This window comes from Ceratotherium simum, chromosome 7, assembly GCF_057802395.1.
Source record: "Ceratotherium simum simum isolate JZ-2026a chromosome 7, ASM5780239v1, whole genome shotgun sequence".
Classification (NCBI taxonomy): Eukaryota; Metazoa; Chordata; class Mammalia; order Perissodactyla; family Rhinocerotidae; genus Ceratotherium; species Ceratotherium simum.
The window spans coordinates 8104114-8176202 of NC_141906.1; positions in this window are offsets into that span (position 1 = coordinate 8104114).

Here is a 72089-nt window from a genome sequence, read left to right on the forward strand (position 1 = left end):
TGGCTTCTTTCATGTAACATACGCAATTAAGGTTCCTTCTTGTCTTTTCGTGGCTTGACTGCTTACTTCTTTTTATTGCTGAATAATATTCCATTGTATGGATGTACCGCAGTTTGTTTACCCATTAACTTATTGAAAAGCATCTTGGTTGCTTCCAAGTTTTGGCAATTATGAATAAAGCTGCTACAAACGTTCATACGCAAGTTTTTGTGTAGACAAAACTTTTCAACTCATACAGTTAAATACCATGAAGCACAATTGCTGGATCATATGGTAAAAGTATATTTTGTTTTGTCAGAAACTGTCCAATTATCTGCCAAAGTGGCTGCACCATTTTGCATTCCCATGAGCAATGAATGAGAGTTCCTGTTGCTCCACATCCTTGCTAGCAGTTTTTGTTGTCAGTGTGTTGGATGGTAGTGACAGGTGTGCAGTGGTATCTCACTGTAGTTTTAGTTTGGAATTTCCTAATGACATATGATGTTGAGCATCTTTTCATATGCTTGTTTGCCATCTGTATATCTTCTCTGGTGAGATGTCTGTTCAGGTCATTTGCTCATCTTTTAATTGGAGAGAATTACGTTTTTAAATTAATATTTAATGCCTCAGAGCAGACATAGGCAAAGGAAAGTCTAAAGATTCCCAGGCCAGCAAGATTTGACCCTGAGTAGATGACTGAATATTGGAAGCCTGCATCAATGAGAGGAAGTTGTTCAGCCACGGGATGGTATGAATGAAAGCTACATTACAGTGCCCATTCAAGCGCTGTTAGGTGTAAGAAGACTTGTTCTAAGTACATTCCAATTGTTGGGATGGAGAGATTAACCCATTTTCTCTTGCTGCAAATATTTAAATGTTAAATATTTAAATTACTCCTCTTGCTTTAGTCAAACACCCTATATTAAGAATTCTTTCATTTGTTTAACAAATATTTACTAAGTGGCTACTATGTGTCAAGCACTGTTTTAGGTCTAGAAAATGCAGTGATGAATCAGACAAATGTCCCTCAACTTAAGGAATTTACATTAAATTTGGAAGAGTCAGAAAATAAGCAGGTAAGTGCATAAATCAATAGCACAGTTTCAGAGGAAGAACATCAAAAAAGTAGGAGATGGAGCCTGGCTGGAGGTGCTTCTAATCAGGGAAGGAGTCTCTGAGGAGGGGACATTTGAACGTAACCAAGAGGAGGAATCAGGCGTGGGAAGATGGTGGTGACAGGTGGAGGTTTGGGCGGGAAGAGAGCTTTCCAAAACTGAAGGAAGAACAAGTGTGAAAGCCACGAGGTAGGGAGGAACTTGGCTTTAAGAAAAATAAGGAAAGCTGGTAGCTAGAGTGTGATGAGTGAACTGAGCAGTTGGGGACAATTTCTCTAGCGGCACTTTGCCCAACTGCTGATTCTTTTTCAAGAAAACAAACAAAAGCACATAAAAAATTTCAGTTGCAAAATAAAATCTTCTCATACTAGCGCTGAATTAAAACTTCAGAGGAACTAGGCAATGAAAAGTTTGTAATATCACTTTCCCACAGGCAATTCAATATTAAAACAGTAAATACTAAACCATAAAATGAGTGTGTGGAAGTCTAACCAAATTCTGATGTTTCCCTTGATGACTATTATGGCAGACACCAAAATATTCCCCAACATGTATTTCCCGCCTTCTTTTCTATTAATATCACCTTGAATTTGTTGTAGACAGCAAGGTCCCAGCTTGCTATTTCAGTCCCACTTGTAGCTGGGGGTAACCATGTGACACACACAATACCAGTAAGTCATCAGCAAAATTCTAATGGGAAGTTGTGGGAAATCCATTGATTTCCTGACGAAAGGGCAAAGAGCAGAAGTGATTGCCTCCACTCTCACACCCTTTCTTCTCCCTTGAAGGTTCTCTTGATGGACCTACCTGCAGCAGCTATTTTGCAATCATTCAGCAACAAGCTGGGTTCTCTGAGGACACCACTGTGCTGCTGAACCTAGGCAAGGAAGAGCACATCTCCTGAATTCTGTTTAGGTGAGAAAGTAGTATACGGCTTCAAGATTGGTTGAACTTCCTGTCACTCATAAACAAGCACATTCCTGTTTCTAGAACTATCGGATTTATTTTTTTTAATCAGATATCCAACAGTCACTTTTACTTTTTTCTACTTTAGGTACACACTGTGCTGGTGCTCAGTATAGTTACTCTGAGTTCAACGAACATCAGCAGGAGGAGGCACATTCACTGTGCTCTTACCAGGAGCCAGGCGAAGCTCTTAAACCAGATGTGTTAATTACTTCAGCAACATGGTTAAGCTGATGCTAACATTCACATGTTATAGATGAGGAATCTGAGGTTCAGACATGTAAAGTAAGTGGTCCACGGTCACATACCTCCTGAGTGGCAGTTAGGGTCTGAACCTATGTTCCGGGGCCCTGACTCTAATCACTCAAGAATTGATTGAACAGACCAAGCTAATGAGATTTTATGTACAAATTCTAATTCCGTCAGGGTTGATGGAAAAAAGGATAAATGTGGAGTGACTTTCTCTAAGGCAATATATGCTTATTATACATATTCAAGTTCGGTATTTATACATACATTTTTATCATTGTTTATATAATGATGAGTTAATAATTTCTCAGGGGAAATCTGAAATAAAATAGCAGTCCCAATGAAATACTAAATGTAAGCCTCACTGGGACTAAAAATGGCTAAATAATAGTTTTTTTTCTTTTAGAAAGCTATTTTGAGGAAAACATTGACAGATTGTTGAGAGACCAAATTAAAGGATAACCTGCTAACAAAGTTTATTGAAGAGTGTGTGCTTCTGTTTGTTTTGGAAACTGAAATTTGAGAAAACATTTGTACAAAGTCCTTGCAGCTGTCAATGTTTCTCTAGAGTTAGAGGTTCCCTGTCGTTATGGCAGTTACAAGGCCCTGGTACCCAAGAACCTCCCGACAATCTACATTTCAAAGGAACTTGAGTGCCCAGCAATCTGCCAGTTCAAGCCCATACACTGTTCAAAGAAGGGATTTGATAGTAAAAGTCTTTAAACAAATGAGATAATTGAGTTACAATAAGTTTAAGAGAATTATCTCATGTTTTACATGTTATTCTGTTACACGGATTTTAAAACGCTGACATCTCTTTAACCGTTAATACTCATTTATGAAATTTCCCATGAGTACGTGAATGCAATTACTAATAACATTAATATGAGATGGTACTCCTAAGATTTCCTCCTGTTGCTTTTACATCATAGGTACCAATGCCAACACATTTTTTTCACAATTTTGTTGATGGCGTATTAGCAATTAAATTATATGTTTCAAATACAGAGAAATTTTTTCTATTGTGATATATATACCATGCTTTCATGGAAAATACAAAACATCTAAACTCTTACCTGGATAACCTAGACAGCTTTCACACAGTCTCAGCGTCCAGATCAGCTCATCAAGCGTGTTAGATACAAAGCCTAGTCCACTTAGGCCTCTGCTTGATGTTCACTCACAGGGAGATTTCCCTCACCCCCTGTGTAAAATAGCAGCCAGCTCCCATCTCCTCGTCCCTTGCCCCATTTATCTTCAGAGAACCTAAAATTGTCGTATATATATTTATTTCCATACTTTTTGTCGCTCACTCCTCTAGAATGTAAGACTCTGCCTATTCTCTGCTACATACTTAGGACTTTGAACAAGGCTGTGCTTACAGTAGGAGCTCATTAAATGCTCGCTGAACTAACTAATGAATGCGTATGCCTGATTTCCTGTCTGAACTAATTATTCAACAATGATACTAACTAGATATTCATAATGGCTTCCTCATCTAATGTTCATGTAAAATGTGGACATCATGGGGTCTAATGAGCCTTCCTTTCTGAAGAAGTTTCCTTCTTCCTCATGTGTGATATCATAGCTTACTTTGGACAACACTACAAGTCCATTTAATTGTTAGACTAAATGCTTTTTCATAATTATTTTGATAAGACTAGTCATTGACTCTATATTGAAAGAAACAAACTTTATGCTTATTATATTTTACTCCAATATAATGTAATTTAGCAAGAACCATATAATTACACAGGATTTCACTGTAAGGACTGGGGCAATAATTGGTATAATCGTTAAAGTCAGGTGGAAAATAATTGTTTTCATTCTTTCTTATCTTTTTGTAACCACAATCCAACAAATTACTTTAATTATATATAATATTAAGTAAAAATAGGAAAATCATAAATAGAATAAGTTTTTGATGGAAGCATTTACTCTCATCCTTGAAGCTGAAAATGGATATATGATGAAAATTACAAGAGTGTCTCTCCATAGAATGGGATATAAACCCCATTTGGTACTGAACATCTAACAGAATATATAATAAAATATCAGAGGAGAAAATACAACCTCCTCATTAAAAGAGAGGTGTCACATAGTCACACCTGAGCTCTTTCTCGTCTCTGATGAATCCTGACCCGGGAAGAACAGGCCCTCAAGCTATAGCTCAGAGGGAAAGGCCCTGTGATTCATCTGATCGTGTGCTTCGTACTTTATTACTCCCTTTGACTTGTTTCAAGCTTCACGATGTAAAACAGCATTCTTTCCAATTCATGCGGAAAAGTGACCATTTACATGACCACTTCCTAGTTTTAGGAAAAATGAGTAGTGTTTTCATATTTTGCCTGTTTTTGAAATTTATGTACTTGGTTTGCTTTTGATGATTTCAGAGATGACAATGGAGGTTGAAATCCCTTGGCTCTGATATATTTAACCGGAAGACAATGGGTCTCATCTAATTTAAATTAACACTTTAAAAGAAAACATGATTTGTCTACAAATACAGCGAAAACAACATGGTTTATTATGATTAGTTTTGCATCCATATCTATACTTATATTTAACATAAATTGAAAGTTGTCTGTATATTATGGCATTTAAACAAAACATGCATGAAAATAAACCCTTTTGAGCATTTTAAAACTCATCTTGTGTTGTCTTTGTGGTGGTTGTTTGTTTAGTTTTCAGGTGTTATATAACAAAATAGCAAGGTGAGAGCAAGGGTTTCAGTTTGTTGTAGGTATCTCGCCACAAATAACATGTCGCACATATTATTTTTATTCCCACAAAAAATGTCCAATTAGATATAATTATCATTTCATTTGTGTTTTTGAAAATGCTTTTTAAGGAATCAGAAATGTCATTGTTCAGTTCAAAACCACTGTGCTGTAGCAGAGTTCAAGTGTGTTTTTCTAATTTGCCCTAAGTGTTGCTCCCCTAAATGTTGCTCATACTATTAGACTCAAGTGTAAGAAGAACTCAACTATTGAACTTAAAAGAAAAAAAGGTCATTATTTTATTTAATGATTTATAGAAACAGCAATGTCGACCAACATCACTAACATCTTGAATGCCGTGAACAGAACGGACTCTGGTGAAGACCCATTAGGGCCCCTTCTTTGTCTCATGTCTCATGTTCTATACCCTGGTGTCGCAAACACAAATGCCTACAGGGGCCAGGCAGGTAATGCACATGAATAAATCAGATGAGCTGCAAACATTAAATCACACAACTCTATGAGTTTGTCTTTCATTTTCTATTTGTTTGTAGAGTTCTGAATACAGAAAAACATCTTTGCTATAGAAAGGCAGCAGCACAAGTGCCGTGAAAATTAGCAACTCCTCCTTGGAACTGACGTCAGGGAAACACAGGGTGTAGCAGTGGACACAAGTGAGCAGATTCTATACATATTTTAGAAGTAGTTCTAGTTCTAACAAGGTTAACTGCCAAATCAAATGCTGGGTGTAAGAACAGCATTCAAGTGTAACTCTGTGTGTGTGTGTGTGTGTGTGTGTGTGTGTGTGTGTTTAAAAGTGTATATATACTTTTTGGGGGGTCCTGAACAACTAGAAAGACAGAATTGGCATTTACTGAGATGGAAGACAGATGACAGTTTGTGGGGTGGGGCTAGAAATCATTTTGTGCATGAGTCTGATGTAGCTATTAGACATCCAAGTGGAGATATCAAATAGGCTTCTTTGGGAAGAGAATTTCAGGGAAGTGATTCTAAATATGTTAATTTGAGAACATGTAGCAAAGATATGGTATTTAAAGCCATAAATGAAATTATCGAGAGCCACGCTGATCAATATGGTAGCCTTAACCACGCGTAGCTTTGAACATTGTAAATATGAGTTGTTCAAATTGAGATGTACTATAAGGATATTAAATGTGATCCACATTTGTGGCCAGCTTGGTATTTTTACTGAATATATGTATTTATCAAACTTTTAATACAATATTAAAGAATTAAAGAAAAATTGAACCAGATTTCTGTCTCCCTAGCAATGCATGAAAGTGCCTTTTCCAAGAAGCCTTACAAATGATGGTTATCATGATTTTTTTTTTGGATTATTATTATTATTATTATTTTTTTTTTTTGTGAGGAAGATCAGCCCTGAGCTAACATCCATGGTAATCCTCTTCTTCTTGCTGAGGAAGACTGGCTCTGAGCTAAGATCTATTGCCAATCCTCCTCCTCTTTTTTTTCCCCCAGTAGATAGTTGTGTGTCATAGTTGCACATCCTTCTAGTTGCTGTATGTGGGACGAGGCCTCAGCATGGCCGGAGAAGCAGTGTGTCAGGTGGGCACCCGGGATCCGAACCCAGGCCGCCAGTAGCGGAGCTCACGCACTTAACTGCTGAGCCACGGGGCTGGCCCTCGTTATCATGATTAAAGAGCTACTTCTGTAAAAAATTTAGCTACTTTAAGAGTATTTGGGATGTTTTCTAAATTTAGAATTTGATGAAATTCTTGAAGCTTCTCCCCAGAAAAATAAAAATGCATTCAAACATTTGTATTCAATATCAGAAGATGCCGTGACCTCGGTTTTAATCCACTTTTTTTCATTTTTATGTATTGGGACACTAGGATGAAAATAAAATAAGCTGAAAAACATTTAAAAAGTCACTCCTGTATAATCTTATTGTACATGAAGTATGTGAAATTGAAGACAAAGGCATAGAAAGAAATAAAAACATGATTTGTAATTTATTTCAATATCCATTATCTAATTTTAAGACCAGTGGCCATAAACTTGGAAAAGAAAATTTTGTTGTTTGACCTCTGTGTTTCAATTTCAGTGGTATAATTAGTTATTGATCTGCACTGCACCAACGGAGACCTTTGTCAGAAGGTAAAGCAAAGATTGGTCTTTGTAAATATATGCAGGTAGTTAGAATTGCAACTAGGCATGATTTATCCCAAGCACTTGAATAAACTGAAAAGGGTCTTGGAAAACAGCTGCCTGTGCATGTACTGATACAGTGTTTTCTTGTTTTCTAAATAATTAGAGGCGCAAAGACTATTTTGGAGGACGATCTGGGAAATGAACTGCGAGTGATGAACTGCTGAGCAGCGCTGACCATTTGGGGCCTAGTGATTACAATCTCTTTAGACGGGGTGATTGAGAAGGTATTATACAAGGTAATAGCGTGAAAATTGGTAAAGTAGAAATTAAAATACCTTTCAAGGCATATCACGAGAAAATATGTGCCAAGGTGACACATTGCTGAGTTTGTATGCAATACAGGGAATTTCAAAGGAAACATTTGTATATTCTGAAATGCTAGAGGATAGATTCAGTGTTTAGAATGTGGGGCCTAGCACCTGACAACTGGCGCTGCTGCGTCTAAAAGATTGTTCTGCTTGTGGCATTTTACAGTAATTTTCACGTGTTTTCTTAGAAATCTGTGAGATGAGGATAGGAAAAGAACACCATTTTGATTGCCTGCTTGTGATTAGGCCCCCTTTGGTTTACCTTTGTGTACGTTATCACCGGTAATCTGTTCACTTTTCCTCTGGTTGGAATCGATTCCCATTTTGCAAATGAGGAAACGGAAGCTCTGGACGATTAAATGATTTTCTCCTTGTGCACAATCAACGGGCAGTGCTGATATGTGAACAAAGTAGCACAGCTGGTATCTAACAAAAGACGGTCAAATCTGAAGGCCACGCTCATTTTTTAAGACATGAAGGTGTATATACAGGAACTTCTTATACTTTACTTTAGGATTCTTTTCAGTCTCCACTCTGAAATAGGTGAACTTCTACTTGAAGATAATATTTCTAAAACAGGTTCCAACTTTGCTGGACATTGACATTTACTCCTCTAGCTGGGGACATGAACATCTTAAAACATAGTCCATATCGCTACCAAAATAAAGTCTAACCGTGATTGTCCCTTCTTCTCTTCTTCAGTCATATCTCCCTCAAGTCATAGCTCCAGACACACTGAACTACTTCTAGCCACCTAATCATGGTCTGGTCTCATCATTCTGTTCTGCTCCCCAGGCCTGAAACAGCCCCTCTCTCCAACCTCAAACATGTCCCTCTACCTTGTACTGCTCACTCTTCCTTCTAGTAACTTTCTACACAAAACCTTCTCTGACATTTATAAGTCAAGAGTGCTGCCCCTCTTTTCTTGTTCCTGTAACATTCCAGATTCACTCTTTCGTACCATTCAATATTGTACATTTTAATTGTCTGCTTGCCTCTCTTTTTCTCACCAGACTTCAAACACTTTTAAGAGTGGGAACATCTCCTAGTCATGATTGTACTCTACTTAATGTTTATGCCTTAATATATAGTATATTAATATATATTAAGTATATATTGTCTATTAATAATAGTAGATATATAGCTAAATGTATAGATCAAACCTATTTATCTGCCAAAAGAAAAAATAAATAAAAATGAGCCCTCTCTATTAACGGCTCTAGCATGTTAAGCTCCAGGTCTTCCAGACTTAAGATCAAAATCATTAATTAGTGAATGACTGGTTTGAAAGAATTAGAAAAAAGAAAATTAAAAATAAATAATAATAATTCTAATACTCACAATGTTGACATAAAATGATAATTATTATTAACATAGTAATATATTTATTATAATTTCCTGTCCATACATGTATTTGGAAAGTTATGACCATATCTTACAACTAATTTTGTATTCTGATTTTTCTGTGTTATATTTTCCCATACTAAAAGCTCTTTAGAAAGGGCTTTAAGTTAATTGAAGTGGATAGGGGTAGGCAGGAACCATAGAGTATGCACTTTCAAAGAGCTCATTTAGATGGTAGGGGAGGAAAAATAATTTTCCCTCTACCCTTGTAAATTCTTCTATACATGAGAAATACCCGGGGAAAATGAGTAACTCTCTGAGGTGGCTTAGAATTCTGGCTTAAATACCATCTTAATAGGGAAAGAGAAAGGAGGATGTAAGCTTCTTAGGTGAGAGTAAATGGTTTTTAGGAAAAATGAATGAACCCTTAGAAGAATAGATGGAAGGTGTGATGGTTTGTGACAAAGTTTCTCTAGATGTGGTGTCAGGACTTCTAGCCTCTTCTCTTGTGATAAAAGTCAATCTTTTCTGGTTGATGGACCTCCGGGGGAGGGGATCTATGACAACTGAGCTCCATTTGTATGATCTGTCTTCCAGCAGATAAGGGGAATCCAGAGAAAGCCTCTCCCAAAATTTGCCGTTTTTCAAGTGCCTACAGCTCAAGATAGTAAGTCAAAGTGGTGTATTTTGGGTGGCATATCCTGCTACCCCTCAGGATTGCTGAGATTAACCATGTATCCCCTCCTCTGCAGCTCAAGTTTGTGTTTGTGCAGCACTTTATATAAGGAAGAGGCTCAGCAATGGAGATGAGGAGCTGCAGCAACAGAAACTTGCCTGTAAGCTGCGCTTCTACGTAAAAACTGAGATTACCTACTTCACACCCCCCTTACCAGCACCGAGTCAACTTTCTTTTTGAAAAACAAAAACAAAAATCATGAAAAGTATTAAGAATCATAAAGCAAAAGTTTCAGAGGGAATGACACATAAACTGTTATTTCCAAAGGGAAAACAAATCTTTGGTGTTGTCCGCGAAGATAAAGATAAGTGGACGGCTGGAAATCTCACTGAATGCAGTCTCCACGTTTACAGTCAACACGATAAATGTCTGTGCTTTTGAGGATGAATTACCTTTCTAGCATTATGTAATAAGCGGTGTGAAGTGAAGACGTGATCTATGTGAGCTGTTTCTCCTCTGGAAGTGAGGTTTCCCTGAAACTGATTTACATTTGAATGAAAAAAAGAGAAATGCACACAGAAGAAGGATTCATTCTAAAAATAACCTTTTGCCTTCAAAGTTTGAAAGGCAAAATCTTTTTAAGTATTATTCCTTAGTAAGTGATGAAGCATTTATTTTAATTCAAGAACAAACAGCATCCTACTGAAGAACTGGGGAAGCGGCAGAGTGAGGGGCAAGGAGCACACGAGCTGACCTCACAGGGCTCTTTCCAGGCTCTGCTCCACCTCTCAATTGCCCTGAGGCTTGACACAAATCAATTCACCTCAGGGAGCCCCTGTGTCTGTGTGTATGTGAGGTTAATGTGAAGAAAAAATATGAGATAATGTATGGAAACACGCTTTGAAAACTGGAAAGTTTTCAGTCCCGAAATTATATAGGTGCTGCTTGGAAGTATCAAATTAAGCATGTTGATTAAGTGCCTACAAAGTTAGGGTATGACATTAGGCACTTTGTAGCTGGGGGTGAGGCGGCAGGATGCATAGGGCATGCAGTTTCAAAGAGCTGATTTCCATTCTGGAGATTTCTGACTTTGCCTCTCCTCTGCACTCCAGAGTCGCAAGAACAATGAACTCCTTTGACAAAGATTCTTTGCTTGACCGAACTTTAGTCAGGCTCCTGAAACTTCTCCATCTGTGCACTTCTTTGTAAAATCCAGCTATAGCAAGAAGCCTGCTAGGTCAGTTTAACCAGACTCCGCACCCTCCATATCTGATCAGGTTCCTCCTCCTCACCAGCCCCTAGGTGATATCTGATCGCCCTGGCCTGTCTTCAGCAAGAATCCTCTTAGGTAGGTTTAGTCAGAGTCCTGCTTACCCCTGAAGTTTCCTTTTAGTAATTGTCCACCCACTGGCCCCCACCTTGCTCCTTGGCTATAAATCCTCACTTGCCCAGGCTGTATTCGGAATTGAGTCCAGTTCTATACAGAGCTCTCATTTCCCCTCTGGTAACAGTCCTGAATAAAATCTGTTTTCACCACTTTCACTACTGTCTTTTCGGCTCTGGTTTTTCATTGACACCATGCAATCCAAGGATCTGTTTGGGGGCAGGTGAACAAACATACCAGGTGATAAAGAGGCTTAGTCAAAAAAATGCAATGCAGTGTATGAGCGCCTGGGATTTATGGACACTTGAAAGTGAGCAATGCCTTTGGCAATGTTCCTAATTAAATTGAGAGAACAAGATTGGCTGTGGAGCAACCAACTCAAGTCTTCTGACTGCTTCCAGAAGTTTTTGAGCAATAAATACTCCTATAAAAATCTATGGTGAAAAAGAATAAGAAATTATTGGTATAAAGCGGAACTGCAGGCATCTATCTATTAGAGGTGGGATCTGCCCCACCCGAGATAGAGATAGAGGAGGACTTCAGACAGCAGAGCATCAGACCAGAAGGGCTATGAAGAAAAACATGACAGAACAGCAGTGGGTAACCCATCTGGGAAATGCTGTAGTGTGTGCTACAGGGTCTGAATGGAAATCAATCCTCCCCTAAGGGATCCCACAGTGCAGGTTTGATTTGCATTATTAAAGGAAAACCCTGGATTCTCTTGCCTCTTTCATCACTGGTTTCGACCTGCCTGAACTTGACAGAGATCTTTCAGTTGCAGCAAATTAACCCAAGTCAAATCACCTTAAGGAAAAAAGGGATTTTTCTTGGCTCTTACTATTGAAAAAACCATATATGCACTTCAGGCACGAAAAGCTTCAGGCATATCTGGATGCAGGAGGTCAAGAAACACCCTCTGGATTCAGTCAGTGTTTCTTTGTCTTTTGTTTTTCCCCTTTATCGGCTTTAGTAGCAGGAAGGCTGTCTCTCCAGGGGAAGGTTAAACACCTGCCGAAAGTTCCTGAATCACATCCTCAAAATTTAGCAGCCTCAGCAGAGAGAAACTGTCCTTTTTCCTACAGTAATTCCTGCAAAAGTTTTGAGATTCAAACTGATGTACTCTGTAAAAAGAGATTAAAAAAAAAAAAAAAAAGGAAGAAAGAAAAAAAAAAACTGAAAAAGAAAATCAGAGACACTATCTCCTCCTCTCCATCCCACCAGGCTGCCTAATGATTATGATTCCAATTTACAACATGTGGTTTCTTTCCTCACACTAACAAGCAATTCTCCCACACCAGCAGGGTGTGTTACAATTCAACCCAATTCTGACACTATCTACTCAGAGAGAATGTTAGATCCCACAGGTTAAGGGCTCAGTCTCACAAGACTGCAAACTGGCCATAGATCAGAGGTTCCAACGACCCCTCCTTGAGTTTGATTAATTTGCTAGAGAAGCCCACAGAACTCAGAGAAACATTTTACTTACTAGATTACCTGTTTATTGTAAAAGGATGTAACTTAGGAACAGTCAGATGGAAGAGATGCATAGGGCTAGGTATGTGGGAAGGGGCACAGAGTTTCCATGCCCTCTCCAAGCTAGCCTCTCTCCCCAAATCTCCACATGTTCACCAACACAGAAGCTCTCCAAACTCTGTCCTTTGAGTTTTTATGGAGGGTTCATTACATAGGCATAATTGATCAAATCATAGCCTTTGGTGACCGATTCAACCTCTAACCCCTCAGGAGGTCAGGGGGTTGGAACTGAAAGTTCCAATCCACTAATCACATAGTTGGTTCCCATGACAACCAGCCCCATCCACAGGTGAGGTCCAAAAGTTACTTCATTAATATAGACTTAGGTGTGGTTGAAAGGAGTTTGTTATGAATATCAAGACACGTTTATTACTCTTATCACTTAGGAAACTCCAAGGGTTTTAGATGCAACGAGGAGAAAGACCAAATATAAAGATTCTTATTATGAATCACAATACCACACTGCCTTTTTTTTTACTCCTTTGTTGCAATGAGAATAAACCCAACTTGTTTAATTATATGTACGTTCCCAGTAGTCATTGGATGGAGTGTATTGACACCTGAGAAAAAAATAAAATTCCACTGACTTCATAATACTTAATTATCTTAGTAGCTGTGTTTTCATCGTTATACAGGGACCCTTAATTTTATCTCTGATCAACTAATCATAATGAACCTTCCTATGTTAGACCACAGAGTTTCCCTGGAATATGTATCGGGTAAATATGTCTTTTGCTCACAGAAGTAAATTAGTGCATATTTTATGCAAAATATTTTGTAAACCCCGACTGTATATAGTAAGTATAGAGTAAAATGCTATAAATGTGAAGATGGTGTTGGGTGATAGATTGCAAAATATAGAGGAAGACTAATTTGAAAAAAAGATCAAAAGAAAAACCAGTGACCTAATTTTCTTTCAATATTGCTTGAAAATATTCTTCATCTAGATTTTTACATTTTATTTTCTTTTTCTAGACAAATAACAAAGTGGAAAATCTTTAAAAACCTGTTTTTTAATGGAAAATCTCAACAGACTGCCAAGGCAGAATGAACTCACAGATGTAGTCTGAGTAATTAAAGATATTGATGTGTTTTTAAGGAATTTCACTGCTGTTAATTTTTATGTCTTCACTTGACCTAATTGAGATATAATTAGGCTAAAGGTAAGAGGTGTCTTCAAGCTTTGATCTTACTAAGAATAAATTATCAAATTCTTCCACTCTCTATGCCACATAAAAAATAAATATCTCCTGAGAACTATTTCATAAACATCTATTTGGAGTATTTTTTTTAAGTGGGGTGAATACCTATTGTAATTCTAAATCAATGGTTTCAAAGTGCTAATCCTTTTAAACGCAGTGACAATTTTGAAGACCTTAATATTTGAGTATTGCATTCTCATAGAAACAGTACTGTATTGTCCTTGTATAATACCAAAATGATCACAATCTTGACAATGTAATATGTTTTCATTACACTTTTAATTACAGTTAGTTGTTAATTAAGGACACCTCACACTGAACAGCATTCATATGACAAGATTAAGGGGAAATAATTGGTGTCAGTGAATAAGCACTTTGTCAGTGTGAGCATAGCTATAAGTAATTTATGACTTATATTAAGAAGCAATTATAGCATAACAAACAATTCTGGTAATAAAAAAATATCTTGGTGGAAGTTGACATAAATTTGAATATTGGAAGAAAATTTTACAGCTCTGCTTATATGCCCAGTTATTGAATGGTGCCAAGTACTTCTTGTGATAACTTTGTTGAATCAACCAAATTGCAATGATGGGGCAATGAATGTGACGAAAGTGTTTTCGGTCACTGACATAGTTCAAGTTCACCTTGAAAGTTGGTTTGGTGAACGCAATGCATAATAATGGTTCTCAGGCTGCTACTTCTAAATTAAATGCCTTTTTGGCCTCAAAACTTGGTTGATTTGAGTTTTTTATTAAGGTTCAGCAAATGGTAAGGCACAGAAACCTTCTTGATCCCAGTTAAGGAAAGAAGGAGTGCAAACAGATGGTAGAAAGTTTTTAATATACTTTCATGAACACTTAAGAACAAGAGTCATGGTGTGGTTAAGTCTACTAGGTGGTTGTAGAAATTTTGCAGCTCCTCAAGAACTCAATAATAAGAATTAATGGATCTTTATTTTCATGGTTTCTAATTGTAATGACTCAGCTATCTTCACATGCTACTTCTTCCTACCCCATTACCAACTAGTTTCTTCTGCTTATAATTTACTGCATTAGACTTGGCTTGACCTAGGTTCAGCATTACTTTATGACATCTTTTTTCCACCTAAGCTGCTAACCAGACAATTCTCTCTAAGGAGCTCTTAATTCCAATTTCCCAGATCAGATCTGATGAGCCCAGATTGCATTTTTGTTAGAATTAGTGGGTTATAAACCACTCTTTAAAGCCTAAACCATTACTCTGTACTTTCTGTCCCTTTACAGTGGCTGGGAAGTGGTGATGACTAGAGGAAGCTTGGATGTCACTGGATGAAGAAGATGGCAGAAATTCCTCCTGGCCCTGGGACCAGCCACAGCTGGATGGTTACATGAGGGAGAAATAAACTTCCATATTATTTAACCATCTTTTTTCCTTTTTGAGGGATTGGGAGGGTAGTTTGAGAATTTACACTATCTAATTCAGAAATATGTACCTAGAAGTGAGATACTAACATAATAACAATCACAAAAACTAAAATGTGTACCTTTAGCTATAGTATCAAGGAATAGTTAACAATGAAACACACAAAAGCTGATGGCCTCTAAGTACTGAGGTAAAACCATCAAGTGCTGAGGTGAAGCTGTTTGGCAAAGCTACCCTCTCTAGTAACTTGAAAGGTATTTACGCAGTCACAGCCTACAGAGCCTATTGCTCTGAGGAATTGGTTAGACAAAGGCAGACTTACCAAGAAGAGATGGAAGGAAATCAAGCTTCCCCAAGGGAGAGTCACTCTACATATATCCTTCTAAGAGTTCTAAAATATCTCATTGGTTGGAATATTCTGCTTATGATCATCTTTATTCCACAACCACTTTTTAAACATGATTTAATTTCATCAAAATCTACAATTTATCACAATGACACGTTGAGGCATTCAGAGCAAGTAACATTCCTATCTACACAAAGGCAGTTACAGTTGGCCAGGGTCACGGGTCCTACCAATGTCATAGTCAAGATGAGACTTTGTGCTTTCTGACTCTTAGTTTAGTGCTTTTTCAAGAATTTTATGTTATAACATAGGGATTCAATTTATTTTTTATTGGTCATCCTAAGGTTTACAGCATATGTCTTTAATCAATCACTGTCTACCTTTGGAGCTCTTTGTGTAACATGTTAACACCCACCAGAAAGCATCCAAATAGAAAAAAACAACATTAAACAACTAAGTGGATAAAATATTTATGCTAGTTGATGTCAGTTATTGTCTGTCCTCAGCCACCATATTTCTGTCATGATGGGCACATGGCTAATCTAATCATTATTATGTCCTAATGCCTGACACGCCAGCAACAGAGACCAATGCTGAGTTTTCATATGGCATCCTTACTCAAGTAGACCAACTGGAAATATGACTTCACTAGCGCCCTTCCCTGGAAGGGATAGAATAACGGACACATATTTTGCTTATGGATTTGCCTTTCCTACCTCCTGGACTTCAACCACCACCACTATCTGAGCGCTACAGAGTGTTTGATGCATTTGAATGAGATCCTGCGTAACATCACAGGAGACCACGGGACCCACTTTATAGCAAAAGAGAGGCGGTTGCGAGCTTATAACCAGGAGATCCACTTGTAGTGTCACATTCCACTCTATCTGGAAGCTTCCAGCCTGATAGAGCATTGGGATAGCCTGCTGAAAGAACAACTGAATTGTCCCCTGCAAGGATATATTCTGAAAGGATGAGGTGCTATTGACCATGCATTCAATTTAATTTTTTTTTTCCCAACAGGAAAAATATACTTGGATCTAGGAATCAAAGGTGGAGCTGGAGTGGTCTCACTTAACTATCATTCCTAATGACCCAATGGAAGATTTTATGCTTTCTGTCTTCACAACTCTGGACAATCAGAAATCCTCATCTCCAAAAGAAAAGTACTTTTACCAGGGGCACACAAGATGTCTTATTTAATTACAGTGAGATGATTCAGCTGCCTCCTGTGCATATAGAGTTCCTTGTTTCCAGACACCTTTAGACGAGGAATCACTCCCTAGCAGGGGTAATGGATCCTGATAGTCATGAGACTGTAGGGCTGCTGTTACACAATGGGGCACAGGAAGGAATGCATGTTAAACTCAGTTGTTCCATTTGGATGCTTCTTATTACACCCTTGGCCGATTGTGACTGTACATTCATAGCAACAACAACCATCTTCTGAGAAGAGCAGAGAGACCAGGGCTTAGGCTCCTTTGGGAGTAGGGTCTAGGTTACTTCACTATGCAAGATACTGAGGCCACAGAGATGGTGCTGAGAGTGTTGGGAAACTAGTGGAGAAGGGAGACAATAAGCACCATTTTTAGCCCTGAGACCAGCTGTAATTTGTCCAATTAATGTCTTGCACAGTTCATCTCAGAAACAAAGTCCATTTGCATCCTAGAGGAGCTGCTCTGTGAATGAATATGGAAAACTGGATCAAAATGCCACCAGAGGTGGAATGCGGTATACAAGGAGATTCACCACGCAGATCTTTCAAGGTCAGGTTTGCTCCTAGCTGCCGTTAGTGCAGTCAGCAGACAGGCTCCACTGCCAGATCTTTCAGGGTATGCCTCATCTGCAGAAAGCTGTCTGTTTGGGGGAAGCCACATCCAGTGACTGAGGGAGACAAGATATATAAGCCAGCCATTTCAGCCTTCTGCAGGACACCTGACAGGCAATACTGACTGCAGAGCACCTCATCAAATTAGTCGTGTCATAGACGGTGCTGCACTGCAATTAGACTCTTTCCTCTCTCCAATCTTGTTTTGTCCACCTTCCTTCACAGATGTTGATCCCTAATAAACATTTTATACCTCAAACTGCATGTCACTGTATGGACTGGAGAATCCCATTTGCAATACACAACTAATAATATTTCTTCTCCCCCATCAACTACTCCTCCCACAACTTTCCTTATGTGTGAAAGTTGCTCAGAAAACAACAACAAAAACAAACCTTGGAAGAATTGTCCTTGGCAACTCTTTTCCTCTCATATTCCACATATGATATTTTGTTTGCTGTCTTCAAAATTACCCAGAATCTAACCATTCATCATCACCTCCAAAACTATCACACCAGTTGAAGGCACAACCATCTCTTGCCTAGATTATTGCAATAGCCTCCTAACTAGTTTCTCTGCCTTGACCCTTCCATGTCTTGACATAATAACAAGAGTGATCAGGCCACAATATATGTTAGATTTTGTCACTCTTTGAAAACCCTACCATGTTTTTTCATATTACTCAGAGTTGAAATCAATCAATTAAAAAGTTAGACAATGATCTATATTATTTGGTTTTTCACTATTGGCTTAGGTTATCTCATTATTTCATATTCTGGATAACTGAAATTGCATTTGTGTAATAAAAGTCCAACTGCCCACGTAGATACATAGATTATGTATGTGGGGGGGTATAGACATAAAGATTAGATGTAGATATAGATATAGATATAAATATTTGCTAAAGCTTTAGATCAAGCTTTAGAATTTGACCCCTTATAACCCAAAAAACAAAGATTATAATTTTTCATTTCATGGTTATTACTTTTCCAACAATCTTTATTTTCCAGATTAAAATCCTTGTAACTGCCTTAGAATCAATAATAGTGTCTTAAAGATTCCACAGAGGGAGTATATAAGTCCCTGAAGTTAAATGCCACATGAAAGCCAACATTATAATTTAATATCAAATCCAGAAATAAATTCAAAGTTGAATAATTTCCATTAAGCAACACTGTGTCTTCAAGCATACAGCCCAAATTAATGAAGGATGGAACAAATGAATTATCTGTTCAGATTGATCTCTCTCACCGTGGGCCAAATACTTAAATTGATCATATTTCCCCAAAATATCCTAAGCGTTTATATACATTATAGTCATTTGTGAACATCAATGTATAACATCCAAGTATGATGTCAAATTTATAAAATGAAAGTAGAAACTATGAATATTTTTAAGAGTAAGAGCTTAAATTAGAAATCACAAAAGATCCGTGGTGAATAGAATCTTCATTATTATATTTCATTTGAATATGAAATATTCTATGAAATTGATCAATTAGTTGAACAAAAAATTATATTGACTGTATCAATTTAGTCATCTGTCTTTCTGAAAGCATTTTCTACATTCTGCTCTAAAGTAAATAACGTCATTAGATGCTCTAATCTGGAATCAATCAGCTCATTCATCAGATTTAGCCATTTGATCTACCTAGCAGTGTGAAACAAACATTGGAATGACCGAGTTTTCATTTGATTAAATGGATGCTAAAACAATTGGTGATAATAACGATACAAAGAAGATGAGAGAGGAGGAGAAGTAGAAGGAACAAAAGGAGAGGAGAAAGAGGAGTAACAATTTAGATCCTACTTCTTACTTTGTGCCATATTCACTGGTAAACACTGCAAATATAGCTCATCCACTCTTCCCAGTAATCTTATTTTTGTTAACTTCATTTTAAATATGAGAATCTAAGGCTCGAAGATTTTAAAAATAACTTTTCAAAGTCGAAAAGATATTAAGTGACAAAACCAGAATTCAAACACACATCTGCTTGTCTGTTAAGCTCTTAACCTCAATACCATACAGCTTTATTTCTTCATTAGTGCCTTATATTTACACACTCGAATGTATTAAATAATAGCTATTTAAGGAGAAAGGGGAAGATGATGGTAAAAAATGGGAATATCTTTTATCATATTTGACTGTAAATCTAAGCTTAATAAAAGATCAAAATACTGTAGTTAGAAAAATCTAAATTTTAACTCTACTTAAATTTTAAAGTAAGAATAATATATTTTATTTTTGTATATAGCCAGAGAAACCATCTCTATTTATAATTTTGTGAAATGGTCTTTATGACTTAACTGAGAAAGTAAATCATTAATCTCGATGTCTAAACTAATTTATCTTGTTGTTTATTTCATTGTACTTTTACTCTTTCTGCATTTATTCAACTCACTAAATTGACAACTTTAGTTGTATTTCAATTTTTTTTAAGATCAAAGGTAAAGCATGGATCCTGTTAACTATTTTGAGGAGAGGGCATAGAACTCAATATACTAATACCATTCAATAATTTCAGATCATTATTGACAAAGAGTAAAATCCAAAATGGACCAAGACTCAAATTAAATTTGCTTCATTCAATTCAAGTTAGATTGAATGAATGGCTAATATAATGGATTGTGGGTGATATCATTAATTTGGTCATAATTCACAGATAAAAAAAGAAAGTTTTTTTCTTCTATAGTTCCAGAAATTAGAATGAGTGAATCCAGGTTAGTTATCAGGGGTGGTACCCATTGTGGTTTGTAGAAATAAGCTTCCCCTGAAGGATGCCTGTTGAGAAATGAAAATTAAACACATTTTTCAAAAATGCATTTATTCATTAATACTAACCCAAATAAAGTGCACATGCAATTAAATAATTTTAAAATTTTAAACTCGGTACATGTAATTTGTTACTGTTTTCACTAGATCTGCATTGATGATAACCTTTTCCTCTATTCTCCATCATTCAAATGAGACGTAGCGTAACTGTGGGCCAAGGCAATCCACGTTTTGACGTGTCTGTAAACAGTGAAATGGGGACCCTGTGACTCACAATGTATCTGGTTCAGGTGATTGGGCCATAAGTTGCCTGCCAGATTCCTTGTCTACCTTCTGCTCTCCTCCTGCCTAGTCTCTTTGGCAAGTGGCTCTTGTTATTTTACTTTTAAGTAACGATAGCCTAGGTGTTTCTAATCACGACTTGATTGATCTCTCTCAGCTTGATCCTTGCCTAACTGAGAAAATAAAATCTTCTTGCTCTTTTTTCCTACTTGCTTTCTCTGGAATTAATAATAGGCTCACAGTAATTACAATAAATTCCATGTCACTTCTACTCAAGCAAAGTCTTTGTCTGATCCCTCACAGGCTGTGGCAACTCTATACCACCCATGTTATATATATATATATATATATATATATTCTTATTTGATGCTATTTGATTTCCTGGTATTCTTCATTCCTCATCATTCATCTGTATTGAAGTACTCAAATGGTTAGTACTATTGATTAGACAATTACTATTCTAGATAAGATAAATCTATTCTAAGGTAGAGAATGTATTACATTTCCTATTATAGATTGCAACATACTTTTTTGTGTGTGTGTGAGGACGACCAGCCCTGAGCTAACATCCATGCTAATCCTCCTCTTTTTGCTGAGGAAGAACGGCCCTGAGCTCACATCTATTGCCAATCCTCCTCCTTTTTTTTTTTTTTTTCCTCCTCAAAGCCCCAGTAGATAGTTGTATGTCATAGTTGCACATCCTTCTAGTTGCTGTACATGGGCCACGGCCTTCGCATGGCCGGAGAAGCGGTGCACTGGTGCGTGCCTGGGATCCGAACCCAGGCCGCTGGTAGCAGAGTGTGCGCACCCAACCGCTAAGCCACCGGGCCGGCCACAACATACTTTTAAACACACACATAAATAGAGAATAATGAGGTTTCTGAGTTGAACTCTGAAGTGGTATCTACTCACAAACACACACATGCACACACAATGTCAGGGGAGACTGGTAAATATATATACATAAGCTACATGAGTCATGATATTAGGGAAGCTATGTATAGTCTATATTCTACTAAATTGAGAGCATAATATTAAATTCTCCATTATATTCTGTCTACCTATCATATATCTTAGACATAAATTGTTTATGTCAATTTTTTTTTACCTGCAAAACCTCTGTTTTTTTCTCTGTATTAGCAGAGAAGTCTCATTTTTGACTGCATTTTTAAAGTTCTCAGACTGGCAGTGCCTAACATATTACACAATTCTTAGCTTTAGTCTTGTTTATTTCTCTTTCCATGCCCATATGTGCAATAATTGCCAAGTCACCATGCTTGGTGCTAAATGGGATTCGAACAGAAAACTGATCTTTTTAAGAAATAGTAGAATTTGCTTTAAATAGATTGTTTATATTCTCAGCTTTTTGTGTATCTCTTTATTGTTTATTTTAACTAAAAAACTTACCAGTTATTCTTTATTATTAGAAAGGAAAAAAAGATCTATGAATCATCATTTTAGTCTTCCCGAATTGGAGTCATAATATTTAAGGAGCCCTTTACTAATTGGAATCATTGAACTAAATTTCAAAGAGAATGTTTCTCTGTGATCCAAATTCCAAACAGTAGAAACAGCAAGGTAGAAGTGAGCAGGTTCTTTAATGCTCAAATGTCACTTTCCAAATTGGTCTCTTTTTTCAACACAAATGGATAAGAACTTCTTTTTTTAACCACTCATTCCTTGAGTGCTTTGAAATGGAACCTGCCTATTCTGATATATCCGTTCTATTTTTCCTTATTCTATCTCTTCTCCTGTACATAGAAAAGCTTATTTAGCCATCAGAACCTGTTGTTCCGCTCTCCTCTCTTGTCAAGGACACGCAGTTTCACGTGGGACTAACTGGAATGTAATAAACACAACTGTTACTGCCATTTATTGGCTGTTTATGTGTGAGACACTGCTAGGCATTTTGGATATATTCTTTCTAATCTTCACAATACTCACGCATGGTAAATATCATGGTCTCTGTTTTATAGAAAAGTACAGAGAGGCTCCAGAGGTTACGTAACTTGCCCAAGGTTACGTAGGTAGTGTCATAGACTGGAAGTGAACCCAGGCTGCCTGTCTCCAGGACCCATTCCATCTCCATTAAGCAGCAGCCTCATTCTCTTAGGTTATGTCTTCATTCCTGTCCTTCAGCTTCACCACCCCCTATCTAATCTCTAATCTTGTTCAGCTACTTATTCCCATTTCTGTCTATCTACATCTATATACCTACATATCTTTATATCATCTATTGGCAGTCTTGGATGTATTCAGTAAAATATGCTCTTTAGATGGGATAGAAGGCTGCCTTTGGAATCAGGTTCTATGACCCTCATTTGTAATCTGTTGTACCCAGATGTCTCACCCCAAACATTGGTCTCATGCACCCTAGACTGTTGGTCCACTGTCTAGATTCACTGTTTAATCTGAATAATAGATTCCTCTGGACTCTTATCCTTGGCTGCTCACTTAGAATAACTCGAGTGCCTAACTTTGATCTTCATGGCCCCATGCTTCAACATTTCCATCCTGATGAAAAGCAGACTGAAATGATGGCAAGAGTTTTGACTTTACATTTAGACAGACCTGAATTTGAATCTTAACTCTGCAACTTATTAGGTGGATGCAAAATACTTTATTTTCCTTTACTCTGAAGCTCAGTAAAAGTTTTTGGTTCCCATGTTGATGTTAGACCTACCAGACCAGGTAATATGGTTTGTCTTTATTTTTCTTATATTATTGCTGATTGTTAACTATTGAGAGTCAGCCTGTCCAAGATTCAGACTTTAGCCTTTACAGTATAAAGCCTTTCTGCCTTGTAGAGACATTGTCAATTGCATCTTGATTTGTTGTAGGTATTATTGTTCTTATTTGTTTTTAAACAACTCTGGCTATCCCTGTGAAGCGCCATTTGTGCTCTCTAGTCACTTCTTTTATATTTTCTGCCTATGCTAGACCCTTGAAAACGTCTGTAGATGACCTCTGCTCATAGAGGGGCTGTGGTGAGTAGGGTTTATAGATCTTTCTGACTGACTCTAACCTGCTAATAAAAAAAAAAATTCCTTGTTAAGCATTCTGACCTGGAAGATACTTACCGTTACTTAGAAGTCTCCCCCTTATGTTACCAGCTGCTCTTCTCCACTCCCCAACAACCAACTCATGAACAGTAGCAACTGTTCTAACTTCCTTTCACTAGCCCCATTGAGAGTTTAACTGTTTCAAACCTGGTTATGTGTGGATTATATTTACATAAGTTTTTTTGTTCTCAGGTGATCATTAATCATTATTATTAGAAAAGTACATTTTTTTCCTAACACTGAGTTTGAGAGAAAAGTAAATTCTATTTTACTTAATTGTGGTCTTAAGATTCTCATGCCAAGTAATGATCCCCTGAAAAGAATGCTCATCTAATGTAAAGCTTTTTATTGGTTAGTAAACAAAAGTTTAAGTGTCTAACCAGAGAGCCTGGCTCTGTTAGCCTTGCCGGATCCCTTTACTTACGCTACAGAGAGTACGAGAAGAGAGCATCCTTATATTCAGACCCAGCAGAAGGCAAAATGTCAGGGAGAGATGCTTGCCTTTCAGTTGACCTTCAGGCATAGAGATAGAAATTCAGATCCAACAAATTGTACTTTTTAATTTTATTTTCCAGTAGTAGGTGATGAATGTGCACAGAATTACCCTTTTCCTTCTGTTGATCATGTTGCTTCCCAATAGTATGAATATTAAGGATGGCTGGCATCGAGCCCACGGAAATGGAATTCAAAGAAACTGCTAGCTTTAATGAAATTCAAGCCTCCAATCTCAGATTCCTTTGTGCTTTACTCATTTGAGCTAAATACTCACAAATATTTTTATAGACAACATTTTGGAAGGAAGCAAGAACTTTAGTTCTCTAAATGGTTATGGACAACTTAGCATGCCATGATTTACAACAATGAAGTGTGTCATCATGTTGTTTGATTCGTTTTGCTTAATTTCTTCATCTATAAAATGGGAATTTTATTCTCTGTTCTATCTTTCTTAGAGATCTTTTTCAAGAATCAAAAGTGTGGAGATCAAAGAACACTCTGAGCTGTAGAAATGCAGGATGCCATCTTAAAAATAAAATTAAGTAATCAAAATGTCGTTGATATGAACCCCAGGTTAGTTTAGAAGTAGTTTCATAATAGTCCAGAATTTTAAAGTTTGAATGACTTTTTGAGATCATTTGGCATGGCTAATTTTCTCATTTTTGTCATTGATGATTTTGATTAGTGTGATGTTAAATATTATGCAAATTAACCCAGAAAATAAACCAAGAATTTAATTCTTCAAACCCTTAGTCCAGTTCATTTTCTAGAGTGTTCCCATTTATTCACAAAAGCCTATAAAATATGGTTTCCAGACCATGGTGTGGTGACTACACACACACACACACCCCCCCCTTAGTGATAAAAATAAAGTGTTAACAAACAAGGTGATGTTATTTCCTACTATTTTTCATCATCTTCGGCTACATAAAACTGGTCACCAATCCTCAGAGTGATATTTTTAAATTTTCTCTTCTTTTTTTCTCAATTGTGTTTTGCTTTCTTTTTTGACTTGCTTCTCCTGGAGAAAAAATTGCACAAGATCAGTGATATAATGTTTACTTTTACACCTATAAGTATCACCAACTATTCATGGACTCTGGCTGAGATCTACAGCATAAGGAGAATAAAAGTAATGTGAACAAAGATTATAATAATACATTACAACTATATATAGAATCTTTACACTTCACAAATCACTTCTATGAATTTAATCACATCTAATTCTCATGACAACCGTGTGAGTTAGAATTTATTGCTCACATTTTATCAATCGGGGAAGTAAAGCTTGAAGGATTTTTGACTTGGCACCGACCTCACACTTAACTAGTGGTAGTGACCGGCATCAGAGCTCTGACTAAAGCCAGAGCACGTTCTAGGGCTCCCCACTGCTGCCTTTTCAGCGTCTCAGTGTGTTTGCACCCCCTCCTCTGCATGTACAGGTCTCTCGTATAATTTGCCCTTATAGGCTCGAATTTAGTTAGCAAAACATGGAGAAATGCAGAGTACCAGACTATACTGTGATAATATAAATGCGTCATCAATCCTCTTCTCCAACAACTTCAGTGTTAGATACCACATAACTTATTTTCTGTTAATCCCAACATGACTTGGTTGCTGTAGATGGCACTGAAATACAGTGACTATAACCTTATTCTATTAACTATGAAGAGTTAATAATCCAAACTCCTTACCGTACTGATGTAACAGTTCTCCAGAGACCCATTTCCACCCACAAACCCTGGCCTTGTCTTCAGACACTGGAACAAATTATTTTGTATTTTCTGTAATGTAGCATAACTTTGTCTTTTGCCAGCAAGTTTTAATTTTGGAAACAGTCAGAATTCATTTGGAGTTCAGTCTGGTGAAGAAAGTTGATGACCAAGTGCAATCATATGTTCCTGGAGTAAAATAGCTCTGGTGCTGGTAAGGCCTTAGGCAAACAGTAAATTTGAAGCAAGTTATATTCTTTCAGAATCACTGGGGTTTGTCTTTTTAAATAACCTGAAACAAATTTACTTTCTTCTTGATGCTCCCTACCACTCAGAGACATTTTGTCTCTTTGTTATGACATTATTATTGTATTACTTCCCTCTTACCTTTTGTAATTCATGTTTTCAATTGATCTAGGTTATCTAGTTTGCTTATAAAATGTCACATCAAAAACTATTATAGATTAATTTTGTAATAAACAAGCTTCTGTGTGTGTGAGAGAGAGACAGAGAGAGAGAGAGAGAGAGAGAAGTATTAAAACAAGAGCAAGAGATGAAAATGAGAGAGTAAAGGCAAACCCACGTCACTCTAGCTGGAGGACCTGACTTCAGGCTACTGTTTAGTTCTCATGGGTTAGATTTGCTTGTGGTAAAATTCAGCTGAACCTCAGTGAGTGGTAGACTATTTAGGAACCGTAGTTTTCTGGAACGGCCTTTGAAATGAAATTGATTTCGTGCATGTCATACTTATGTTACATTACTAACCCCGAGTCCATCTTCCTCCCAGTTGGCCTACTCTACGTAGTAAAGATGCTCCTGTCTATTCATGGCTTATTCCAATTCTGACAATCTAGTGTCTCAATTATGCCTAATTTCTTAATGTCATGTTGCCAATATAAAAAAACTTTTAAGACATCGCATAAAATCCACAAAAAACCTGAAAGTTAAATTTAAGAGCTCTATTGGCCAACTTCTCTTAAACATCAGCTAGCAAGTCATTAATGAAGGTCTTGGTAAAATTTGAGAGTATACTATTGAATCGCACTTTTTCCTCCATTTACTAATTTTAAGATTTTTAATGCCATGATTATTTGTGAAGACAAAACCCTGTCTCTGGCCTGATACTAAGTCAAATACAGTGTAAAATGGGTACGTAAAAACATAGTCAATTTCCCAAATATAATCCACAAAAACAAGTATTTTTATCTCGAAAAAAGATTTTTCTTGTTACTGCACTGGTAACCACTGAAACAAACACAAAGGTGCTTCAAGAAATTTTCTGAAAAATTGTGGGTTTAGCTAGGTTTTATCTTTGAAGCCAGAGTTTCTTTAATTAATTTGAAGGAGTTACAGTCTTTTCAACCAGAGGGGGTTGTCAGGAATCCCCTGAATTCCCATTCAGATGGAGGGTGAGTATAAAAGTAGAACGAGCAAATGAGAATCAACCTAAAGGCTTCAGATGGAAAGAGCACGTCTTTCCTCCGAAAGCCACATTCATGAGCTATGGGAGCTCAGGTCTATCCATCCTGCCCCTGTTGGATGCCCTCTCCCCCACTCCATTGGGAGACATGGCGTGACGAAGTTTCCTAAAATTTAGAGTAGAGATGGAGAAATAAGCTGCATTTCCAGATTCTGGAGGGGATATCATAATGTATTTCCCCATAGAAAACGTCAAGAGTGGTCAAACCAGTAACAGCAGTGCAGGAAGTATGTACAGAATAGATAAACTTGCTCCAGCTGAGGCAAGCCTTCACATCATACATACATCATGTCTCTAAGGCAAATGTGTTTCTACCAAGGGATAGAAGCTTCACCCACTGCAGAGAAAGCTGTTTCATCACTAGAGGCAATGACTCTTCGTTATCATTAACAATTATCATCATCATCATTATCATCTTCACGACTAACACTGACTGAACATGTGCCACATTCCAGGCATTGCTCTGAGTACTTTACGTACATTAACTCATTTAATCATTACAAGGTTCTCATGAGGTACAAAATATATTATCTCCAAATCACAGAAAGAGAAACTGAGAGGCAAAGAAGAGAATAACGTGCAAAAGTTTCCATAGATTATATTTAGCGCATTCAGAATTCAAGGTATGCCATCTGACTCAGGAGCTTATCTCTTAATAACTAAACTCTCCTGTCTCCCTGTAGTGGCTCTAGACTCAGACAGAAGTGGGTTAAGTATTAGATCTACCATTATTATATTTGGGACTATAGTCAAGTAACAGACATTCTAAGTCTCAGTCTCTTCATCCATAAAATTGAGCAAATAAGCATACCTATTTCACAAAATGTTGTGAATTTTAAATGAAAGGATTGTGAAAATGCTACTGAGAGTGAGACAACGTTAAGATGCCAAAATAATACTTTAGTAATTAGTGTATGTGTGAGCATGTGTGTATTTTTGCGAGTGTGTGTGAATGTGACAAGAAGCATTAATCAAATTTGATGTTTCCTCAGAGACTAATTTAGACACTCTGAAGATCGTGTGGATTGATCGGCAGTCAGGGAGACTTTTAAGTGCTTAATTAATTTAGCTAATGGGATAAACAGTACCAGAGGACGGAAGAAGTGAGGTGTGTCAGGGGTCCAGATTTTGGGGGCTCTTCTGCTCCAGCACACCACAACTCTTTTTTTCCCTTCTAGTCTCACTTCCCCTTCCTTATTCTCCCAGACTCGTTTTGTTTTCCTTTTACTGTAAGCAAGAAGAGGATTATCAGAGTTGGAATCTGGGAAGCAGTGGACAAGTCAAGTTTCTTCCCTACCCCTCTCCATACACGCACTTGAAGCCCTGAGGATAATAACCTGAGAGATTCCCGCATGCTGCAGATTTCTGGGAAGGTGTTTGTAGGGATATTGTCGTAAAGAAGCTCTGAGACATCCTCCTGCCTTACACATCACACAAGAATCCTTGACTCTCCGTCACATCATATTATCCTGCAATATTTGCTTCACACTATTGACTTGACAAAGATTACAAAGTCAATAATATCTGTGACGTTATATTACCATCCAAACCCGCTGACTGGCTCACTCAGGAAGACAAGTTCACTCAGGGGTCACTGAATTCACCAGGTCAGCATGAACGGAGAAGGAGAGAGTAAACATTTAACCTTAGCATTTTCCATTTAACCCATCAGTGACTCTGGGAATGTTGGCATGTACTTTGCTTTTCTGATGGTATTCTCAGACACCTGGAATTCCTTGATCCTGACACAAGACTGAGCAGTGCCTGAAAAGACTGTGAAACTTTACTTTGAATAGATTTTGAAAATCATGTAAATTGCTCTAATGGTACAAGTTGGAAATTCTCAAAATATGGAGATTAACAAAAAAATAAATTGATTACTCAAAACAATTTTCCATTAGAAAATTTCCATTTTCAACTTTACTTTTTCTGAAATATCTCCTACTGCCCCTTCTCTAAAGGTCTGTTCTGTCAAAGCAGTTTTTTTTTACTTAAACCTATTCTGTGGTTATAGTTTTACTTTCAAATATATCACCTAAAGCCAATTATCTATTCTGTTGGTGTTTACTTCCGCAATCAATATGATCTGTGGTAAAAAGGCTGAGTAGATCTACCGAGGTTCTTCTTTATTTCAGGCTAGTTAATGAAATTAGTTAATTTTTTAGTCTAACTCTAAAATACAAATTTGCTAGAAAGATTTTTCTTTATAAACTTATTTCTCTGGAATAATTATGTAGCATAAGAAAAAACCAGCCTGCTAAATCAGAGTAAAACTTACCAAACTGAAGAGACACTGGCCAAAGAATTTTTAGAAATAAGTTTTCTTGATCATGGCTGATAAGTGAATTAGTTATGTCTCTACCTTAGGAACAGAGCTGCCTGCCTCCAAAGAGCTCATGCTCTGTGCTTTTCGAACCTCCTTGACACACTACTAAATGCATCTTTTACTCAAAGCTTCCAGGTGTGGTATGCTTATTAATCATAATAGTTACTAGTTATTGGTTTCTTATTATGATCCAGAAACTATGTGTTATGGACTGAATTGTGTCCCCTCCAATATTTATAAGTTGAACATTAACCCCCTAGTATGACTGTTTTTGGAGATGGGACCTTTAGGAAGTAGTTAAGGTTAAACGAGGTCATAAGGGTGGGGCCTTAATCCAAGAGGACTGGTGTCCTTAAAAGAAGAGGCAGTGACACCAGGGATGCTTACATCCTGCAAAAAACCATGTGAGGACACAGTGAGAAGATTCCTACAAGCTAGGAAGAGGGGTCTCACCAGAAACCAGCCCGGCCAGCACTTGGATCTTGGACTTCCAGCTCCAAGAATTGTGAGAAAATAAATTTCTGGTTTTTAAGCCATCTAGTCTGTGATATTTTGTTATGGCTGCCCTAGAAGGCTAATACATTATGTCAAGAACTTTAGATGCATTAGTTCCTTTGAGCTTTACAAAGATACTGAAGAAGGTATGATTACTACCAGCTTTTTGTAAATGAAGCTTAGAGATGTTAAGTAAGGGTCCCAGGATCACACAATTAACAAGGAACAAATCTGGAGAACTCTGACACTACCTTCCACCACCGCATAAGAGGGGACTAGGAAAGCATGTCCTTGAATGTTTACTAACAGGAATTGACCAAGGTGGCCTTAATATTTCCCTCAGCTTGACACTCTTCCCCGTGATGATAGGCCCCTGACCTCTCTTTTCTTAGAGCATTTACTTTAGAAAGCTCACAATTGTATATCCTTTCTCTGCCCCGTTGAAATGTTTATAAATCTTCTCCCATCTTCTTACAGTTTTACAATCAAGTCAATGTCTTTCTCAAGGACCTGGGAACCATCCTTTTGAAATGTAAACATTGAAAGAAATAGTGCACCTATCTCCCAGTCTTTGCAGAGCTGGGAACCTAACCTTGATGGGCATTAATTAGCAAAAACACCTAGAGAAAAACAGCCACAAACCCAGGAATAACTCAGTGTGCTCTCTGTATCCTGTTGACCAACTCCCCCTCACAGCATCTGGTACTTTTCCACTAGCTCACCGGAGCACTTAAGAACCCTCTCAACTTTTGTTACAGCAGAGTTGAGCTCACACTTTCTCTCCTATTAAAATAGTCTTGAATAAAGACTTCCTTGCCTGTTTAATTGTCCAGGGCAATTTTTGCTTTGACAGACTTTAAAAGGACCCAGAAACTAAATATCTAGGATAGAATGTCAGCAAAATTCAACTTTTTAAAATATATGAAGAAGAGAGTGACACAATGGAAAGAGCCTGGGATACGGAAGCCTGGAGATTTGTGTTCAGAGGCTGTCAAAAGTAATTGTTCAGATATTTGGGTCATTGAAAAGCAGAGCAGGAAGCACTCGGTTTTCAAAATATGTCTCAGTTTGAGTCTCCTAGAGGTATACCCCAAGGCTAGGATTCAAGTGCCAGTAGCTTGTTTAGGATGTGGAAGAAACACCAGTGGTGGAGACTAGAGAAAAGGCAGCCAATAAAGATTGCTTTTTCAAGCCAGCTACTATTGGGGGTGAATGGAGGTTAATCTCTCATGGGAAACTTTGGGAGTCAGTGTAAAACACACCACACAAAATGTGAGGGCCCTGCAGCAGTCATGTACCACCTCTTGTTAGCCACTGTTTGAGGGTTGAGGGTATTAATTCCCAGTACTTCTTTCCTGCAAGGTAGGCAGGCAAAGCTCTCTGGCATGGGAGGATGAGGTGGGGGGAGGATGAAGGCAGCAGAAAAATTCCTCAGAAAAAGGGATGCAGGTACTGGCCCTTGGGGCCTCATGTACTAAAATTGCAAGGGTGAATTGGAACACCTACAGTAGGGTTGGAACACCTACAGGGTCACTACACTGTGTTAATCGATGTTACTTATAGAAAAGGATACATTGGCAAAAAATTTTGAAGAGCAACTCGGTTAATCAAACCTAAGTTGGTTTCTTGACTTTATAACTTCTCAGATATTTCAGGATAATAATGTGGATATACATTGCAAAGCTTTAAGATGAGAGTATTTTATTTAAATTTATAAACTATTTTGGCTGATACATCTTGTAGCACTAGTGTTCTTCTTAACACACTTTGGAAATCACCAATATAATCCATTTTCCAAATGTTATAAATAAGGAAAATTACAACTTTATTGATGACATCTATAAGTGCAGCAATGTCGACTGGGGAGATCAGTCTATCAGCCAATGGTTTAAGGAAGTGAGAGTCCAGAACATTTGATAGGATTTTCTAGTTATGTATAACATTGTTGATACCTACCTAGTTCTAATTCTATCTATTCTCCTAGTAGGCTTCACTACAGTGGCTCTGTTTTTTGAAACCAGAGTTTGAAACACAAAAATGTCATTCCAAAGCTGTTCATTACTAGCAACTTTCTTCTCACAATACAGTTTAAAATTACTGTATATATTTTATTATTTTAAAAACAAGTCACATTAAGCATCATTTAATATATTGGTACTTTAATATTAGTTAATATTAGTTAACTAATTAATTAGTTAGTATATTGGTATATTAAGACTAATACGTTTGTATTATGTCAGTATTATTATGAAAATTCTGCCACACGTCAAAAGAACACATGTCACTCTATTCTCCATACAATGTTCCTACAGATGGATTGAGCTTTCAGCATTCTTTATATTTTTCAGGTGAATAAACAGAAGCCGTGAAAGGTTGGCATACTCTAAGAGTGATAGAATGAGGCAAATTCAGAGTCCATATTTAGTCAGATTTCACATTCTGACCCTCTGATCCTAGGTCTGGTGCTAGTCCATTCAATCTTGTCATCATCTCCAAATCCTTCAAGTAAAGCTTTGGCCTATTTAGCTTGGGGTTACAGCCTGGCTGGTGGGCCCCAGGCATAAGTTTCTTTCCTTTAGCGTGGTTTCACTTACAACAATTCCACAACCCAAAGGAAAGACTCCAACGAAGAGAACACCAACTATCTTCAACATGCACCTGGGCAGTATTATAAAATGTGTTCTATGCCACATCCCTAAGTGATTTTTCTGATTTTGTTATTAGCACTATTATGCACTTAGGAAAGATTGAGCCTAAGATGTTTCCAACACTGGAGGTCAATTATTGTAGGAAAACTGTTGGATGATGTCAATCAGAAATCTTTATGTTTGAGAAAGCTTCTGAAAAGGATCTTATGCTAAGGGAAACAGGAATCTTCTCAGATTAGCATTAACTACTAAAGAGCCTTAGTCATCTGTTCAGAGGGGCAATTTAGAATACTGTGTGGGTTTCTCGCTGAGAGTGGCTCCCTGTACAGTCGTCTATGGCATCATGTATGAGTTATTTACATGCTAGTTAGAAGGCTTGGTAAGGAAAACAATAACAAAGAAACAGCAATACTCATTTGATTTAAAACTGTACTCAACACACTGGGAATTAAACAGCACTGTTTCAATATCCCTGAGAAAGAACACATGGCAACAACAGAGACAGGTGGTTTGGACACTTCATTACAGGGCTCCCTTTGGCTGGAACCCCTTGAGATGTCCACTGCACCAATACAGTGATTACTCTACAAAAGGGAGCTGAAGTCAGCAGATAAATAAAAGCGCAGTCATCAAATGACATCTAAGTCATTCCAGAAACACATTAGGGAGAAATTATGCAAGAACTTGGGTACCTCATTATCATATTGGTGGAGGCATCATGAAACAGAAGTTATGATAATAACAACTGTAATAAAAACACTGGTGCATATTTATGGATCTTTGCAGTTTATAAGGTACTTTGATTATTTATCTTCAATTTCAAATTAGTTATGTTGCCCTTGGAAGACAGCTGATGATTATTTTGGTACCATTGACATATCTTTGAGCTCAATTATCTCAAAAAATGTTTAAAGAGGAAGTAAATTCCAAATAAATGTTGAGCTCATATCTGCTAGAAGGTCACTAACATGTTACCATGTAACATATAATGCTTCTGATTGAACGTGCAATTTACTTGACTTTTAATGTTGGCATATTCTAATAGTTACAATAACTATAGTGTATGGTTTTATCTCTTATTTGACAGCACTGATGTCAAGAAAATTGGCTTCTTTTTTGAGAATAGATACTCTGCAAAGTGGAAGAATGAAAACTTAAACTCAATTCCAGATTCTCAACTCTAATATTAAATTCTCCCATGCAAGTGATAAGATTTACAATGCAAAATGCATACTTTATACACCTTGGCTTATCTGACATTCTTCTTTAGAATTACTACCTAATCGTCATTTCAGGAATTAATCTAGTTGCATTGGCTTGAAATTTAATGGTATTTAACGCTAAGTTGGTCTCTACCTTTGCTAGGATTCCATAGGAAGGTGAAGAGCTACATTCCTCAACTGCCGCTTTGTGAGACAGCCATTGTCACACACCTCAGTTGCCAACTTTAAGTTTAAAAATAAAATAAAAGAGTTATACATATATGCTTTAGTGGAGACTATATTTTTGGTAACAGCTGAAATATAGCCAATATATGAAATAACTTTAATACAAAGTATATACTAGACACATAATAATTTAATACTATATTTGACCTGTAAGAGGCCCTTTAATGTGTATTAGCTATAATATTGTATTTGTAAACTCTGCTCATGGAAGCCTACATCAAAAGGAACAGATTAACATGGTTCCTTTAATTTATAGAAAGATTCCTTCCCCTTCTCTTCCTTTCCTTCCCTTCCACCCACCTCGACCAGTCTACACGCCAAAACATGTGAAGAGAATGTATTTGTTTGAAAGGTTTGAAAACTTTGGATCCAGATAGTAAAAACCCGAAAGAAGGTGACTTTCTTCAGATTGATTTTGCTGCTTTCTTTGAGGGGTTAGAACAAAGTAATGATAGAAAATTCCATCATAAAATTAATGAAAAAAAAAAGTCTGGAGGTTTCTAAACTACAGAAATGACAATTGAAGCAGGCACAAATGGAGAAAATGCATCACCTCAAGGCCAAAATCTTAAGGAGACGAATTTCTCTATGAAGTCAAGAGTTTCCCAGGAGTTACCCGTTGTCTTAAGAACATTGTGGCTTAACAGAGAGATGAGAGGAGCTTCTCAGATCCTTTTACTTCCACTAGGAGGGGAAATGATGTCTGCTTTAGTACCTTGGCCACATTATATATCCCACTTACTTAAACCCTTTGGGATGGAGGAAAGATCAAACCTTAACAGCATTACTGAGTCATTTACATGCTTTCATATACCTGAGGCTTTAAGCATGATTTAGCAGAGGAAGCAAAGTGTTTATTATCCCATGAAACTGCATTCCAATTTCAACCCTATTGCTTACTGTCTTAAAGATTTTAAAGCTGACTTAAATCATTTTTGCCATAAGGGAAGATTTTACATATATGCATAGATTTTATATATATACATGTAAAATATGTATATGCATACGTATCTATACATGTGTGTATGTATATGTATATATACACCTATAAATATAAAATAAAAATATAAATTTTCTTGGACAAGCAGCTTAGGTTATTAATCTACAAAATGAGGATAGGAAAATCTTACCCTACTGGAGTGTTGTTATGGAAAAGGACTAGCACAACTTTGACCACATCCCAAGTCATCATTTCAGCATCTCATTCCTATCCCAGAATCGGACCTAAACTACCTCCCCAGACTCCAAGGATATCTTTTCCTCGTTGCCCATACCTCATTGGCAGCTTTGAATGGAAGTTCTCTCAAGTATGCTCAAAGCATAGAAATAGATTAAATAAGATTAACCCAAACAATCTTTAAAGTAGGAGAGAAATAAATAGCAGAGATGACTTGTGTGTACTCACAAACAGAAGATTTTGTTTCAAAATGTCAAGCTCACTGCTAATTATTGTTCACTCAAAAAGAAAACAGTACTATAATTTGTTCTTTCTTTTCTTTTTTCAATTTATTCTGTGAAAGGAAACAAACTGCAGAGTTTTGTTCAATGTAAAATTGTTGGCTTTGCTCAGAAGAAACCCACTTAAAAAGGAATTACAATGACAAAAGGGAAACACGAGAACTTAATCCAATGTTTCAAAATCTTCAGATGATATTGACTTTTCCTTTTCGAAAAAGTGAAAAAGAAAAAATTGTAATTGCATGATCATCTCGAGATGCTGTAACAGCAGAGCGGAGCCCAGAGCTTTTCCCTCCTGAGCCGTGAGTGTCAGCATTGAACCTGCACACGAGTGCAGAGGGGCAGCTCATCACAACGTACTTCAGTTCTGAGTAACTGGCAGCATTTTGTTTTCTTTTAACTGCAGTAACCAGAAGCAATTTACTTTTTAGATTTCAGAATTTGGGAATTATATTTATAAACTGTCAGGAAGTCAAAGGAGAAGAGCAATCAGCAGTGAGAAAAAAAAAGTGACCAATTTTATTAAAATATTTTAAAAACCAACATTGAATATTAGCAATTTTATAATAGATGAAATAGATATATATCTTTTGATGTGCCCATGCCATGGCAGCAATCATTCTTCCATGATGAGGTTTCTTAAAATCCATAAATACATTTTACAAAATTCTAAGTCATTCTATTAGGTATAAAACATATAGCCTCTTATTCATTCAATAAATAGTTATTGAGTGATTACCATGTGCCAGACCATTAATAAAATAGACAATATCCTTGTCCTCATGGTGCTTAAATTCTAGTGTGCAAGAAAATAAATAAGAAAAATAAATAAAATATCTGTAAAACATTATAAGTAGTAATAAAAACCAAGGGGCAAAACAAAGCAGACAAGGGGGATGGCGTGTGTAGGAGTAACAGTTCCAATGTTAAAGCTGGTAGTTTGGAAGGCCTCAAGGAAAAGTGAGGACCTGAAGGATGCGAGGGATGAAATCATGTATATGTCTGTAAGAAATCATTTCAGGCAGACTGAACCATAAATGCAAAGGCCCTGAGGCAGGAGTTTGCCTTGTGTGTGAAGCAGTCAAGTATAGACAGAAAGGAATGAGCTAGAGAAAATGCAGAAGAAGAAAATTCAGATGGGCAGGGCCATCTGGTAGGGCCAGATCAGATAGAGTCTTTCAAATCATAGTAATGACTTTGACTTTTATTTTAAGTGAGAAGAAAAGGCACTAGAGTGTTTAAGTGAAGGCATAATATAGTGTCACATTTTAACAGAATGACTCTGGCTACTGTGTTGGGAATAGATTTTGGAGACAAAACGGAATCACAATGCTAAGTTAGAAGGCCATCACAATTTTTCAGGCAAGAATGTTGGTGGTTTGAACTGGCGAGGCAGTGGAGGTGGTGAGAGTCGATGGAATACAAATAGATTTCAAAATGTAGCTGAGGGGTGGGGATTTAGTCAAAGACCCAGTTTGGGGCCTGAATAAAGGTGAGGCATTAAGGATGACTCCAAGATCTTGCCCTGAACAACAGGAAGAACAGAGTTTCAATTAACTATTTGTAGAAGACTGTAGGAGAAGCAAAATTGGAATAAAAGGAATATAAGTAACTCAGTTGTGAATATACTAATTTCGAGAGACCTATTAGTCATCCAGGAATTGTGTAAGCAGTTCTGTATGTGGGTCTGGAATTCAGGGAAGAGGACTGGGTTTGACAGATATATTCATCAGCAGATACTAGATGAGATGACCTAGATATAAAGTTATAAAATATAAGATGATATGAGGACAGATATACTATTGCATAATATGTAATATAAAAGCACTTTTACACAGTAAACATTTCTGCCAAACATACTGTGGCTATTTCTTTGATATTGAACGTCACCTTGAGATTCTTGTTTATAGAAAAGAACAGGTCAGAAGAAAAGCTTATAAAGAAATAAGAATAAACTGCCTACCTTGAAAAAAATACCCCTTCAGTTCCCCTTTTCACATCTAAGCTCATCGTTCGCAAGTACACTAAGACTCTGAGAACTCAAGCTGTCTCAAGTATCAATAAACTTCAGTTTACACCCTGTCACACAGCCATTCAGTGGTTGCTCTTAATGCACCAAGCTGACTCCACAGCTGAGCTTCCGTTGTGAGCAATCCAGTAAGTCACTTAACCTTTCCTTACCTTTTAAAACTAGGGATAAACTGTTCCCTGGCCCAATTCACGGAGCTGATATGACTATCTGAGAGGTCGTGTCTGCAGAGCAATTTGAATGTCTCACAAAAAGTGATGTTAGATGTTTTCGAAATAAGTTGCTGGATTTTCTGGCCCAGAATCTAAAGAGAAAACCCATGCTATTAGATTTTTCCTATATATTTATATGGGTTAGAGAAATGGGAAAATTATTTGCTACCTGGAGAAAGGAGCCAAATATCTTATGGTTGTCCAAAGACAGCTGTATACTTCTCTCAGAGAAGTCTCTGATGACTGGATAACGATTACTCAAGCATTCACTAGGCACAAGCGTCTCTTAAAGATGCACAGGAAATCCTCAAAGACATAAGGATAGAGTCTGGGAAAGCAACTCTCTTCCTTGTGTCCTAGCTAGTGGTACTAATTTATGCCCAGGTGCTCGGGTTATAAATCTAGGATTCATTCTAGCCTTCTTCATTCACCGCCTTCAATACATCCCCAAATCCTCTCCACTCTTCGTCCTCACCATCTGTCTGTCCAGTCCTGTCCCTCTATCCTCCCTGCTTCGGCTCTACCCTAGGCAGCCATCAGTCTCTTACCTCGGCTATTATGAGTCTCTCATATGATCTCCTTGCCTTCAGTCATAAGTTTCTCCATTTGTTACTCCTTATGCACAGCCTACATGGTCCCACTTGGTCTGTCCTCTAACCCTTCTATCCAATCCTATACCTTTCACTCTCTCAGGTACAGCCTTTGCTTCAGATATCCTGAATTATTTTTGGTTCTCTAGAAACATATTTTTGTTTCACACATCTGGGTTTCGCAAATGTGCCTTCCTTCCTCTTACATGAGAGGCAGTGCAGTGAAGTGGTTGGGAGCGATGGCTTTAGAAGCAGGATGCTTGTGTCGAATCCCAACTCTACCCTTTTCTATCTATATGATCTGGGCCTTAGTTCCTCATTACTAAAATAGTAATAATACTATCTACTTTATAGAGCAGTTATTAGGACTAAATGAGATAATTAATTCACTTAGCACCTATTAAGGAATCAAAAGTGTTAGTTTTTATTATATTTTAGCCAAAATATAATAAGCCTCAAATTGCTTACATCTTTTTTGTGAAACCTTTCCGACCACCCTCCCCACCCTGCCACTATTGTAACTGATGGCTCCTGATTTTGTTCTCCTTCCCTACATTATGTAGAGGATAGTTAACCCTTACACGTGTTTGAAATGATTGTTTACACAGCTGTCTGGGTGCTGAACTGGGAGAACTTCTTGAGTGTAGTCCTTGGTCTTAGTTATCCCAGTATTTCTATTTCTATGACAAATTCTGGTAAAGAAAAAATATTTAACAGATATATATTAAAGGAAAAAATAAAAAGTATAGCCAAGTTATCTCTATCATAAAATACCAAGAGATACAAAATGAGCCTCTCCTCATTATTCCTGAGTAGTAGGGGTCCCCAGAGGCTTTGTGGTAGAATGAGAGGTTTATTTTCTCAGAAGTGTGAATGTTCTCTGTCCTTACATTCTAATAACTTTTCTACGGAGGAGAGTCTTTTTTGTCTAAATTTTACAGCAATTCCTCTCCCACTTACAATTGACTTCTTCATTGACTCTCAAACCTACAGTGGTTTATTCAGGTAAAAGTCCCAGAGGGCTCATGGTAGTTACAGCTTAGCACGGTCCAACTTATATAAAAATAGGTTAGGAGCTTCTATTTTGAAAAGTCTGTTTGCTAGCTAAACTATTTAGGAGCAATATTGATTTCTATTAAACTGCCTTTCCTGAACATATTGATATCATAACTTGAGAGTGAAAGATTGATTTTATGTTTAATTTTTATTTTAAAATGTAGGTGTATATTTAAACTGGAAATATGTTCAATTCTCCATAATTAGACTTCAGCACAAATTTGTCCAAAAAATGACAATATTAGTGGATCTTTATCATTATTATTATAATTTTATTACAAAATACCAAATTATTGCACCTTTAAGCAAATGAACCATTAAAAGCCCATTGATTTTTAGTTCTTAAGGTCAATATTTCTGCTACAGTTTTTTGAAAGGAATTTTTCTATTGACTTTGCTGCATGCTGAAAGAAATAAAAATAATGCATCTTAGATGGTAATAAAAAGATTTAATCAGATGTTTGGCTTTAGGCATTTTGGAAAATATTGAATTGGATTTCTTACTACCTCCACATTTGTCCTTAGTAAACGAGTTAAAAATATCATCAATAATAAATTGTGTTTGCCTCAATAAGAAAACATCCCAGCCCTGTGGAGCTGTATATATACAAGGTGAAGGTATACACAGTTCTTCTCTGAGGACTTCTAGGAGATTCTTGCTTCTTTCTATAAATCCTTGAGTTCCTCTACAAAGCATCTTCTCTCCTAAAGTGAGAACCTCTCATCCTGAAGCTCTCTAGTGTCCCATTTAATGAACTGCCTTCTGAAGGGTTAACACATCTCTTCGTGTATCAGGTTTAATGTATTCGATGCTCTGAGAATTATCAAAATACCTTGGAAGAAATACCTCCTATAAAGCAGAGAAGGTAATTTTTTACTTTCCATCCTGATTAAGTACCAATCTGAGATACAAGATCTAGCTCAGAAGTATTTAAAGGTTTTAGTGACTGAACGCAGATTTAGGGCATACACTCTAGAGATTGAAAGGGTATTTGTTTCCTACAACCAAGAAGTTGAATATATGACAAAGATACCAATTAAGTTTTCAACTGGGCAGTGTATAAACTGATATTTTCAAACTTTTTAGACTATTGTAATAGTCTACGATCACAGGTTTTGCCCGTTTAAGCAGTGAGTATATACTGGATCTTTGGTATATGTGAGCTATCAACTAGAAATGGCTGTTTATAGGATCCTGTAAACTTCTAAAGGGCAAGTCCAACATAATTTGGCAAGAAAAAATTGAACATGTAGTGTCTATATTTTGCAACAAGACTTTTCGGGTAAGTATTATTTTTGGCACATCTCAAGTCAGGACATACAGAATTATGTCATTCATTTCAAGGACTATAACTAATCTTTATTGATGGACATTATTTGGGCTGTTTCCAATTTTTCTCTTTTGTACAATGTTGTCATATATATATGTCTATAAATATTTTCATGTTTATTTTTATGTGGGATGAATTCATAGGAAAATTAAGCCCAAATATCTAAAAGAGCACAAATTTTCAGTATTTGTAGATGAAATCGTTATATATCTATTAATAAAAGACAAAAATTGAAAACTGTCAACACCACTAGAAGTAATAAAATAGTTTAGTAAGTGGCCAGTGAAACAGTGAAATATGCCAAAAATGTAAAATCAAGAGCTCTTCTATAGGCCATCAATAACTAGCGAATAAATGGAATTAGAAAAAAATCCTATTTATAATATGAGGAAAAACTATTAAATGAAAGCATTACATTTGGGGACTTTTATATCTTAAGAATGCTAGATTTTGTTTTCATTTCAAAAGATACCACTTAAATATTATTTATTCAGGGGATTTAAAAAGTCTCAAAAGAAATAAACGTTTTAAAAATATACTTGCAATATAGATCCCTAATGCTTTAGATGACAATTGAAATAAATGATTGCTAATATCCCTTCGAGTGCTATTATTCTAGAACTCTATTTTCTGTACTTCACTGTCTGTAAACATGAGAGAGCATAATTTAGAGGACTGTTGAAGAGATGTATGTATTAAGGAAACAGAGAGCAAAATATAAGCTCAAAATTGCCATAAGATGTATTTTTCTACTTGAGGTGATAATGAGCATAAGTTAGATGTGGTTCCATGAAATAAATCAGAATATCTTCTATAAGGGCTTTTAAAAGAACAAAGAGAGATAATTTTTTTTAATTAAATAACATTGGACACTTCACATATATTTATTTATTATTTATCCTCAGAATATAGTTTCCGAAGTTCATGTAATTAATAAATGGACAAACAAAATTCAAACCTAAGTCTTTTCATTGTAAATTTGTGTTTATGTTTGCAGTAAAACTATACTCCATCATTTCCTAGAGATAATTTTATTGTGGTTTTTCATAAAGAATATATACTAGCATCATTATTGATTAATGTACATTCATGGTAAATAGCATGATGAGGAGTGACATCAGCAAGATGGCAAAATAGGAAGCTTTAGATCTTCCTTCCCCCACCAAAACACCAATTCAACAACACTTCACAAACAAATCGCTTTGTGAGATAATCCAGAAACTAGTTGAAAGGCTCCTGCATGCCAGGTAAGCACAAAACCAAACACCTCTAAGTAGATATGGAAATTTTAGACACTCTCTTGGTAGAATCCCTGCCCTCAGCAGAAGACAATATGATCAGGGGAAATCCTCCCACTTCCCAGCTTCTCCCTGGGGAGGAAAAGAGATAGACCATACATCCTGTGCCCCAAATTTTCTGGGGCTTTCTACAGTGCTGGCTTCTGTTTTGCCAGTCTAGGAGCACTGAGAGTACCTGGCATAACGAGCTGGGCTGGCGGTCAGCGTGTCCCATTCTCCAGGCACAGCCTAGGATGAGCAGACAAGAGGTTCCAATCCCCAGCTTACCCCTGGGGAGCAGAGTTGGCCCGTACATCCAATGCCTCAAAGTTTCAGGGGGATGCCCAAAGGACTAGCTTCCATCTTGCCTGTTTTGGAGTGCTAACAGGACTCTCAGCATACTCTAACTGCCTGAGGCCCAGTGAAAACAAATATGGTGGTTTGATTTAGCATGCAACTAGTCACCACATCCCAACCCCCTGGCTCAGCTCAGAAAGCACAAGTAAGAAACCCTCGATTCCAGCTTCCCCCTGGGGAGAGAAAGAGTTGGACACAACGTCCAACTATCCAACTCTCTGGTGACTACCTGAGCAACTGGCTTGAGTCTCTCTTGTCTCAGAGTGCTGATGGGATCTGGCATGCTGTAGACACCTGGGGGCTACCAGGAACAAAGACAGCAGGTTGGACTGAAGGTTTGAGAGGCCTCCAGAATCTCTGGCTGGCCTATTGGTGAGGGTTTTCTCCTGTTTGAAGCCAATGCATGTAGACTGGGAGAATGGCTCTTTTGTCTACTGCACAGACACCAACCAAAATCTCTCAACAAAGAAAAGTCTAGGACTATGTGACTTTACTGGTGAATTCTGCCAAACATTGAAAGAAGTATTAGTGCCAATCCTTCTCAAAGTCTTCCAAAAGGTTGAAGAGGAGGGAACACTTCCAAACTCATTTTATGAGGCCAGCATTACCCTCATACTGAAGCCAGAGAAAGATACAATAAGAAAACTACAGATCAACATCTTTGATGGATATAGATGCAAAAAACCTCAACAGTATACTAGCAAACCAAGTTCACCAGCACATTTAAAGGATCATACACCATTACTAAGTGGGATTTATCCCTGGAAGGCAAGAATGTTTCAACATATGAAAATCAACTAATGTGATACACCACATTAACAGAATAAAGAATAAGAATCACATGATCATCTCAATAGATGCAGAAAAAGCATTTGACAATTTTCAATATAATCATGATAAAAACTCTCAACAAACTAGGAGTAGAAGGAATTTGCATCAACATAATAAAAGTCACATATAAAAAGCCCACAGTTAACATCACACTCAGTAATGAACAGCTACAAGATTGTCCCCTAAGATCAGGAACAGGTAAGGATGCTCACTTTCACCATTTCTTTTCAACATAGTATTGCAAGTCCTAGCTGGAATAACTAGGCAAGTAAAGGAGATAAAAGGCATTCACAATGGAAAGAAAGAATTAAAATTTTTCCTATTTCCGGATTACATGATCTTATATATATAAAACCTTAAAGACTCATTTAAAAAAAAAACTATTAGAACTAATAAACAAATTCAGTAAAGTTGCAGAATTAAAAACCAACATACCAAAATCAGTTGCATTTCTATACACTAACAATAAACAATTCAAAAAAGAAAATAAAAAATTAATCCCGATTACAATAGCACCAAAAAGAATAAAATACTTAGGAATAAACTTAAGCAAGGAGAGGAAAGACTTGCACACTGGAAACTACAAAACACTGATGAAAGAAATTAAAGACACAAACAAAATAGAAAGACATTCTATATTTATGGATTGGAAAACTTAATATTGTTAAAACTTCTTCCCAAAGCAATCTACACATTCAATTCAATTCCTATCAAAATTCCTATGACATTTTTTACAGAAATAGAAAAAACAATTTTAAAATTCACGTGGAACCACAGAAGACTCTGAATAGTCAAATCAATCCTGAGATAGAAGAACAAAACTGGAGGCATCACGCGTCCTGATTTCAGACTACATTACAATGCTACAGTAATTAAAACAATATGGTACTGATGTAAAGACAGACATAGACCAATGGAACAGAATAGAGATCCCAGAAATAAATCCACACATATATGGTCAACTAATCTTTGACAAGGGTGGTATGAATACACAACGAGAAAAAAATAGTTTCTTCAATAAATGGTGTTAGGAAAACTGAGTATCCACATGAAAAATAATGAAACTGGACCTTTACTTTACATCCTACACTAAAATCAAATCAAAATGGATTAAAGACTTAAATGTAAGACTTTAAACTGTAAACCTCCTGGAAGAAAACATGGAAGAAAAAATTTATGACATTGATCTTGGCAATGATTTCATGAAATGACACCAAAAGCAGAGGTAACAAAAACAAAAATAGACAAATGGAACTACATCAAACTAAAAAGGTTCTGCACATCAAAGGAAACAAACAACAGAGTGAAAAGCCAATCTGCAGAATGGGACAAAATATTTGTAAACCATATATCTGATAAGGGGCAAATATCCAAAACGTATAAGAAATTCTTACAACTCAATAACAAAAAACTAATTACCCAATTGAAAAATGAGCTAAAGACTTTAATAGACATTACTCCAAGAAGACAAATGTCCCAACGGGTATATTAAAAGATACTCACCTTTACTAATCATCAGGGAAATGCAAATCAAAATCACGATGAAATATCACCTCACTCCTACCCAGATGGCTATTATAAAAAACAAAACAAAAGACAAGTGTCGGCAAAGATGTAAAGAAATTGGAACCCCTGATCACTGTTAGTGGGATTGCAAAATGGCGCAGCCAGTACGGAAAACATTATGGAGTTTTTTCAAAGAATTAAAAATAGAACTACCACATGATTCAGCAATCCCACTTCTGGCTCTTTTCTAAAAGAATTAAAATCTGGATCTTGAAGATATTAGCACTCCCATGTTTATTGCAGCACTATACACAATAGCTAAGATGTGGAAACAAATGTTCTTCCTGCATGAATGGGTAAAGAACATGTGGTATATACATTCAACGGAATATTATTCAGTCTTTAAAAAAAGGAAATTTCGCAGTATGTGACAACATGGATAAGCCTTGAGGATAATATGCTAAGTGAAATAAGTCAGTCACAAAAGGACAAATAGGGTGGAGGATGGGGGGTGGGAGAGGAAATCAGGAGTTGCTAACCAATGGGCAAAAAAATTTCAGTTATGCAAGATGAATAAGTTCTAGAGATCTGTGCAGCATTGTGCCTATAGTTAACTTAAAATTTTTTAAGATGGTAGGTTTCATAAGTGTTCTTAACACAATAAAATAAAGTTAAATTTTAAAAAATAGCATGACAAAAATTAGAAAGGTCTATAGTAATCTATCCAACACTCCTCAACCCATCTCCAAAACCTAGAAACAGCCACTTTCAACTCATTTAGTTCTTTTTTCCTATTTTTTACTCCCATATTTCTAAATAACATGTATACTACTATTATGGGTTTTTAAATTTTAGACAAAATGCGTGGACTTCCAAGAATGTTGCATGAGAATTTAGTTCTCTTTTACACCTTTTCTCGTGTCCATTTCAGACCTTTAAACTTCTCTTCCTCATTTTTCCAATATAACAATTTTACAATCTTTGGTCAAATCATTATTTAGTGTTTCCGTTACTGTAACCATGTAAATGTTTTGCACGGTTGAGCCACACAGGGAACTCTGACTATATTTCCTTTTTTGTTCAACTTTTGTATTACGTGGAGTTATTTATTGTCTTTATTTTGATTTTTAAATTTTTTGTTGTTGCTTCTTAGGTACCTATACATAAGACATTTCTAAGTGTTTGATACATATTGACTTCTTGTAACAAAACAAACTTTTGGACTTCATTTTATCTGTTTTAAAGCATTTTATGCATGCTATTACATTTGTGGCTCACAATGAACACATTCATAATGTAGAAAAGATCTATTTTGCAGACAAAGAAACTAAAAGCTTAGACAGATTAAAGTAAATTGTCCAAGGTCTGTGACTAGCAAGAGACAGAAGCAGTTCTGACACTGGAGTTTCTGAGGCCAAATCTGTCATCATATCCACTGTAACACAACCAATTCTTAGCACGGTAGTTCTCCCTCTGCTGGCAGATTCCCTCATTAGCTACAAGTGTCAGCACTGCTCTTGAAGGCTTCTCATCACTTGCACTTAATACATCGGGGAGTTCACGTTACGCACCAAATAACTCTCTGTGTGTGATGCTATTGGTAATAGAAGAGGCTCAGTGAATAGCCCTACTTTGCTGCTTGAGCCACCGTACGCCCTGGAAATTGCAGGGACAACTTGATTGCGATGGGACGCTGGACTGTAATGAGTCTCACTATGTGAAATCTCTTCCCTGGGAATAGAAAGATTATGCATAAAGAACAAGAGCTCAGTGACTTTACACTGTTCTATCAAGTACTGAGAGCTGCGCTGATTACATTGGACTAGAATGAATCAAAGTAATTAAAGCAGCTAAGTACCAAGTCATTTTCCCCTTAGAATTAGCTCAGCAGGCTGGGCAAATTTTTGCCTCTATCACTGGAAAAAACAGATATGCTGGAATTGGTTTGTTCAACTCTGAATAGTCTTGCTGTCACCACAGCATGAAGGTGTTCCCTGTGTGAACTTATCCACTCCTGTGTATGTAGATCTTGTCCGTCCTTCAAGAACCAGGGCTTGTTCCCAAATCACTTTATAGACTTTGCTAAAATAAGCAATATACACTATGAAACCTAAAAGATTAAAACATATTACACTGTTGATAGTCAACTTTATTTATTTAAACTCAGTAATTTTATATATTTCAAAGCAGTAGAATTCTCCGGACTCAAAATTTATTATCCTTTCCAAATGCAAATCAAAACCACAATTAGATATCGCCTTACACCTATCAGAATGGCTATAATTAACAAGACAAGAAATTACAAGTGTTGGAGAGGATGTGGAGAAAAGGCAATCCTCATACACTATTGGTGTGAATGTAAACTGGTGCAGCCACTATGGAAAACAGTATGGAGATTCCCCCAAAAATTAAAAATAGAAATACCGTATAACCCTGCTATTCCACTTCCAGGAATTTATCCAAAGAATATGAAAACACTAATTAGAAAAGACATATGCACTCCTTTGTTCATTGTGGTGTTATTCACAATAGTCGAGACATAAGCAACCTGTGTCCATCAAGGGATAAATGAATAAAGAAGATGTGGTATATATATACAATGGAATACTACTTAGCCATAAAAAAAGATGAAATCTTGCCATTTGTGACAATGTGGATGGACCTTAAGGGTATTAAGCTAAGCAAAATAAGTCAGATGGAGAAAGAACATTACCATATGACTTCACTCATATGTAGAAGATAAACACATATATACAGAGAACAGATGCTGGTTACCAGAGAGGAAGGGGGCAGGGGGAGAGCAAAAAGGGTAAAGGGGCACATTTGTGTGGTGACAGATGGCAACTAGACTTTGAGTGGTGAACGCTATTTAGTCCATACAGAAGTCGAAATATAATGGAGCACACCTGAAACTTATATAATGTTATAAACCAAAGTGACGTCAACAGAAAAAAAATTTATTATCTTTTCCAAACTGTTGGGATTCAAGAGATCTGAAAATGCTTTGAAAAGTCATTAAATAACCATCTGCTAATCTCTAAACCTCTAATCTCTGAAGTATGGCACATACATAAAATTATCTATGTGTGTATCTGTGTGTACACATACATGTGTGTGTGTCTATATATGTGTTTGTGTGTGTATATATATGCACCTATAATATAAATGAACACAGTTTTTGAAATATTATAAATTAATGAGAAGGGGAAGAAAATCCTCACATATGTACCAAGCCCTGTCTCAGAGCCTCTATTCATATTTTTTTGTCTCAGCCTCACGGCCTTGAGAATTGGGCATCATTGTATCTATTATAGAGAAAAAAAATAAGACCAGAAAGTCAAATAGCTTTGTCAAATGCATGCAGGTAATAAATAGTCTAGCCTGGTCTCAGCTCCTAGTCCATCTGTCTCCAAAAGTCCTTCCTATGTCTCTTATACCCTGCCACTACTTATATAATACTTCTTAAACTTGTTTTCATCTATAAACTTAATATAAGTCAATTCAGGACAGATATTTATCACACATCTATTTGCATCCTCAGAGGGTAAAATATTTATGTAAATATGAGAACAAAACGATGCGGTCCCCCATGCCTGGCATCAACACAAAATCTGTGACATTAGCTATGCTATACAAACTGTGAAAGATAAGTTAGTGTTCTTTTTATTTTATGACAATGTGAACCCTGCGATATATGGCACAAATGAAACTAAAAACAAAATATAATTGTAATTTTGTGGTGAGATCTCCAGTGATCCTTTCAGATTAAAGCATTCCAATGATAATGCCTCTGCGTATGACGTATGGGCCCTGCGTGCCTGTGTTGAGCGGATGTTTATACTGCAAAGGAATGAGCCCTTGACTTTCCACATATAGGGTCTTTCTGGCTGGCAGCTGCTCCAAGAAAATTTATAGATTCCTTGAGTCCATCTTTAATCTTTTCCACTTTTCAGAATTGCTGCTCTCTTTTTTTAATCCAACTAGGGAAAAATGCAGAAGCAAGAACTTTAGACCTGCGAGAAACCTGAGAGCTCCATCACTTAGCCCTTGAAAGGCAATGATAACTTACAGTTCAGAGATTGGAGGTTTCTTCGTACAAATCCCAGTAACTGCATCTTGGGGCTGTCTGATTATTCTAACCTTAGTAATTAGCGTTATTATAACAGCATATGAGGGGATTTGGGAGTTGAAAAAGGCTTTAGATGCTCCTAGGACCCTAATGATAAATGCCCTGCTACTCAAATTGAACTGGTTTGATTCTAAACATGGTTGTGATAACAATAAAGAAAATAATAACAGCTACAATGTATTGAACCCCTACTATGTAGCTTATGTACATTACACCACTCATTTTCACCACAAGTCTGTGTGACTTAATTCCCAGGAGGCTAAAATCCATCTTTTCCACTTTCATTTTTGATTAATATCCTTTCTATCTTTTTTCCGTTAACCTTTAACTTAACAATTATCTCACAAGTTAATAGGAGGGCCATTAGACTTAGCTAATTAAATAGTATAGTATTCTAATTGGGACTAAAATCGTTATTCATCAATCAAACAACCTTCTGCAGAGCACACTGACATTCTTCAATTAGGCCATTTGAGATCAGAATGTTGGATAAAACATTTAAATCAGCCATAAGCTACACTCAATGCCCTGGTATAGCTGTGGCTAAAGTTCAGAGACAAAACTAAACATAGAGACTTCCAATCCACACAAGATGGTATAGATTCATCTCTCCCTATTCCTTGCCACAAACGATAACTATCAATTAGAGAAATAAAGCAAGAAATCAACAAAAGACAATTCTTTGTTGAGAGGTAAAAATAGTAAAGCAAATTGGTTGAAGACTCCAGGACTAGAGAAGCTACATAGCAAAGTGGGATCTTACAACACCTCATCCTGAAGAAGAAGATGATCCAGATCTAGTGTTTCCTGGTGCCAAGACTAGCATTAAAAGACCACCCAGATAGGTTCAGTCCTCCCTGGGATTGGAGAGAACTCCCCCGACAACACCAGACTGAACCAGTAAGACAGATGTAAATATAGAAAATCTCAGCAAAGAAATAATAGTTATAAAAATGAACTAAATAGAAATTACAGAACTGAGAAATACAATAACAGAAATAAAAATCTCTCTGGTTGGGCTCAATAGTAGAATGGAGACGACAAAAGATAGACTCAGTTAGGGGCCGGCCCGGTGGCACAAGTGGTAAAGTTTGGGCTCTCCGCTACTGGGGCCCGGGGTTCGCAGGTTCGGATCCCAGGCGCACACCAACACACCGCTTGTCAAGCTATGCTGTGGCAGCGTCCCATATAAAGTAGAGGAAGATGGGCACGGATGTTAGCCCAGGGCCAATCTTCCTCAAGAAAAAAGGGGAGAATTGGCATTGGATATTAGCTCAGGGCTAGTCCTTCTCACACACACAAAAAAAGATAGAATCAGTGAGTGTGAGGACAGATCAATCCAATTTACCCAAACTGAACAACAGAAAGAAAAGAGACCAAAAAATCAAATGAACAGAGCCTCAAGAACCTGCAGGACATGAAGAAAAGATCCAACATTTATATATTTCCAGTCTAAGATGAATAAGGAGAATATCGGGCTGAAAGAGTATTAAAATAAATAATAGTTGAAAATTTCCAAAATTGGTGAAAGACATAAACTCACAGATTCAAAAGCTAAGTGAACCATAGAATAAACCCAAATAAATCCATGTCAAGACATTTTATAATTTAAGTTTCTAACAACTAAAGATAAAGGAAAAAAACTTGAAAGGATGTGTTTTTCTGTGTTCTCTCTTCTGTTCCATTAATATATGTGTTGATCCCTCCATAAATATCACATTGTCTTAATTACTGTGGCTGAAAAATAAATCTTGAAATTGGAGAGTGATTCCTCCATTTTATTCTTTTGTTAAATTCATTTTGTCAATTCTAGGGTTTTTGTCTTTCCATAGGAAATATACCCATAAAATATAATTTTGACAAAGGTGCAAAAGCAATTCAATGGAAGAAGGATACTTTTTTATCAAAAGGTGCTGGAGCACTCAGATATCCTTGGGGTAGAGGGGGATCTTGACTACTTCACACCTTACATGATAATTAATTTAAAGTGGATTATGGAATTAAATATAAAATGTAAAATATAAATACTTTTAAAAAAATTTACGAGAGGTCTTCTGGATCAGGTGTTAGGCCAAAAGTTCTTAGAATCGACATCAAAAGCACAATCCAGGAAAAAAAGTTGATAAATTAAAAATCATCAAATCAAAAGCTTTTGTTCTGAGCAGGCATATATGAGGATTATGAAAAGACAAGCTACTAACCAAGAGAAAATATTTGAAACCACTTTTCCAACAAAGAACTAGAATCTGGAATATATAAAGAGCTCTCAAACTCAACAGTAAAAAACAAACAATCCAATTAAAATGGATAAGAAAATATTTGAACGGACATTCCAACAAAAAGGATATACAGATGACTAATGGACACATGAAAAGATGTTCAACATAATTAGCTGTTAGAAAACTGTAAATTAAAACCACAAGGAGATATCACTGCATTCCTATCATAAGGGCTAAAATATAAAATAACGGCAACACCAAATGCTGGCAAGGATATGAAGAAACGGGATCATTCATACATTGCGAGTGGGAATGTAAAATAGTAGTAGTCTCTGGAAAACAGCTTGGCAGTCTTTTGTTTGTTTTTTCTTAAACTAAACATGCAACTTCCATATAACCCAGAAATCAAACTCTTAGATATTTACCCAGGGAAATAAAAACATACGTCCACAGAAAACCTGTATAAGAATGTTCAAAGCAGCTTTATTTGTAATAGCACAGAATGGGAACAACTCAGATGCCCCTCAACAGGTGAGTGATTACACCCGTACCATGAAATATTATTCAGCAAGAAAAGGAACAAACTATTGATACTCACAACTTGGATGAATCTCCACAGAATTATGCAGCGTGAAAAAGACCAAGCCCAAAATGTTACATGCTGTATGATCTATATATATAATGTTCTTGTAGTGACAACATTATAGAAATGGAGAATATACTAGTGGCTGCCAGAAGTGGGAGGGTGGTATAGATGTCATTATAAAGGGGGGAACATATGGTGATGGAAATGTTCCATAACTTGACTGTATCAATGTCAATATCCTGTTTGTGCTAGGGCATTATAGTTTTCCAAAATGAGGAAAGCTGGGTAAAGAGTACGAGGAATCTATCAGCATTGTTTTTTACAAATGCACATAAATGTACAATTATCTCAAAATTTAATAATTTAAAAATAAGTATTTGCATGTTTCAATGAAAACTATTAACACAAACACCTGACAATTAAAAAAAATTGTTTTGATTTTAGTGCTTCTTTTTGGTGAGGAAGATTGGCCCTGAGCTAACATCCATGCCAATCATCCTCTATTTTTTTTTTCTTTTTTTTGTATGTGGGTTGCTGCCACAGCATGGCTTAATGAGTGGTGTATATCCACGCCCAAGATCCGAATCCAAGAACCCAGGATGCCAAAGCAGAGTGCACAGAACTTAACCACTATGCCACCAGGTTGGCCCCTTTAATGCATTTTTCAAATCGTTACCCATGACTTGGAGTGATGAGCGTCTTAGAATGAGCTAGCTGAAGCAACACTAGATTTTTATTCATTTGGTTTAAATCATAGGGAAGACTAAACATGTCACTTAAGAAATCCCTAGAAAGGACAATTGTAGGGTTGCTTAAGCCAATGGCCCATTAATGTCATCAAGGATATGGGATTTATTTCATCTTTCTTCTCTCTCGTCTTCAGTGTGTCAGCCTAGTTCTCCTTTAGGTCACAAGCTGTTTATCAAAATACTAGGCATCACAGGCCAACACAACAAATTCTCTCAGTAAAAGAAAATTATTTCTTTCATTGTTTCTCTTTGATTGGTGACAAAACGTTTCCCAAAAGTCTCTTCTAGCAGACTTCCTGCTACATCACAGAAAAAAAGGATTGCCATATTTGCTTGGACTAATCAGATTTCCCGGAGTTTAATAAGAGAGGTGTGACACAAACAAAATACAGGCTTTGCTTACCTAAATTTTGGACAACAAGCAGTATCTTCTATAAGTGACTAAAACTACCAGCCTCCTTTCTTCATTTGCAGAAAAATATTGTCACATAATAGAAACATGATTAAACCAGAAGTTGTGTGTTCTAGTCTAGACTCAATTTCAAAAATCTCTGCATGACACTGGCTAAATCCTGTACCTTCTCTGGCCTTCAGTTTTATAATCATTAAAATGAAGCAGCTGGATAAATCTCCCTTCTGGCTGTATTTATTCTGTGACAGTGCCGCAGTTATGCTTTTACACACTTGGTAACTTTTACGCACCATGCATGGCCCAACTTGAATCCACAGTCTATTGTTAGGACACAGTGACTGTCTCAGAGACAGTCAACTTCCTCCTCAGTGCTGTCTTAAGCCCGTATCATCAGACTTATCATACTGAAGCATGACTTAAATAATGTACATATTTGTCTTCCTGCACTGGACAGTGAACTCTTTTAAGGAAGAGACCACATCTTATTCATTGCTATAACCTCACTGCCCAGATTTGAATCTGGCACAGAGAAGGCAGTCAAAAGCATATAGTAACTCCAGTTAAATTATCTGCTAATGCACTGTCATCAGATTGCTTGCTGTGATACTCAGTTAATAATAATAATAATTCCAAGGTTTTGAGGCTAGGGCATAAACTAGTAGGAAAGTGATAAATGCTCTTTTAAAAAATTCAGATCTTTTTTACGTTGTTTTCCCTAGGCATAACGGTACGTATTACAGAATCTTAACCCTTCAAAATTAACTGACTTCTTTAGGTTTTGACTAACTGTTAATGTAGGAAGATCTATTTACTAAGTACAACCTTTGCACATTTCCAGAAATCATGCAACAGCTGCTCGGAAATATATAAGATATTGACCTCTGTGAAATGTCACTTGCAAATATTAAAAGAAAGGAAAACGGTGCATCAAAAATCACTTCAATTTTTCATCTACATCCATTCTTAGTTCAATATCATCATTGCTGATTGTCCAAGTGAAATGCTGCCCAAGAAATTGCCCAACAGACACCGAAGATCATTAATCACTGCTTCCAACTTCTCACTTGTAACAATTAAATAAGATGAGTAATCATCAAAAATGTAACACGAATTCTGTTTCCACTTTACAACATTTCTAAATTGAATACCTGTTGTGTCTCAGCACTTAACCCTGTGTCATTTAATATGCTAATATAATTATAAACAGGCTTTTTGAAAGCAATTTATTTTAAATGGAAGAACATCATAATTAAAAAATACAAATAAAACGCAGGCTGCATTTCTGCCTTTATATTTGGTTTTGGTGATAGTTCCTCTTGATAGAATATACAGTTATACAGTACAAAACTACTGTAGAATTATGATATATATGTATATGACCTTCTAGTTTTGAAACAAGATACTGTTTCTCTAATAAACAACACCTTGTAATAAACACATCTTCTTTCTAATTTGGTTCACCTTAACCTACAGTAAATAAATCTCAGACACTGCCTTCCACTAGCTTGAAATAACACTTGTAATACCGCAGTCAGTTCTTTCATTCAACAAATACTTATTGAGTGATTACTCTGTGCAAGAAACTGTGCTGGTTTCTGGGTTTGCATTAGTTAAAAGAAAGTTCTCTATCCTAACATAACTTGTATTCTAGCAGGAGACATGATATATTAAACTAATTACTGAATCAAAATTAAGATAATCTACATCAATTAAAAATAAGTATAGAGTATGTACACTGTATACTAGGTACTGTTCAGACAACTTGAGATACATCAGTGATTAAACCTTCAAAGATTTCTACTCTCATTAGATTACATTCTAGTGGAGAAAGACAAACTATAACCACATTTGAAGAGAGAGGGAAGAGAATGAAATAACTGTTTTGAAGAGGGTGGGAGAATGAACTTTCTGGACTCTCATGTAGGATATTGGGCAGTATTGAGAGCCTGTGTGAGACTGGTGGTCATGAATGTAGAGTGAGACCAGTCTGTAAGCTTGGAGGGTTTTCTTTAGCCCCGTGCAACACTAGAATAGATGGGCAATTAGGTTTAACTAGGATGCCAGATTGAATTATTAGTAACATCCTTTCACAGTCATACCGTAGAATTATAAATCCACATCCTTGCATATCCTCACTGTAAGCAGAGTGTATTTTTTTACCCTTTGAGACTTTGGGCTTTGGCCAGGTCACTTACTTTGTCCCGTCGGATAACAGACATGGCGTTATCAGAGATTCAATTGTGCTCATGATTACTATCGCTCTTTTGCTTGCCTGCTTTTCTCATGGGAAGAGCACAACTTGGTTAATTGCTGGTTCAAAGAGGTCTAGAGATGCCGAGAGCAGAACTGGGCAGAATCTGTAACTTAGGGCCAAATTGAGACCCACTCAGCCTATATCCATCCAATTCTAGAAGATCCACAAATGCATTAATGAGAATAAATTATTGTTGTTTTAAGTTTATTCAGGATGGTCTGTTATGAGTATTCTTGTGACAATAGTTCCCTGATAAATATGAGTTGGGAGTTAGCTAAGGAGAGTGTGACAAAGAGAAAAGTAAGAGGTGAGAAATTTAAGAATGGTTGCAAAGTGGCAATTAAAAAGATGGACTATGGAATTTAAGCTGAGTGAGAAGAAATGGATGGACATTAGCCGCCGTGAGTTTAACCATTCAACAACCATTTTTGATATCTACAATCCCAAAGGACTTGGCCAACAAATAATTTAGGAGAAGCCTCATGATTAACACATTCTCCCTCTTCCCAGAAGATTTTCAGTGTTGTTGGAGAGAAAAAAAAAAAATGTGTAGTTTTTGAGATATCCATTAAAGTCTCTTTAGGTAAGCATCAGATGAAAGACATAGACCAGCAAATATTATAAGCACAAAGAGAAAGATATCACTGAAATCCAGAATGATTAGCAGTAGCTTTCCTTGAGAAGAGACTTTGATCTGGGCAGATCTCAGGAGAGAAAGTAGTATAACATATGATCCCTGCTTTCTGTCCCCTTCCTGGTTTTTCTAGGTCACTAATCCATATTTTTGATGGCTCAAGTCAGGTGTCATTTGCCCTTCTCCACTCCCATGGCAGAAAATCTGCAGCAGTGTTTGAACTTACTTTGAGGTCTTTAAGGGCACATACTGTCCCCAATTCCTAACATAGTTCTTAACACATAACTGGAACTTGATGCCTATTTATTGAGTTAATCAATATATCAACCAATCAATCAATTAATGATAATGAGAAAGATGATGAAAGTTATGTTTCATCTATAATTTAGTCCTTGTTGCTGAAAGCAAAGTTTTTGTTTAATTTAGTTCAATTTAATGTAATGCTATGACTTGATGAGCATCGCAGATGTGTTGTGAAACTATTTTAAAACCAAGGCAAAGTTCAAGAAATGAAAGCAATTAGACAAATAATCAAATTTCTCCTTCAATCATGCTAAAAAATTAAATTTTACTTAATCATCTATATAAAATACTTAAATTGTTAGCAAGTGCTTTTTCTTACTGCTTAACCATTCTATATTATGAATAAAACGTGAAATAACTCCTGTGTAATCCAAATCATTTGCAAATTTAACAGCAATAAAAGGTTGAAGAGCTGCTTGCCATCCAGATCTGTCTAAAACATGAAACCTTCCGTCAACTGCCAAACAATGACAGCCATCCTCCATGTAAAAATTTGGGACAAGGTCACAATAATGAGTTTCTTAAGCTGTGTCAGAATGTGGCACTAAAACTGTGCTCTTTACAACTTGATAAGAAAGAATGTTTCTGGTCTGACAAAAGTGGTTTCTTTTTTTTATTTATTTATTTTTTTTGTGAGGAAGATCAGCCCTGAGCTAACATCCATGCTAATCCTCCTCTTTTTGCTGAGGGAGACCAGCTCTGAGCTAACATCTATTGCCAATCCTCCTCCTTTGTTTTCCCCAAAGCCCCAGTAGATAGTTGTATGTCATAGCTGCACATCCTTCTAGTTGCTGTATGTGGGACGTGGCCTCAGCATGGCCGGACAAGCAGTGCGTCTGTGCGTGCCTGGGATCCGAACCGGGGCCGCTAGTAGCGGAGCGCGAGCACTTAACCGCTCAGCCACGGGGCCGGCCCAAAAGTGGTTTCTTTTTAATGACAGAAAAGTTTGGGATCTGGGGAGAAGAGAGGTAAGAAGGACAGGGAGAAGAGGTATTTCAAAAGCACTTCTTGAAAAATGTTCTAAAATTGGAAGCTTGGAAGCTGTGCTGTTAATTCCCTCTAGGATCTTGCGTGAGTCATTTAACTTCCTTGATTTTCATTACCCTTGTAATATAAGATACAGGGAGTGGATAGATGATTTCCAATGTCCTTTGAAGTTCTAAGGTTCTCTGACTCTCTGATCCATTTCCAGAATTATAACTAAGTAATGGCAGGGACGAGCTCCTACTATCAAGGTTAAGCTAGGTAAATTTAATTTAATTTAAATTTAAAGACCCTTGTCTCTTAACACGTTAAAGAAGTTACAGAAGATCCAGAGCGTTTGATCTTTAATGAAGATCACAGGTGATTTCTATATGAAAGAGCCTTGCTGTAAGGATGCCATTTGCCTTAAAAAAATAAATCTATTGGCAAAAGTCACCTTTGATCACAAAAGCAAAATGTTTATATCTAAAAAAGTTATTCATCCCTCTGATATTTGAGACCTTTCTTATCCCTCTTTTCTCTAATGAGATGTCAAATATTCTGGTCTTTTAGACAGCCTTTCTGAGAGCTCAGTTTACTGTTCTGTTCCAGCCTTCTGAACTAACTTTCACATCTTCAATTGTGAAATAGTTAGAGTAGGAAATTCACAAGGACCTAGACACGGCTAGTTGCTTCTGGGCATATACAACCATTATACCCAAAATGTTACCATCCACCTCTGAAATCATGTTCCAAAGCAATAAGTAAAATATCTTATATTTATTACCATGAGAAATAGATGAAGTCACTGTTTCTATGTGGTGGTTTTCAAACAAGTCTGCAATTTATCTATGCTCCCTTCCCTTGAATCTAGACCGGCCATAGTGGCTCACATGTAACTAATAGAATGTGTTAGAAGCAACACTGGGTTTCTTCTGAGGCTAGGAGAGAAGAGACCATGCAATTCCACCTTGTTCTCTTGGGTCACTTGCTCTTGGGCAATTTCTCTCAAAACCCAGCCACCATGCTGGAGAAGCCCAGACCACATTATGAGTTAATGTGTGGATGTTCCAGTTCACAGCTCCAGGTGAACCCAGCCTTCTAGCCACTCTAGCCATGTGCCAAATATATGAGTGAAGAAACTTCCTGATGATTCCTGGCCCCAGCCATCACGTCACCTCAAGCCTTCAAGTCTTCCCAACTGTGGCCCCAGAAGTCATGGAGTAAAGACAAGCCACTCTCTAAATTCCTTTCCCAGTCTGTGAGCACAGTAAAATTCTTGTTTCATGTCACTAAATCTTGAGTGTTTTGTCACACAGCAATAGTAAAAGCACTAAATCCTAACTTTGCTTTAGTTATTCTCCACCCCACACCACCACTACACACCCTGCCTCAGCTTCAAGTCTCGTCTCAAAGGCTATATCCTCCAAGGAGTCTGTAAGTGTTTGGGCAAGCCTTCTGAGAGCTCTCCTTGGCCTTCTCTTTGTAAGCTCCTCACGTCATTTGGCAGTCGTCATCCCTGCATAAACTAGAATTATCTGAATTTAACTAAACATTTTGGAATTCTATGCCAAACTTTAAAAATCTGAATATTACAAGCTTGGTAAGGAAAGTATAAATTCTTTCTCTTTCCCACATGTAACATTATAGTCAGAAACCATGATATAAATTAGTTTGAATTTTAAAGGAATGTCTCTTTAATAAAAATAATATAATTTAGTAAACATTGAAGAAGGAATAAATAATTTTTTTTAGTATAATAGGGCATTCAAAGGCATTGTGCCTTACAACCTTCCCAAGCTTTAAATAGGGAAAGTTGGGCAGATTGGTGTGTTTTGCACTCATTTCTAATTCTACTTTAATGTGAGACTTGCTAAAAATTGTTAGTAGTGTATCTCAACAGCAGTGTTTAAGAAAGACCAAAGAAAACAAAGGGGACATAAATGCCACTATGTGACAGCTGATTCATTAATCATTTGATTTGCAAAACTCTTCCCCAAATACTATTATTTTTATTTTGCAATTGAGAAATCTGAAACTCAGAGAAGCTGAATGACTTTCCCAAAATTACCCAGCAGTAAATAGAGAATCCTGAACTCAAACCCTGGACTTTCTAATTCAGAGTGGATGGTACATTATAGAGCACAATTGCTTGTACAAGAGGAAATAAAACACAAGGTGCAGAATGTCCTCCATGTCCTTGGCCTAGACAAGATCTACATAAAGGATCATGAAGCACTTAACATTTATTGAGAGCTTTGTTGTTTTATGCCATCTCCTAAAGTGTCCTTAGATTATCTACATTTTACATATGAGGAAACCGAGACTTGGAAAACTGAAGGGCCTTCACCAAGGCCATAGAGCAGGTGAGTTGGGGAAACAGGATTCAAACCCAGGCACTCTCTCTCGCTCTAGAGCAAAAGACTGAAAGCTACGCGAGACCTCACCCCTGGTCCTAAGGATGAAGAAGAAAAAGAAGCAAGCTTTCAGCTTTGTGGATAATTGCAGGAAATTATTTCAGTGTCCACAGATGTGATCCATTGTTAAAAAGCACGCTCTTCAAAAAGACATATTCCAAGCACGTCTCACGCAACTGCCTTTCTTACTGTTCCATAGGTTCTGTAATCAACATTTACCTTGCTGATTGCAAGGTGCAAAATGTGCCAGATTAGTATATCAGGATGTTAAAGCCTCGTGGCTTTTTCTTCTTTCTTTATTTCTTTCTTTTACAGGAAAATCTTGATTATATCTTGCCGCACACGCCCCAAGTTCACTGCTGAGCAATGTTCTGGTCTTTAAAATGATGTATTATAAAATTTCCTATTACACTAGAGAATTAAGAGCAGGCAAATGTAGTCAATTATGGCAGACTTGAATCAAAGGATGTATTTAGGTATTTTTAATTAATTAAATACACAGATTCTCTAAAGCAGTGCTCTGATCGTTTTGTAACTTCTGATTTTTCACTTAAGAAATTTCTCTGAGCAAGGCATTTTTTTTCTGTTTCTCATACGTAAAATAAGTAATGTTATAACATTAAACATATTTTTTCCAATCCATGCATACCCCCACCAAAGAATTCCTGCCATTCTGCCATACTTTCTTTGGACCCCCGCCCCTCCACTTTCGATCCCTGCTCTGACACCAGGGCCATTGACCGCCTGTTCCCCCGACTCCTCCCTCGTCCCCTGCCGCTGCTCTGCTTCCTCTCCGCTCTGCCCACCACTCTGCTCATCACGAGGCAAGAAGTTTTAAGAATCTTCCAGTATTGGAGCATCTTATTAATATAAAAGAGAGCCTATTTTGCCACAATTTCATTCTGTCCTTTGATGGATGAAATAGTTATTGTATTCATTAAAGAGAAAATGAAAATAAAAAATAAGAACAACAAAGTCGAGTATTCAAACCCCATTTTCTTTGCAATTCTTTTATCAAGGAAACTGGCAACATTCCCGCTGAGGCTTATTAATTCTAAACAGACTCTAGAGCACCTCAACAGGCTGCAGAAAATAAACAAACATAAAACCTGCCAAAGAATCTCCTTTTGTTTGTCTTTGCAGAAACTCCTTCCCTGTTTGCCTTTGCAGAAAATAGGTCCCTCAGATTTTCGAGCCCTGTTCTGTGCAAATAACAGTCTCGTGGAGTGTTGGCTTCTGAGAGCTCAATGGACATCTGGGAAGGAGGCCACGGGGGTCCCAGATGTGGTCTCGTGGCTGAGATGTGTGAGAAAAGCCCAGAGTGGGGTGAAGCCACTGCTCCTTTAGGGGCGAAGGAAAAGGCAACAAGAAGGTAACCTGTGGGGTGTAGGGGGCATTGGGGGAAATTCTGCCATCGTGAAGGGGTGAGCCAGCTGGAAAGGAAAGACTTCAGCAGAGGTCTGGGAGGGACAGCCCATCTGTGTGGGGACACCTTCCTTGGGTTAGCACCTTCCTTGGGCTGGCAGGGCTACAAGTGGGCCCTGACAGAGACAGAAGTAAATCCTTCTGCTCCGCTTAAGAAACCAGCTCTGCTCACACTGCTTCGTGAGCCCTGGGGTTTCAGAATAAGCCGGAATCGGTCACATGGAGTTATTAATGGGCAGTTTTTGATGGGAGTTCAGGCACAGCTCTGTTGACTTACTGGTTGCATGTTTTAGCTTGGGTTGCTGTTTCATACTTTCTAATCTCAGTTTCTTTATTTTTAAAATAGGAATTATGATAATTTATAGGATTGATATGAGGATTAAATGGAATGAAATTATGTATGGGTACTGCATAGTACTGTAGTGAGCACATGAGACTTGATCATTAAATAATGATTTTTTTCAAACAATGATTTTTTAAATCGTTAAGGCTATTCCCTGGAGAAGGTAGCTGTAGGATAACTGCCAGGGCCATGGCCCCTCGAAGTGCATAAAATAAAGAATTCACGTTAGAAACTGAGAAAATAAAGAAACTGACATTAAGTATTTCACTTTACTTAATCATGCATCATATGATAGAGCACACATGCTTAAGGGGTAAAATGTTGGCCAACAGTAACAATTCATTATAATTGCTAACATATTTGAAGCATGAGCCATGTGATGGGCATTGCCCTCTGCTATTTCCCAATGATACAACACAACATATCTTCCTGTTTCTGTGACAGTTTTCAAAGGTGAAAATGAAGGTTTGTATTTAAATAGCTTCACAACAAACGGAAATAGTTTCCTAAAGGCCTTTAGATTGGTAGGAAAATATAGATTTCCCTTTGGCCTGGGAGACAATTGTGACCTGTGTTCACATAATCAAGATCAAAGAACAATAAATATCAAGAGTTTCGTGTACACAGCGTCCCTACCCTGGTTACATAATAGAAGAAAAAACTGTCTAGATTTGCCCCTGCTTGGAGCTGGTGTGGGGAATGGACTGAGAAATAGAAGCTGGGAGTCATGGTGTGGGAGGGATTCCCATCCTAAGGTTATGGGAGTGGCCAAACATGGGATATTGACACTGGGTGGATGAGATTAACAAGACTTTATTAACACGCATACTCACAGCCCTGGGGATGAGGACACTGTGTACCATGCAGGGCCACACAGAGGAATGAGCAGGGGCTTGGGAGGCAGGTTTTGCTGTGGTGTGACCCCAGGTTTCCTTGAGAGGAGGTGATTGGCTTCTTTGAATAATTCTGCAGGTTCCCAGGCACCAAAACCCGCCACTTGGATGAGCAGGAACTGTGCCTGGTCCCTTGATGAGGAGGGTTGATAGGCTGGGGGATCTTTCCCGGAAGCAGAGTGAGAAGGGAAATTTGTGGTTAGGCCATGGGGGGGTCCTCCTGGTTTTACCAGATGCCATAATATTTGGCCTGAATTTTAGACCCTACTACATCATTGAGTTTAGGAACTTGGAGACCAGAGACACTGAATATTAACCTGACATCACACAATGACTGAGAGTGACAAAGCTGTGATATGAGGCCTCAGATCCCTGTCCTACTTGGTATTAGTTCATAATTTATATACCACTTGCTTTCTAAAAGGATTTGTAGTGACATACCATAAAATATACATGAACAATAAGACTATCAAAGCAGAAGTAGAGTGTTGATATTTGAGAAATTACATGGTAAGGAAGGGTTTTCCCGTACATACTACAAAACTAACAAAGCAAAGCTCTAGAGAACCGCATGGGCACAGACCTTTCCTAAGGCCCTAGAAGGGGCTCTAAAGGAAATGTGTTTACACAGTCATATGTTTTTGTCAAGTTTGCAAAAATTAAAATATTTTAACCACAGTCAGATTATGACTGCTTTCTATTTCCACCTCAACTTCTCTTACGTCACACTACGCATGGTCATTATGGGCAATTCTGAGAGCCCGCTAAGGGAAAGTTGATCGCGAGATGCATCTTGTTTGTGTTGAATGAGATCTTCTGTGCCTGTGGTCTGTCCCAGTGTCAAAATGGCTCCTTGGACTTTTACCTCTCACTGTGCCAAAAAAAAACTGGCAAAATGACATCAAGGTGAAGGGTCAAAAGTAGCACTGCAATGTGAATATGCCCTACAGTGTATGGCATGTGTGTAACAGAGTAGAGGCAGAGTTTTAAATATATAGAGCCAGAACTTTGGAATTTTTTTCCATATTTTATGGCACATATTTGAAAGAAACTTGATAGACGTTTTCACAAAATTGACAACAATCCTAAAGATTTCCCAGGCATTATCAATGATAAGTTTTGAAACTGAAAGTAACTTCTAAACTGTCAATTTAGTACCAACCTATGTTCTTCAGACCTACACGATTTCTCTAATAAAGTTACATGTTTCATTTTTATATTGCTTGATTCCATCTCTCTCTGGAAATGGCTGGTGGGATAGCTCCAAAATCATTAGAATACACCTGGGATTTGAGATGATCTGATATAAAATATACATTCTGAGGATGGGAAATATGTATTAAAAATTTTAGCAGGACTTTAGGAGGGTACTCAATGTGTTTGTGTGTGTGTGTATGTGACACCATTTTAATGAGTTTGATGAGTTGATTTCAGAAATATACATTCAATTTTTCCCAAACGTAAGAGCTATAGATATTTATCAAATATTGAAAAATTGCTTTTAATTTTACCCTGTGAGTATACATAAGTATTTTACTGGACTACACATCATCATGGATACAAACAAATTTTAGCTTCATATGAGAAAATAAATTAAAAAATAAATCTGAGAGCCTCTGGAATTAGGGTAAGAGCATGCTTTTAGAGCAAAAGAGAGAACAGAGTTGGCCACCCAAAGAGAGAGGCTATCATTGTCCTTAGGAGCCAAAACTAAGATAAAATGCATGGACTGTAGAACTGATGATGGAAGTGGCATGTTCTAGCGTTAGCAGGTGAGATAAAGTCCAGAGAGAGCATTCTCTGCCTAATAATTAGAAGAAACAAAAATCTTCTCAAGTATGGTTCAAAACTTATTAGGTTACAGCAAAATAATATAAGGCAAAATTTTTCCCAATACTTTAAAATCCTGACATCAAAGGGGCACTGAAATTACAAACTAGACCAATGGTAAGGTCGTGTTTCCAAGTGAAAATTTTTATTAATGGAGAAACTTTTGAAATCCGGATATTAGAAAGAAAGAAAGAAAAATCTAAGACAGGCAAGTATAATGCAGTGTAAATTAACAACATTAAAGAAGAGGAATTAACGTTTATGTCCAAGTTTCACTCATTTTATCAAAGTAGGAATTTTTTTTCAAATTTCTTAAGCTCCCTTGCAATATAGAAGAAGATCTATATTGCAGTGCTTAATTTTGATCAAGTTGTTTCTCACATGGAAAATCTTCATATTGTATTCCAGGGTGAGCAGGAGTGAAGAACGTATTGATATGTGCTCTGGGTAATAGAGCAACAAATGAGGGAACATATAGGATAATTAATCTTGCCAGAAAATTAAAAATTTTTACAGCTCTGTATTAATCATTATATTAATACAAAAGCATTAAAATATACTTTTCTAACTCTTTTTATTAAACTATCTGATAATGCTTAATGATTCTTCTAAACAATGCTCAAAAATACAGCCAGTAAAAAAATGGTCCTATGCTAGCGATTCCTATTTATTTAGTAGCTATACTCTATACTAATCATTTTCAGGTATTATCTTCAATCCTAATTAATCAAACAAAACAAAACAAAAACAAACAAACAGAAAACCTTGACAAGAATGTTTTACAGATCCTATTTTACAGAGAAGAAGACTGAGGGGTCGAACGTTCAACAACCAGCCTAAGTTCACACGGATGGTGGAAGGAGCAGATAAGGCCCATCCCCACACCTTTTGGACCCCCCCACCTTGGCTCTCTCTGCCTCTGACTGCGGTTCATGAATCCAGGGGAAGAGCAGCTACCTTTCCTCACTAGCCAGTGGAGTAGCTAGGAAGTCCTCCTCAATGCTGCCCTTGATCCCAACTCAAATTTTCCTGCATGGGGAATACAGCCCAGGAAAACTCCTCCTACTCCTAGTAAAGAGACGGCACATTATTTATTTATTTATTTTTAATTTTATTTATTTATTTATTTATTCCCCCTAAGCCCCAGTAGATAGTTGTATGTCATAGCTGCACATCCTTCTAGTTGCTGTATGTGGGACACGGCCTCAGCATGGCCGGAGAAGCAGTGCATTGGTGCGCGGCCGGGATCCGAACCCGGGCTGCCAGCAGTGAAGCACGCACACTTAACCGCTAAGCCACGGGGCCGGCCTGGCACATTATTTTTATAATCATGTCATTCTGTGCAATTGAAAGTGAAGCATTTTTATCTTTTCAGGAAGCCAGTGAAAAGACAAAAACAAATACCTAAATCAGTCTTTCAAAATCATCACTTGTTAAATTATAATTTGTCAGTAAGTTAAATATTCACAAAAGTTTTTTAACATGAAAACTCCAGAATCTTTAATATAAATTATATTATATGCAACTCCTTCTATCTCAAAGGTCTTCCCTGGCTCCCAAATGTCTACTAAATTAAGTGTAAACATGTCACCTTCATAGTGAAATCTCTGGGCAGTCTGTCCCCACCCTGCCTCCCAAGCTTTATTTCATCTCCCCTTCATGCGACCTGTGTGTCATCTGAAGTGTTCCTAAATATGTCAAAAATGTCTCATATTTTTGTATTTGTTTTTGATAATCCCTTTTCCTCAAATTCCCATCTATCTTCCCATAACTCTTCCTATCACCAATTTGTTCAGGTTGAAGTCCATTCCATCCTTAAAGCTTACACAAAACTACCTCTTTTCTAAAACTGTTCTTAACTGGACACTTCACCTGCACATTACCACATCCTCTTTATATTATGTTGGTATTATTTGTTTTTTATACATAAAAAAAATTAATGCTACTATATACTTATATATCAAAAAATTAAATATAATTATATTCAAAATAATATTTTTAAAAAATTTGTAAAGTTTATCTGTCAGAATAAACTAAGTTACACTCTAGACACAACATGAATTTCAGTAGGTTAAAAATAAAAATTTTATTCTTTGTCGTGTTTCAACAGAGAAAGAGAGAGTATAGTAGTGAAAAGACTATGAAATTTGAAGCTCAAATTCTGCCTCTGCTGCTGAATAACTATGATTTTGTTAAGTTGCATTATTTGACTATTCTTGGTTTCAGTTTCAACATCTATAAATGCAGATTATAAATCTTAATTTGCATGATTGTTGTAAGAATTAAAACTAACGTGTGAAATGAACCTAATACTGTGCCTAGTATATCTATTCAATAAATTGTAAATGTTGTTATTATTATCATTCTTACCAGTTTCCTCATCTTAATTGGCTAATGGAATCACTTTAAAGGCATACTATTTTTTAAAAAATTTAGACATATCTTATAGACATCTTTCTAATGTAATTCAAAAAATAAATGAAGTTATAAAATCAAAATAACTTAAACCTATATATCACTTTAAAGCATGCAAAAAGCTTCCATATACAATATATCATTTAAATTCAATAAGCCTTAAAACCAACCTGTTAAAAATATGTCAATAAAATCTCCTTTAGAGAAGAGGAAAATAGAGCATTACAGTAGGCAGAATATTCATTCCCAACAGATGTCTGTGGGACATCTGTTCTTAATCCATAGAATCTGTGAACATGCTAGATGATGTGGCAAACGGGATTAAAAATTGCACTATGAAGTAAGGTTGCTAATCAGCTGGTCTTAAAATAGGGAAATTATCCTACATTATCTAGGTGTGCCCCAAGTAATCACAACAATCCTTAAAAATGGAAGAGGTAATAAGAAGAGAGAAACAGAGATGGCAACAACAATAGGAGTTGGCCCAACATTTCTGGCTTTGAAGATGGAGATAGGGGCTTTGAGCCAAAGAAAGTGTGTGGCTACTAGAAGCTGGAAAAGGAAAGGCTCTTTCTAGAGCCTCCAGAAAGACACAACCCTGCCAACAGCTTGATTTTAGTCCAGTGTGATCCATGTGCGATTTCTGACCTTCAGGACTGTAGCTTAACAAATTTATATGCTTTAAGCCACTAAGTTTGTGATAATTTATTACAGCAGAAATAGACAACTGATGCAAATTTTGTTACCTGGAAGTGAGGTGCTTCTGTAACAAATATTTTAAAATGTAGTAGTGGTTTTGGAATTGGACAATGGACAGATACTGGAAGAATTTTGAGGAGCATGATAGAAAAATTCTAGATTGCCTTGAACAGACTAGTAGTAGAAATATAGATATGAATGACTCTGCTAGTGAAGACTCAGGAGGAAATGAGGAGCATGGTAAAGAAAACATTTATCATTTTAGAGAATGTCAAAATTGTTATGAAGACTATCAATAAGAATATGTACACTAAAGGAGTTGCTAGTAATTCCTCAGATGGAAAGAAGAAATATGTTATTGAAAATTGGAGGAAAAAGATCCTTGTATAAAGAAAGTGACAGAAAGCTTATCTGAACTGGTTCCCGCAGTCCTGTGGAAAGCAGAACTTGTAAATAAAGAACTTGGATATTTATCTAAGGAGATTTCCAAGCAAATTTTTGAATATGTGAGCTGGTTTCTTCTTTCTGCTTCTAGCAAAAGGCAAGAAGAAAGTGATAGATTGAGGAAAGTACTGCTAAGCAAAAAGAAGAACAAAGACTTGAAGATTTGGAAAATTCTCAGCCTGTTCAGATTGCAAAAGATGCTGAAATTAAGAGATTCACTGTCAGGAAAGCATGCTTTAGAGGAAAAAATACTGAGAGTATGACTGGACAATCTTTTGCTGATACCTCAGAAAGATCAAATGGTCAGAGTATTTAGAAAAAGATTAGCATGTAAGTCATAGAGCTCCCCAACTATCTCTGTAAAAGCCAAAAATAGAGATGAGATTATCTAGGAAAGATCTGGGGAGAAGCCTCCTACTTAACAGATAGGAGACCTTCAAGGTTGTTGAGAATGTTATACTAGCAGATACATGGCCAGCTGGAATGAGGAGAGCAGGGAGAAGATATGAAAGAAGGTTGACAGACTCTCAAAATAGGACAGTCAAGAAACATGCCAATAGAACTACTCAGCTGCAATCACTTGCTACCTTTCGTGAAAAACGAAGGATGACTCAGAGGGTGGAGCCACAATTCCAGAAAGTGGAGCCAAGACCACAAGGGATTATTGCCAAACACTGAAAGCCAAGGGAGTTTTTTTGGCTGGATTATTCAAGTAAGGTGACTGTGATTACAGTAATCTGTTTTTTTTTTTTTTTTTTTGCTGAGGAAGATTAGCCTTGAGCTAACATCTGTGCCAGTCTTCCTCTATTTTGTATGTGGGTTGCCACCACAGCATGCCTGACAAGTGGTTTAGGTACGTGCCAGGAATCCAAACCCTCGAACCTTGGCCACTGAAGCAGAGCGCTCTGAACTTAACTACCATGTCACAGGGCTGGCCCCCACAGTAATCTTTAAAAGTGGAAGAGAGAGGCAGAAGAATGTGATCAAATAAAAATATGTGACAATGGAAAAATGGTCAGAGATGTTATGTTGTTGACTTAGAAAAGTCAATGGAAGGGCCCATTAGCCAATGAAAGTTGAACCTATAGAAACTGGAATAGGCAAGACCTTTTCTAGAGCCTCTAGAAAAAATGTAGCCCTCTGGCACCTTGATTTTAGCCCTGTGAGTCTCCTATGAGACTTCTGACCTGTTTCTGATAATTTGTTACAACAGTAATGGGAAATGATTAGAAGCATAGGCAGTGATGAATATGCACAAAAATGTAGAGTAAAAGGCAGAACTAATTCTAAATCTAAATTTTTCTACTTCAATCCATTTCTCTTCCTTTTTTGTCAATATAAATTCTCTATTTGTATCGTTCCTACTGTTGTAATCTTTTAAAGGAGATACTGAATTGAATTGACATTCTCTTTAGTAGCATGATTATATCCATTATAGTAATTAGTTTTAAGGAAAACTGATGACCCCTAAGGATTCTGAGGAACATTCTTTTAGGTCTCTCAGGTTTGGCATTTGGAGTGGTCATGGATGGGAATATATATAAGCTCTTATTTCTTTCTTTACCATTCTCTATCTTCCACTCACCATAAGATTGCCCTACATTTACGCGTTTCATTTGTTTGCACTTCCAGGCAAGGTTTGTTTTAAAAAACAAGTGACACACATAAAGATAAGCTTGGAAAAATATTGAATTACTGAACTAAGCTACAGTTCTGTATCTCTTTTCCACATTGATACGAGTTGTCTGCTGTCACTTATGTTATTTATTGTCAGATGCCTGCCTCCAGTCGATCTCTTCTAGCTATACTCTTTCTAGCTTCAATTTTTGAACTGCTAGACACCAGGAAACAACATAAGCAAACTCACTGCATAAGAGTCACAGTTCTGAGTCAGAGCCTACAAAAATAATTCATGCATTTAGATTTTAAATATACTCAGAGAAGTTTTTACACACAAGTCAATAAATTCAGTGACCATTTTTATAATTATTTCTTTAACGTGTCTGTCCTATGAAAGCAGGAAGGGCGTCAGTCTTATTTGGTCTTGCAGACCCTGTGCCTGGCACAGGAAGAATAAACAAACATTTCTGTTGCGCCGAATTCTTCAGAGGGCTGATATTGCCAAAGTAGTGATTCTTAAATGTGTTCTTACTATACTCATCTGAGTTTCTGTGTGTATCGATACATCTGAACTTATACTCCATATGTGTGATATGACTTTCACAAGCTATCTTCTTATTCAGATTATGTTGTTATTGCTCACATTTTTACAACGTTTCCTTTTGATTTGTTTTGGAGTTGAAGCACATTCTTAAGACTTTCCTGAGCTGTGGCATATCTTTGTCATTTGAATATAGATGTGATATTAGGATTGGGTGATTAGGATGGGTAATGTATTAAACATGATTGTGAAATACTGTGAGGAAAAATATTTTTCTGGCTTTCTATAACTTTGTTCTTGAGCCAACCCCAGAGAGTCCTGTAACAAGAAATAAGTGAGCTTCCAAAGTAGACTATTTGGATGTAGGCAACACTCATCTGGCTGCTGTTGGTTATATAATCTTCATCAAAAAATCTCATTAAGAGATTTCCACACATAATCTGGATTTGTGTGATCGTCATAGATTTAGAGTCCCTAATTGTCAATGTTGAATATTTTTGCTTCCCTTCCTTCCAAATGCAAGAAAGTTCTCCTTCAACGGAATACCAAACACACAGCCAAGAGGGATATGAAAATTTCTTTACTTTGACAAGACGATATAATTTGAGGAAGGCTGAATTACTTATAAATATTAAGCAGATATTGTCAATTCGATGACAGCAAGATAATGTGGAACGTGTGTTAAGTTATGCAACTTGGCTTTTCATTATGCTCTCTGTAAACACTGCAGGAGTGTCATTTCATGTGAAACTTCCTTGAGGCGCTCTAGGCCGATTTTGAATAGAACACTCTCTAGGCCCAGCCTGTTTCTTCTCAAGGTCAAGAGTTTGTCATTCATGATGCACTGAATGGATGCAGGCATGACTGCAATGCAGGGTAAGCTCTAAAACAGAGAGAAAATGGACATCACATGAGGAGGATGAGAAATGCCTGCTTATAATATCAGTCTTCCTGTCTGGATTTTCAACGTTAGGTGAAGTCATTCTCTCTAAAATGCCACAGCTAATATGCAACTCTTCTCAAATATTCAGAGAGTACCCACTCTGTGCCAGACACTGTGGTGTCCCCACCAGATTCCATTAGAGAGACTTAAGACTGGCATGATATAATAGAGAAACTATTGCTGTCTCTCACCCTGGACTCCCCTCTACCGTGGCTTTGTCTAGAGCTCTTTAATTCCTAACTAACACATATAAAAGAGTATGTATATGTGTTATATATATATATAATATATATATTATATATATTACTGCCTGATTTCATAAGATGGTCTAAAGCATCAAGTCTGATGCTTGATTTCATAAGATGAAATCTTATGAAAGATACTGCCTGATTTCATAAGATATTCTAAAGCATCATGTCAAGGTGATAATTAGAACAGACTCCCCTGAGAGAGATGGTAGGGATTTACTGAAAGGATCTCAAGATGGCCTTCTAGAGTGAAGGAAATGTTCTATAACTATGGGAATGTGGGTTTCATAGGTATATGCATTTGTCAAAACTCACTGAACTGTAAACTTAAAATTTGAGCATTTATTTGTAGTTAAATTATTCCTCAAAAAAAAGTATTTTTTTTAAGGAAAGATATAAAATCAAACCAAAATGCAGCTGAAGCAAGGATTCATTGTCACTAGAGAATTCGAGAAAGGTTTCATAACAGAAGTAAATTTTGAGTTGGTCACTAAAGGGAAAGATATAAACAGATATCAGATATTGATGATAGAAGAAACAGTAATAAAAAATTATGACTTGTATAAAGTGCAGGAGGGAATCCTCGGGGAAGAGAGAGTCTGTTTTAGTTAGACCATAGGGTAAATGTTTGAGCACAGGAATGACTTGGAAAGATTTCATTGAACATTCTAAACACTAGTCTAAGCAGTATGGAAAAGTGTAAGCAGTATGGAAAAGTGTGGAACAATTACACTCTGCCCTTGAAGGACATTTGGTCCTGTCCCAAATGTCCAGAAGACATCCACCTAAAGGTCTTTGATACTTGATCATATTTGGTCCTGTCCAAAATGTCCATGGAGACATTGGGTTCACACCACAAGGTCTTTGATATGTAGTGCTGCCCAAAAATATTTGACGTGGTCCAAATAGGCTCATGGACGTTTTAGACAGGAAAAAATGTCAAGGACTTGACATTTGACATGGACCAAATGTCTTATGAACGTTTTGGACAGGTCCAAACGTCTGCTAATCTACTCAGCAAGCCAGAGAATCTCTTGTCAAGCATTAAAATATCTAGCATACTAAATTAACGATTGATGAGAGAAATTAGGACTTTATGTCAAGGCACAAAGAAGCCACAAATTCCTGTTAACGGGAAAGAGTGTGTGTATAAGTGCACGTGTGTACAGTGACTCGAGTGATAGCCAATATTTGCATGGCAGGTACACTGTGCTAGTTCCTGTTACAGCACTTTTCATTTATTTAATGATTTAAGCAAAAACAATCATCCTAGGATTAAGGTACTACTACAATATCCACTTGAAAAGGGAGAAAACTGACCTACAGAGAGGTTAAGCAACTTGTTCAAAGTCACATGCCTAGTAAGTAGTCAAGCAGGTTTTGATTCCAGGCCGTTTGAGCATCAAT